We start from the raw sequence: 72,089 nt of genomic DNA on the forward strand, positions 1-72,089 counted from the left end.
GCTCATTAAAAATAATGAAGGGAGAACGAAAAACTGTGCCTCTCCTTGGTTTCAAACGGATTACATAAACTAAGAATGTGTTTTTTTATAAAAATTACTTTATTTAAAAGAAGAGAATTCTAGCTTCATAAAGACAAATCTCTCGTTCCTGAGTGACAAGTATTCGCTAAGTTAGTTCATTTTCGGACGCGTTTCAGAATGGACTTCCCTGATAGAGAGAAGGCAGAACTCGCATCATGTTTATTTTTCTTTATTTGGCGAAAGACACAACACTTTGTTTTTATTGTGAGTATACACAAAAAAATAGAAACTTAACTGGATCGAATGATGTAAAACACTTAAATGTAAGATCAAAACCAACAGAGTATTTTGAATCTCTTTTGCACTGATAAGAAAAAAAGCGAGCTGATCACGCCGGCGTGATTGCCGACCCCAGAGGGTTAACCCTATAGAAAATCTATGGGGTATTGTGAAGAGGAAGATGCGATACGCCAGACCCAACAATGCAGAAGCGCTGAAGGCCACTATCAGAGCAACCTGGCCTCTTCTAACACCTGAGCAGTGCCACAGACCGATCTACCCCATGCCACGCCGCATTGCTGCAGTAATTCAGGCAAAAGGGGCCCCAACTAAGTATTGAGTGCTGTACATACTCATACTTTTCAGTTGGCCAGCATTTCTAAAAATCCTTTTTTTTTTGTATTGGTCTTAAGTAATATTCTAATTTTCTGAGATACTGAATTTGGGATTTTCATTAGTTGTCAGTTAAAATCATCAAAATTAAAATAAATAAACATTTGAAATGTAGCATCGTCTGTGTGTAATGAATGAATGAATATAATACAAGTTTCACTTTTTGAATGGAATTACTGAATTAAATAAACTTTTTCATGATATTCTAATTATATGACCAGCACCTGTATTCTAGATCTTGCATTACATTGCAACATTCCCTAAGGTGTAGAGCCTAGGCATGAAGAGATTTTCCATCATCAGCTTTTATGGCTGTCCAATTCAATGCCTTTTCTACGTAAGCATTTGCAATCATTTAATTGCCGAAATGTTACTTTAAAAGTTGCTGAGCTTCAGTATATCCTCTGGAAGCTTCCATGTGCAGACAGCTACGAACAAGATCTCTGGCTTGGCCAGCAGTGAACTGTTCAAGAAAGTAGAGTCTATCCTGACTGCTGCTAGTCTTGTCTTCAATCAGATATTTAAAATCATGAAAGAAAGACTGATAGGACAGTGGATCTCCATCAAAAACAGGTACTTCTCTCTTAGGCAACAGAGAAAGATTTTGCAGCATAATCATAAGATCAGTCATTTCCTTTTGCCTTTGAACCATTAAGCTTAAGCCTTTGTCAGAGCCATTACTGACCTCCAACTGTGGACTTGATGGACTTGCGGCTGCTGCTACTCGAGAGCTTCTTTACACGTGACAAACTGCTCTCTGGAGTGGAGTTTTAGGTATTGTTGTCACAGGAGCGAATTCTATTGCAGAGGCATCAGTAAAGGTGGGTTCAACATTATCTTCCATGTTTGCATCATAATAGTCATTCATAACATCACCTTGTGACTCAGCATTATTTGTCAGCACTTTGATCTTTGCATCTGCTGCTGCCATTTGTGTTTGCAGCTCTGCTCTTTCAATCTTTGATTTTATAATGGCTTCTTCCATCTGCAACGCTTGTATATCAGGCAGAGTTTTGGCACATGCTTCTAAAGTAGCCTTTTCAGCGGCAGCTATTTTAGCTGCAGAAGAGGCCTTAGATCAGGGATGGGCAACTTCGGTCCTGGAGGGCCACTGTCCTGCAGAGTTTAGCTCCAACCCTAATTAAACACACCTGAACAAGGCAATCAATGTTTTTAGGATTACTAGATAGATACAGGCAGGTGAGTTTTAATCAGGGCTAAAGCTAAACTGCAGGACAGTGGCCCTCCAGGACCAGACTTGCCCATCCCTGCCTTAGATGATGTAGACTTTACAGACACACTAGAAATGTTTGAAATACTGTCTTTTGATTCCACTGCTATTGGCTGACTTGGTTGTTCTTTTTTCTACACTCACCTAAAGGATTATTAGGGAACACCATACTAATACTGTGTTTGACCCCCTATCGCCTTCAGAACTGCCTTAATTCTACGTGGCATTGATTCAACAAGGTGCTGAAAGCATTCTTTAGAAATGTTGGCCCATATTGATAGGATAGCATCTTGCAGTTGATGGAGATTTGTGGGATGCACATCCAGAGCACGAAGCTGCCGTTCCACCACATCCCAAAGATGCTCTATTGGGTTGAGATCTGGTGACTGTGGGGGCCATTTTAGTACAGTGAACTCATTGTCATGTTCAAGAAACCAATTTGAAATGATTCGAGCTTTGTGACATGGTGCATTATCCTGCTGGAAGTAGCCATCAGAGGATGGGTATATGGTGGTCATAAAAGGATGGACATGGTCAGAAACAATGCTCAGGTAGGCCGTGGCATTTAAACGATGCCCAATTGGCACTAAGGGGCCTAAAGTGTGCCAAGAAAACATCCCCCACACCATTACACCACCAGCCTGCACAGTGGTAACAAGGTATGATGGATCCATGTTCTCATTCTGTTTACGCCAAATTCTGACTCTACCATCTGAATGTCTCAACAGAAATCGAGACTCATCAACATTTTCCAGTCTTCAACTACCCAATTTTGGTGAGCTAGTGCAAATTGTAGCCTCTTTTTCCTATTTGTAGTGGAGATGAGTGGTAGCCGGTGGGGTCTTCTGCTGTTGTAGCCCATTCGCCTCAAGGTTGTGCGTGTTGTGGCTTCACAAATGCTTTGCTGCATACCTCGGTTGTAACGAGTGGTTATTTCAGTCAAAGTTGCTCTTCTATCAGCCAGAATCAGTCGGCCCATTCTCTTCTGACCTCTAGCATCAACAAGGCATTTCCGCCCACAGGACTGCCGCATACTGAGAGTTTTTCCCTTTTCACACCATTCTTTGTAATCCCTAGAAATGGTTGTGCGTGAAAATCCCAGTAACTGAGCAGATACTCAGAATACTCAGACCGACCCGTCTGGCACCAACAACCATGCCACGCTCAAAATTGCTTAAATCACCATCTTTCCCATTCTGACATTCAGTTTGGAGTTCAGGAGTTTGTCTTGACCAGGACCACACCCCTAAATGCATTGAAGCAACTGCCATGTGATTGGTTGATTAGGTAATCGCATTAATGAGAAATTGAACAGGTGTTCCTAATAATCCTTTAGGTGAGTGTATATTTCAACTTCTTTAATAAAGTCATCGAAATTTATACTTCTAGGTTCAAACCAATCTACATGATAATTTTCCTTTTCTTCTTCGGCTAAGAGCTCTTGCACTGCTTTATGCACACATTTGAAGTCGTGAATAAAAAATAATAACGTTGACATGCAATCATCTACCTCTTCAACGTTTCCACCTTCAGCAAGCGGAACTTTATTTTCCTTGTGCATACTCCTAATTTGCCTCTAAGCGTTGCAATACGTGAATTTAAAAGCTTTTCGACTACAGCGGCTGTCTCAATCTCCTCATCCATCATTTAATACAGGCCACAAATACTAGCAGCTCTTTTAGCATTTAAACGCACAATCCAAACCTCTGTTTGTCTGTTTGTTTACATGCATTTACTCAAACATTCAATCCGACCCTTTCCACCGCAGGAACTTTCCCCAGGAACTAGGAACTTTGGGCTGGTACTCGGTGTGTTTACACCGCATATTTATTTCCCCATCTGAAAGTCCCTGCTGGCGAGGTATTACTTTTTCAAAGTTCAGGAACTTTCGGGGGTGGGACTTGTGAGCTGAACATGCTGATTGGTTGTGTTCACGCCGTATTTTGATTGGATGACTCCACGCAGCATTTAATTTTAACCGCCATTAAAATCTATTGCGGTTCGTGGATTCGTGCAGTAAGAGTGTCTGTCTGCATAAAAAAACGGCCGCTGGACCGACGACGAGGTTCAGGCTTTATTAAGCGTATTAGTGGAAGAGGAAATTTTCTGCGCGTTCGTCCCAGGCATCTCACGGTCAATGTCCACCATAGCTGATAACATATTTTATATCTAGCATTACGAGCTTTCTGAACACGCTTTAGTATCAGTGCTCGTCTCTTTTCTGCCATTTTGTTTATTACCTCGTTAGTAAACCAATAGATCACAAACAACTGCAGCACAGCTTGAATCTACTCCATACTTATTATAAATGTGGCGCTCAAAACTGATTACTGTCCGTGGCCGACTGGGAGGAGCAGTCGTGCGCAGTTTACACAATCTTCCCGTTACTTTAGACCGCGGTGTAAACGCAGAAAGCAACCGGTCTGGGGCAAAAAAAGTTCCTGGGACCAATTTCTGGGTAATTTCGGTGTAAACTCGGCTTAAGATTCATTGATCAGTTGTGCTGCTTGTTTACACTCTCGTACTCACAGCTGATGCGTTGTTTATTCATAAATCGCCTCCATTCATTTCGGCTGTGAACAGCACAGCTTCCAAGATTTCTTGAGAAGATAATTCATAGTACAGTCCTTTCGATCTCGTCGATCGATCTCTAGTGCGAGTTTTCTTCAATAATTGTTGAGGCTTATCTTCTTTAAAAATGTATTTAGCACTTTGAGGTTAGCGGAGGAGTCTCTCCCGATACAGAGGTCCATAAAGCATGCACGGAGATGCAGTCATAACATCAAAAAGTTGCGGTTTATTGATCACAATCTCCGGTTTACATTCAAGCAAATACAATGGGGATTTTGCAGGCTTTCCTACTTACATAGCATGTAGAGGTTGTTATGGAAATTTTACTTTTTAATGAGTTCTTTTGCTTTTGTATGGGTACAACTTTTATTAACGTTGAAGATTCATTTTTACTCATGAGCATTTAAAGGAATATAATCATATAAGCAAAAAGCACATTATTAAAGATATAAAACCAAGCTTTTAGAAGTATAAAGTTAGGACAAACTTTCAGGAACGAAATGTTCTCTGAGTCATGTGAAGGCTGACAATATGTGTGTGCTCAGTTTCGATCAGCACACGAGATCTGTAGCAGGAAACTTTTTGCTGACATGACAAGTTGTTCTGTCTGATAGAAATAGTGTTGGACATGAGATCATGAGCACATGAGACCATGAGCTAAGAAGTCTGGGTTTAAGGTAACAAAAGGTTTTTTACACAGGATGTGTTAGGGTATATAACATTGGCGAAAGGGACTAGCCTTCGCCTTCTCATGTCAGATGCTCTCTGCGTGAGAAAGCCATGGGCCTTCTCATATCAGACGCTGTCTGTGTGGGAACGTCTTATTTCATGCATGAAATAAAATACTTTGTTTAATCTTTTGAGAATCGACTTTGTCTCCTTCATCCAGGTTTTTGAATATTGATCATTTCCACAACAAGGTCTGTAATTTTTATCATAGGTACACTTCAACCGTGAGAGACGGAATCTAAAACAAAAATCCAGAAAATCACATTGTATTATTTTTAAATAATTAATTTGCATTTTATTGCATGACACAAGTATTTGATGCATCAGAAAAACCTTTGTTTGCAATTACAGAGATCATAGTTTCCTGTAGTTCTTAACCAGGTTGTAGTTCTTATGTGGTTTCTCCACTGTATGGATCTTCATGTGTCGCTTCAGGTTCCTTTTAATAGAGAAACTCTTCCCGCACTGATCACACGTGTGCGGCTTCTCTCCAGTGTGGATCATCTCATGTGTTTTCAGATTTGCTGATTGACTGAATCTCTTGTCACAGTGTGAACACTTGTAAGGTTTCTCTCCAGTGTGGATCCTCTCATGTGTTTTCAGAGATGATGAGTGACTGAATCTCTCGTCACAGTGTGAACACTTGTAAGGTTTCTCTCCAGTGTGGATCATCTCATGTGATTTCAGATATGATGATTGACTGAATCTCTTGTCACAGTGTGAACACTTGTAAGGTTTCTCTCCAGTGTGGATCATCTCATGTGATTTCAGATATGATGATCGACTGAATCTCTCGTCACAGTGTGAACACTTGTACGGTTTTTCTCCAGTGTGGTTCATCTCATGTAATTTCAGAGATGATGATTGACGGAATCTCTTGTCACAGTGTGAACACTTGTAAGGTTTTTCTCCAGTGTGGTTCATCTCATGTAATTTCAGAGATGATGATTGACGGAATCTCTTGTCACAGTGTGAACACTTGTAAGGTTTCTCTCCAGTGTGGATCATCTCATGTGATTTCAGATATGATGATTGACTGAATCTCTTGTCACAGTGTGAACACTTGTAAGGTTTCTCTCCAGTGTGGATCATCTCATGTGATTTCAGATATGATGATCGACTGAATCTCTCGTCACAGTGTGAACACTTGTAAGGTTTCTCTCCAGTGTGGATCATCTCATGTGATTTCAGATATGATGATTGACTGAATCTCTTGTCACAGTGTGAACACTTGTAAGGTTTCTCTCCAGTGTGGATCATCTCATGTGATCTCAGATGTGATGATCGACTGAATCTCTCGTCACAGTGTGAACACTTGTAAGGTTTTTCTCCAGTGTGAATTCTCTGGTGCAGTTTTAAATTGTCCGCTGTAGTAAAAGTCTTCTCACACTCAAAGCACATGTACTCTCTCACACCAGTGTGAGTTTTCTCATGTCTATGTAAATATGGCAGCCGTGAAAAACTCTTTCCACACACAGAACATGAATGCGGCTTCTCCTTCATATGAATTGTCAGGTGTGTCTTCAGGACTGATGCACAGAGAAATGTTTTGCCGCATTGATCACATGAGAACGGCTTCTCTCCGGTGTGGATCCTCATGTGAAGATTAAGGGATGATGATTGACTGAAACTCTTCCCGCACTGATCACATGAGAACGGCTTCTCTCCGGTGTGGATCCTCATGTGAAGATTAAGGTGTGATGATTGACTGAAACTCTTCCCGCACTGATCACATGAGAACGGCTTCTCTCCGGTGTGGATCCTCATGTGAAGATTAAGGTTTGATGATTGACTGAAACTCTTCCCGCATTGATCACATGTGAACGGCTTTTCTCCGGTGTGGATCCTCATGTGAACATCAAGACATCGTTTGGTTGTGAAACTGTTCCCACACTGAGTGCAGGTGAAAGATTTCTTGGCTCTTTTCTTTAAACATTTATTTTTAGTCTGTTTAGTCTTTGAGCGACTCAAAGGTTTTTCTCCAGGTTGGACATGATGTTCCTCCTCCACTTCTCTCAGTTCTTCACTCTCCTTCTTCACTTCTCTCAGTTCTTCACTCTCCTCCTTCACTTCTCTCAGTTCTTCACTCTCCTCCACTTCTCTCAGTTCTTCACTCTCCTCCTTCACTTCTCTCAGTTCTTCACTCTCCTCCTCCACTCCTCTCAGTTCTTCACTCTCCTCCTTCACTTCTCTCAGTTCTTCACTCTCCTCCTCCACTTCTCTCAGTTCTTCACTCTCCTTCACTTCTCTCAGTTCTTCACTCTCCTCCACTTCTCTCAGTTCTTCACTCTCCTTCACTTCTCTCAGTTCTTCACTCTCCTCCTCCACTTCACTCAGTTCTTCACTCTTCTCCTTCACTTCTCTCAGCTCTTCACTCTCCTCCACTTCCATCAGGTCTAAAATCAAAGAAAAAATAAATTTTTAGTACATCAAAATAATTATCTCCAAAGAGAGAAATATAAAGTGAAAGGACATGAAAGTGAGCCCTGATGCAATGGTAGAAAGTAGACAGCTGTTATAATAAATTATGATAATTTCATGCCTTTTTATAATTTGATTATATGTCCTTGAAACTTTCCATGAATGAGGGAAATTTATCTTCCAATTATTATTTTTAAAACATTATAGGCACAGATCCCATGTTTCTTTAGCAAGAACTATTAAATATATTTGGTAAATTACACAATTATCTAACATATTAACATTCAAATATACAATACTGCCATGTTTTGACAGCAACTTTGAGATTGATATTTATTTTACTAAAAACGTTTTAATTATTAATGGCCGTTAACACCAGACTTTTCCTTCATAGACTTCCATTCATGCGCATGTGAAAGTGGGACACCAGAAACACAAGCTCAAGTGAACAACCCTGTGAGAAATAACAAGCATTTAGCATTCAAGTGGCATTGTTTATTTTTATTATTATTATTATACGTTCAATTTATGTTTGTGAAAAAGCTGCCACAGAATGTGACGTCATTTCACGAACATTGCAGTGTCTTTAACTAGTTTTAAATGAACATGTTAGTCCTACATGTTTCACTCAACACGGTTACTCCTGACATGATTTTCCTCTTTTCAAAAACAGAGCATTTCTTAAAACTGTGACACTCAGGAAGTGACATCATCTGGGCTCTTTCTGACGCATGATGGGAAGACAATAAAATAATCTCAGTCCATTTTACACAAACTGTATGTAACCCAGGTCACTGACTAAATTAAAAGTAATTATAATTATTTTATTTTTATTATTGGGAATATTCAATTGAATTAATCAATGAATAATACTATTGATTAGCATTACCAAACATGGACGTTTTATTATTATTTTAATTAATACTGTGAAGCTGCTTTGATACAATCTGTATTGTGAAAAGCGCTATACAAATATTCTTGACTTGACTATTAATATCTGTTTAGTATTAATAACAAAAGAACACAGATAAGTAATTAAGTTTTATATTATATTACCAGAGTAAATCTAGAAAAAGAAATTGGCCAAAGACAGATTTGATTGGATGAGGTTAGTCCCGCCTCCTGGAAGTGAGTTCGTTTTTACAGCGCGAAGAAACCAAAACGAGAGCAGCAGAGAGTGTGACTAATGAGAAAAAGAGGCAGATTGTCGCTAGACAGTGCATCGTGTTCATAACTCCTGAAAGACAATCGAAATAATCTAAAAATAGATTTTAGTGAAAATTATCCTTAGAAGTCACAAAGAGGGAAAAGTTAAAAACCCACATTAAAAGAAGACTGAAACCATCTAGATTAAGGCCAAACCAAAAGAAAACTATTTTATTTTTCTCTTTCACTTACTTTTTCCTTGGTGAGTACCATTTTTGCTATTATAGGCTATATATATCAAGTGGTTTTGAAATATGGAAAGTTATCATTTGAAATGTGACAGACATGCATCTAAAGACGGTGATTTAATCTATATTTTCATGTGTGGTGGCAATTTTATGATATTCATTGATCTTTAGTAAAATATAGATGATTCAAAGAATGTCACATGTGTGTCTCTCACTTGTAGTGAGAGAAGATTCTGTTTATGTACCTGGGGAGGCAGAAGGGGGAGACACTCCAGAGAACAGACGAACAAGGACCTCTGACCTAGATGTCAGAAGGCCATTTGGTGCAGGGGGTGCTTAGTGGGCCAACTAGTGATGAATCTAAACTAGTGTTATGGCTTCCTTGTCTATGGAAAACTACTGGATGGAAAACTACTGAATGGAATACTACTGGGAGGAAGGCTCTGGCAGGAAGAAGGCCTTGAAACTGAGATTAAAGCTGATTCAGTCTGTCTGGGGGTGTGTCACTCTTCTGCACAGGGTAACAACTGTGTATTAGACTGCTCCTATTCTTGCAAGAATAAATACTTCTCTATTTATAATTTGACTCATTAGAGAGTGTCTCTTACGCAGTGATGTTTGTTTGATTCATTTTTGCCACAACAATTTGGTGTCAGAATAGTGGGATTCCCTGGACGTGCCTCCTGGATCTGAGATCGGACGGTGTTTGGCCACCTGGACCGAGTAAGTTCCAGCTCTACCTCGTAAACTTGAGAGAGAGAGGCCGGCCGATGTCAGAGCCGGGAGAGTCGACCACTGGGATCTAAAGAACCCGCAAGTGGCATGAAACAGCATCTCTGGGTAAGGTAATTAAATTCAGTTTAATTGGGGGAAAGAGTGAAATTGAACCATATTGACTGAGGGCTTTTTCTGTGGTACGTAATCTGAGATTAATTGAGATCTATTTATAGATCAAGAAATTTCAAACAGATATGAGGGAAAATAATCTGAGATTAATTGAGGTCTGTGACAGATCAATAAATGTCATACAGATAGGTAACCTGAAAACTAATTGTTCCACCACGGAGCAAATTATTTTTGGGTGCTGAGGCTAATTAGGGGGAACCAAGACAATCGTAACAGATTTTTTGGTAAACCGTAATTAGGAGGGCACTGATAGTGCAACCCGACCGATTTGGGTTAAAAGAAAAATCGGGTCTGTGTGGGACGCCTAACAGATCAGGAAAACGCGCGTTGAAGAGAAATCCACAGAGAACAGAGAAGCAGCCAGTATGGGGATGTCTCAAAAGCAAGCTTGCGAAATTTGTTACACCAGTTTTGTCAAATGAGATCAAAATTAGGGGCAGAAATGTATGATATTGAGCGCCACAAGATTAAAGATGGTGCGGGAATCAGTTGAACAGAGCAGTGAGAAACAAAAGTTGTTGTGTCTGCGTTCAACGTGTGTAAAAATGTGAAAAGACAATGAGTTGTTGGCTTGAAGCAGATAAAAGATAACGGAGTCGATGTAGAATGTTTTTCCATATAGTAAGATTGAATATAACTGATAAAAGGGTTTTTATTTTTCAAGACATTAGATGTCAGAAGATTTTTTTGTAACAAGAGTTGAAGTAGCAAGCAGCAATAAGGCTGTCTTTGTGAGGGATTGAGATGCGAGTAATATGATATTTTTGGTTTCTGTAAAAACAGTAGAGATAAGTGGGACTGAGACAGTAACGATAATACTTGTTGAATCTGCAGACTAACCATTTTGAGAAGAAAACTGTAGAAAATTTATGTTATGAAAATAACATTTCTGATAAAATGTATGGAACTATTTATGAACGCCTGTTAAGTCAGACTAAGAAATGGTATGAAAGGGGGGAAGCGAAATAAAACTAAAATTCTCGAAATTTAATCTTAACCGTTCTATTTCATCAGATACGATCTGTAAACAGGGCTTTAAGTGTAAAATACCGAACTTGTCCTTTAAGCAAAATGGGGAACAATTCTATATTTTAGTGGTAAAATAAAGAGTGAAATTATGTTTATTTTTAGTTTGACAACCATTGTCTTTTGAACCAAAACCTAATTTTGAAAAATACATTGTCTGTTTTATAAAGGAAATTATGGGTCGGGGATAATTTCCCTGGACAAGTGTTAAAGTTAAACAGAAACTTTGTGAAAACAACTTAGAAACAATTCATGCATTTCCGTGCAGTTTATGAAAATGAATGTTCTACCAATAATAATGACGAAGATTATGATATGGCTATTGATTGAATCCGCCACTGGTGGACTGTAAAAGAATACAGAGAACTGCTTATCAGCTCTGTTTACATTCCTGATTGGGACACACCGCTTCAAGTGTGTGCAGTAAGTTGAAGCTGTTAGAAAGCTCACGGTGATCGAACTATAAGCAAGGGGACAGAGAGATCGAACTATAGGCAAGGGGACAGAGAATGTTTTAATTGTGGTCAGCGGGGTCATTTAGCAGTAACTGTAAATGCCCACTCAGAAAGGTGTAAAAGAAAGTTGATGGAATGTGAAAGTGACGTGTATTAATGTGGGTTTGAAAGTAGAACAGGATTTGAAGACGATATTAAAGTTTTCGTCTGAGAAAGAACTAAGAATGTGAATGCAGTGCTAAGGAAAGTGAAAAGTGCAAGTAAATGAAAGAGAAAAGAAAGTTGATAGATGGAAGTCGTAAGTAGATTGAAAGAGAAAATAAAGTTGATAGATGGAAGTCGTAAGAAGATTGAAAGACAAAAAAAGAAAGTTGAAAGATTTAAGTCATAAGGAAATCCTTTTTTTATATATACTTTTTATTTATTTATTTTTGACAAGAAAAAATTTAAATAAAAGACAGACAGACAGACCAAGGGACATCAGGCAAAATCATCGTGATTAACAGAAATGCTCAACATCCTATGAAACAAGAATTGCTTAATATCATATGAAACAAGAATTGCTCAACATCATATGAAACAATAAGAGCTCAACATCATATGAAACAAGAAAGGAGAAAAGAGAAAGGGAAAACAATAAATAAATAAATAAAGGCTTATACCTCTCAATTTGTATTCAGATAAGATATCCATTTTTCCCAATATGTTTCACATTTCTTTCGGGCATGTCTTAAAGAAAAAGTCAAATGTTCCATAACATAAATTTCCCTAACTATTTCTATCCATTCAGCAATTGTCGGGGAATCTTTACTCAGCCATTTCCTAGTTATTGCTTTCTTGCTACCCGCTAAAAGTATTTGTAGTAAATATCTATCTACCTTTCTCAGCCCTGTAGGTAGGTTTCCTAAATATATAACACTGAAATTAGACTCGAGTCCTGAGCCGACTATTGACTTTATTGCCTTCACCACCTCTGTCCAATACAAAGAAATAATAGGGCATTCCCAAAAGATATGAAAGTGACCAGCAGACATATTACCGCACATTCTCCAACACTGACCATGTTCAGAATTGTTACTCTAAGATTCTTTATAACTCCTAATATAAAAAAGTCATGTAGTGGCGGTTTTATGATATTCATTGATCTTTAGTAAAATATAGATGATTCAAAGAATGTCACATGTGTGACTCTCACTTGTTAGTGTGAGAAGATTCTGTTTATGTACCTGGGAAGGCAGAAGGGAGAGACACTCCAGAGAACAGACGAACAGGGACCTCTGACCTAGATGTCAGAAGGCCATTTGGTGAAGGAGGGCTTAGTCTATGGAAAACTACTGGTAGGATGGCTCTGGCAGAAGACGGCCTTGGAACGGAGATAAAAGCTGGTTCAGTCTGTCTGGGGGTGTGTCACTCTTCTGCACAGGGTAACAACTGTGTATTAGACTGCTCCTATTCTTGCAAGAATAAATACTTCTATTTTATAATTTGACTCTGAGTGTCTCTTACGCAGTGATGTTTGTTCGATGAATTTTTGCCACAACAATTTGGTGTCAGAATAGTGGGATTCCTTGGACGATGCCTCCTGGACCTGAGATCGGACGGTGTTTGGCCACCTGGACTGAGTAAGTTCCAGCTCTACCTCGTAAACTTAAGAGAGAGAGGCCGGCCGATGTCAGAGCCCGGGAGGATCGGACACTGGAATCAAAAAGAACTCGAGGTGGCTCAGAACAACACATCTCTGGGTAATGTATAATTAAATTCAGTTTAATTGGGGGAAGAGTGAAATTGAACCATATTGGCTGAGAACTGTTTTCTGTGGTACGTAATCTGAAATTAATTGAGATCTACGTACAGATCAAGATATTTCAAACAGATACGAGGAAAATAATCTAAAATTAATTGAGGTCTGTGACAGAACAAGATATTTCAAGCAGATAAATAATGTGGAATTAATTGAGAACTGTGACAGACCAAGACATTTCATACAGATAGGTACCTGGAAATGAATTGTTCCACCACGGAGCGAACTATTTTTGGGTGCTGAAGCTAATTAGGGGAAACCAAGACAATCGTAACAGATTTGTTGGTAAACCGTAATTAGGAGGACACTAATAGTGACACTAATAGTGTAACCCGTCCGATTTGGGTTAAAAGAAAGATCGGGTTTGTCGGGGACGCTTGACAAATAAAGAGAACGCGCGTAAAAGAGAAATCCACAGAGAACAGAGAAGCGGCTAATATGGGGAAGTCTCAAAAGCAAGCTTGCAAAATTTGGTACACCGGTGTTTTGTCAAATGAGATAAAATTAAGGGCAGAAATGTATGTAAAAATGGGAAAAGACAATGTCAAGTGTGAAAATGTATGATGTTATTGAGCACCACAAGATTAAAGATGGTGCGGGAATCAGTTGAACAGAGCAGTGAGAAACAGAAAGGTTGTTGTGTCTGCGTTCAACGTGTGTAAAAGTGTGAAAAGACAATGAGTTGTTGGCTTGATGTATTGCCATATAGTAAGATTGAATATAACTGATAAAAGGGTTTTTATTTTTCATCCATTAGATGGATGCATGACATTAGATGTGAGAAGATTTTGTTTGTAACAAAAGTTGAAGTAGCAAGCAGCAATAAGGCTGTCTTTGTGAAGGATTGAGATTTGAGTAATATGATATTTTGGTTTCTGTAAAAACAGTAGAGATAAGTGGGACTGAGATAGTAATGATAATAGTTGTTGAATCGGCAGACTAACCATTTTGAGAAGAAAACAACTGTAGAAAATGTATGTTATGAAAATAACATTTCTGATAAAATGTATGGAACTATATATGAACGGCTGTTAAATCAGATTAAGAAATGGTATGAAAAGTGAGGTTCAGATTAAAAATAATAATGATAAGGTATTGAGTATGATTAACAGGGATTAACATGATATAAAGATAATGAATGTTTCATTAAGCAAAATGGGGAACAATTCTATATTTTAGTGGTAAAATAATGATTGAAATTATGTTTATTTTTGGTTTGACCATTGTCTTTTGAACCTAAAGACTCCAGCTATGCTGGGAGTACAGCAACAGCGCGTGCTTATTCAGCCGGCTTCCGGATATTAGATGTGTACTTTCTATTGTAATCAGTGTTGTTGATGATAATAACGAATTAGAGAAATGTAAAGACATATTTTGGAATTCAAGAATGTAAAATGTCGGATATTTTGTTGATATTAAGTCATTGAGAGAAAAAAAAAAAAAAAAAAAGACAGTCTGTTTTATAAAGGAGATTATGGGTCGGGGATAATTTTCCCTGGACAAGTGTTAAAGTTAAACAGAAACTTTTTGAAGCCTGCTTAGAAAACAATTTATGCATTTCCGTGCAGAAAAATTAATGTTCTGCCAAAAATAATGATAAAATAATGATTTGGCTAGTGTGATAGAATCCGCCACTGGTGGACTGTTAGAAGAATAGAGAGAACTGCTTATCAGCTCTGTTTACAAACTGATTGGAACACACTGCTTCAAGTGTGTGCAGTAAGTTGGAGCTGTTAGAAGGGGACAGAGAATGTTTTAATTTTGGTCAGCTGCGTTTAGCAGTAACTGAAAATGACCACTCAGAAAGGTGTAAAAGAAAGTTGATGGAATGTGAAAGTGACGTGTATTAATGTGGGTTTGAAAGTAGAACAGGATTTGAAGACGATATTAAAGTTTTCGTCTGAGAAAGAACTAAGAATGTGAATGCAGTGCTAAGGAAAGTGAAAAGTGCAAGTAAATGAAAAGAAAGTTGAAAAGAAAGTTGATAGATGGAAGTCGTAAGTAGATTGAAAGAGAAAAGAAAGTTGAAAGATTTAAGTCGTAAGGAAATTCTTTTAAAAGGAAAAAAGTAAAGATACCAGTAAATGTAAAATTACGGATAAGAAAAATATTTGTAAAAGTAAAGATAACTAAAAAGATGATTGTCTTTTAATGAAACGTTATTGAGAACTAGAATATTTATTTGTATTTAAGATCAAATAAGTAGAAGTAGCACTGGGTTGCTAAATGTAAAAAACAATTTTGTAGAAATGGATCTGATTAAACAAACAGCTTGGAAATTGACCATGAAGCTAGAAGCTGATGTTTTGGTTTCAAAAGATAAGATTGGGACTTGACTGAAACTGTATGACAGTCTCAATATGAGTGGAATTTGTAATGTTTAAATTCCCTGTACGAGGTAAAAGACAACTATAAAATAATTTTTATATTGAAAACGTATGTAAAATTCTGGCAAAGGCTAGAATTAAAAGATAAAGTAGATAAAGGTGAGAATGTTTAGTATGACAAAAAGTGTACCAAGTCCTGAAGGCCTCAGAGTCTGTCTCTCATTCAATGTCAGAAGGCTGTTATCTTAGCCTGTCATGACGATAAGCTATTTATAGTAAAGTTTCAGTTGAAAATTATAGCATAATGAGATGTAAAACTGAAGTCTTTAAAATAATAATGTAGACCTGAATGACAGAAGTGACATTTTTGTACTTGTTATTTTAGGACCAGTAACGTATTTGTCTGATCTTAGCCTTCACCATGACACAGGACCTATGACCATGCTATAGATGTACACTGAATAGATGGATGTGAATAATGTTCACTGAGATCTCGTTGATTCAGACAGGTCTAACAGATTTGAGTGATTAAATACTGTTGTTATTAACCTGTCTCCCTTAACATTTATTAGGCATGCAGTCCAGATGGAGCTGACTCTTAAATGTGCCTTTCCTAAGCTCCAGAAAGCAGCTGAGTTCTGTTGAAGGAAACTGATTGTGTGATGCGAGCGGGTCCAAGTGTGTACGTGGCTACTCAAAGACGAATAGATCTTCCTGGCCAGGGGACTATTTAACGCAGGGGGTCCCGGACACTGTGCATCTCCGGATGGAGGTGTTATATGTGAGAAGGTATGAGAGTTGAGCGCTGATTACTGGGGGGCCACTGGGGTCAGCATAGCATTGGGAGGTGGGATTCGCTGTGAGGAGTCACGGCCTGTCTCTGACCGAGGAAATGTGAGCTCCTCTATATCACTCATCAGAGAGAAAACCCCGCAATTCACTGTATGGCTTGTTTTCAATTGTGACAAGTCTGATGGAAATTATAGATAAAGAGCTAATGTGAAATGTGCTTTCAAGAGTCAGCTGAGACCATGAGTTGATTGTCATTATTTGTTGAGGAGACAGTAACATAACTTATTAATCTATATCAGGAACATGATGATGGTTGCCTTATTGAGCAAGGAAAATTATAGAAGTGTTGATTTTGAACTAATATGTCTATAGGATGGTTTTAACTCCTGAAGATCATTAGAAATGGTGGTCGCTAAAGATTAAGACAGTTTTTTAGTAGAGTTTGGATAACAAAAGTTAGGTGAATTGAGAATTTATACAAGTATTCAAACTAAAGATAACATTAGAAATACTCATAGCATAATGTATTTTAGATTGTTGTAATGGTTCTAATTTGAGTTAAACATGTATATTAACATTTGTGAACTATTAAGGGTTCTAGACTATGATTAATTAAGTTTCAGTCTTAGGAGGCTGTTAAAAAAGATTATTTGTGTGAAAGAGAGACTGCTGAGTGGAGGAAGGGATTTGGTACTCTGTCTGTCTTTCTGTTATCAGGCCTGGTAAGGCAAGCTTAAACAAAATAATGATAATAAACCAAAACAACCCAGCTGACTTTTCTAAAGAAAAATGAATAATGAACAGATAGAACATTTGAAACGGGGTTAGAGGCCAAATTTCAAAGATGTAAAATTATATGAAAGCTACAGGAGAATGTGAAGTTTAAATCTAATTTAAACTTTAAATATTATACTTTTAGAGTTAATATAAAAAATAAAAAAAAACGAACATTGTAAATGAGCAGTTGACCTATGTGTATCTAGCATAATTGTGTGTGGGATGGTGACAGCACTTTATGTCTTGTAGGTGTTAGTTTAGGGCAGCTATTCCGCCTGAATAGTGAGTATATTGTGTGTTTAACCTCTGGAGAATGGTTTATCATTACAGATGAGTTAAGGCAAGTGACAAATTGTAAATGAAGGCAAATGCTGAGTGAATCTGATGGGACGAGATGATAGAGAACATGGGACGAGCTTTAAGTTGGTTGGTCATCACGCTCCGTCTGGTAGTAATTACTTTTGTCATTTATGATGTGGATTTGAATTACTTTTGGATAAGTTTAGGTATTTATGTAAATTGGAATTGTGGAGTTGTACAGTATATCGTCGTCTATCGTGGGTTATAGATTTGACGGCAACAACAAAGTGAGACATTGGCTAAGTCAATATCAAATTATGTTTTTTTTTTTTGACTGACATTGACCAAGTCTGTACAGCACGACCTGACAACTTTTAAAAATGGTTGCGAGACAAAACAACAGACCTGGAAAAAGCAGGATACGCAGTGAGACTGAGGGCCGTTGCCCTTCAAATACTTCGATAAGGAAATGAAATTGTGGCTTTAAGTGAAGAATGTAATATTTTTGTTTCAGAGGCAGAGAAAGATGTCTGGAGAAAATTTGTCTGAAGGACAATGGTTGGGTTAGTGTTGAGGGTAAACTTTATCGAAAACACTATGTTAAATGTTATGTTAAATTGATGATCGAGTTGTGTCGACCATCAAAAGGGGGATGCTTTGTGTTTTATTAGAATAAATGTTGGGAAGAACACTAGGGGTAATTGGGTAAAAGCCCTGAAAGAAGCCATTCTTCTGCCTAACAAAATTGCTGTCTGGATTGTTTTCAACAGGTTACGCCAGAGCATCGAAGGCCACGGGAGCACAGTAGACAAAAGAAACTACGTACTTTACTATCTGACGATAACCTTAGATAATCCTTAGATAATCAGTATCTAAGGAGACTGATTTTTATGATGTGTGATGTAATGACTTGAACTTGCATTTATTATTATTGTTATTATTATTATTATGTTTGATTAATAATGATAAAAAGTGAGGAGTGTAGTGGCGGTTTTATGATATTCATTGATCTTTAGTAAAATATAGATGATTCAAAGAATGTCACATGTGTGACTCTCACTTGTTAGTGTGAGAAGATTCTGTTTATGTACCTGGGAAGGCAGAAGGGAGAGACACTCCAGAGAACAGACGAACAGGGACCTCTGACCTAGATGTCAGAAGGCCATTTAGTGAAGGAGGGCTTAGTCTATGGAAAACTACTGGTAGGATGGCTCTGGCAGAAGACGGCCTTGGAACGGAGATAAAAGCTGGTTCAGTCTGTCTGGGGGTGTGTCACTCTTCTGCACAGGGTAACAACTGTGTATTAGACTGCTCCTATTCTTGCAAGAATAAATACTTCTATTTTATAATTTGACTCTGAGTGTCTCTTACGCAGTGATGTTTGTTCGATGAATTTTTGCCACAACAGTCACAAAGTGTTTTTCCAGGTGAATTCCCTCCACAGACCTGAGCTGGAAGTGGTAGATTGTGTCCTACATATATTCAACCAGTCATCTTCGCTTATCTCTATATTAGCTTCTTTCTCCCACCTCTTTTTTACATACATTGTTGAAAGTCCCCTGTCTAACTGTAGGTATGAATATAACTTGGAAATCAGTTTTCTGTTAGTATTACCCTTATATGCATCAACAAATATTTTAATTAGGTCCCTTCCCTTCTCTTCGGTAGTTTTAATATGCTTATCAAAGTGGTGTCTCAGTTGAAGGTATCTGAAAAAGTCTTCTTTCCCTAAATTGTATATATCTATAAGTTTTTTGAAAGTATGCAAACCGTCAGTGGAGGATATTATACAGTATGAAGTGATCCCTGAATTGGTCCAGTGTTTGAATCTACCATCCAGTCCAGCTGGTGCGAATTCTGTATCATATTTAACCCAACGTAATATTCGTGCATTTCTTTCAAATTCCTTATCTTTAAGTAGTTTATGCCAGATTTTAAGAGGTACTGCCATCCAGTTATTTAATTTTTTCAGAAGTTTTTTCAGGAGAGTTTTTTCACCCAGTATAGATTGAAGAGGTATGCTTATTTGATTTTTCTCTAGGTCCTTCCATTTTGCATCACACACGGGGTCACACCAACAGACCAGAGAGCGTAACTGCGCTGCTCTGTAATAATCTTCCAAGCATGGTAGAGCCATACCACCCTTGTCCTTGGGGAGTTGTAATGTTTGAAATCGAATCCTAGGTTTTTGTTTTCCCCAAATAAAAGATGAGATGGCTCTATTCCAATCACTGAATTGCTTGAGGGGCACTTCGACGGGTAATGATTAGGGGTGCAACGGATCGAAAAACTCACGGTTCGGATCGTTTCTCGGATCAGAGTCACGGATCGGATCATTTTTCGGATCAGCAAAAAAAAAAAAAAAAAAAAGACAAGACAAATAAACATAAGTTTTGTCTTTTTGTTTATTAACACTTGAATTATTAAATTAAAATATATAAAATCAACTTAAAGTGCACAAGGCAAGGCATAATAGTGGGTGCGCGACGGGATGTTGTAACGCGGCTCAAGCACTTTCAGCATGTGTTTAAAGCCCTCGTTTTACACAACCGAATATGGCCTCATATCTGCAGCTATAAACACACCGATAGCGTTTGTGATGGCTTTAGCCCGGTCTGATTGTGCAACAAGGGGCTGCTTTAATGCCGCGGTGATAAGCGGTTGTTGTGCAGCCTTCGTTTTCACTCCCGTCAGTGAAACACCGGCGTGATGTCGCTTCAAATGCGTGGCCATGCTTGATGTGTTTCCACTGTCATATGGCTTTCTTTTGCCACAGCTCCTACACACCGTCACGGTTTTATCCACTAACCTCTTTCCTTCATCATTATATTTGACAGGGAAGCCAAAATGCTGCCATAAAGGGGATTTAAATGACGCGGGGCATTCAAGCTCCTCCGTTCCTCCGCTCGCCATGACCGCGCTTGTGTGTGGACTGAACATGCGCGCAACTTTTTTTTTTTCACAAATCAATCCGCGGATCACTTGTGTGCCGAACCGAAGATATTGATCCGAACGGATCACGGATCAATGATGATCCGTTGCACCCCTAGTAATGATTGAAAAAGGAAAAGCAGCCTGGGAAGTATATTCATCTTAATAGTGTCTATTCTATTGTACATACTCATTGGTTATAGTGACCAACGGTTTAAGTCTGCTTTAATATCAGCTGTTATAGGAATGTAATTGTGGTCATAAATGGTCGAGATCTCTTTAGGTATTTGTACCCCTAAATATTTAATTGTATTACCTTTCCATTTAAATTGACAGATTTTATAAATATTTTCTTGTGGTTCGTAATTGAAAGTAAGCGTTTGAGTTTTATGCAGGTTTAGTTTATAGCCGGAATATGAGCCAAATTCTTTAAGAAGAGATAGTAATTTAGGCAAACTTGAATTAGGATTGGTAAGTGTCACGAGTATGTCATCCGCATATGCACATATCTTATGTTGTGTGTCTCCTATTACTACCCCCGTTATATCATCGTCTTCTCAAGGAAATCCTTTTTAAAAAAAAGAGGAAAAGAACTAAAGTACAAGTAAATGTAAAATTACAGATAAGGAAAATATTTGTAAAAGCAAAGGTAACTAAAAAGATGATTGTCTTTTAATGAAACGTTATTGAGAACTAGAATAACTATTTGTATTGAAGATCAAATAAGCAGAAGCAGTAGCACTGCGTTGCTAAATGTAAAAAAAAATTGTAGAAAGGGATCTGATTAAACAAACAGCTTGGTAGTGTTGACCATGAAGGAACTAGAAGCTGATGTTTTGGTTTCAAAAGATAAGCTTGGGCCTTGGCTGAAACTGCCAGTGTGACAGTCTCAATATGAGTGGAATTTGTAATGTCTAAATTCCCTGATGTATGGGCAAAAGACAACTATAAAATTATTTTTATATTGAAAACGTATGTAATTTCTGGCAAAGGTGCCTTAAGCTGGGCTAGAATTAAAAGATAAAGTAGATAAAGTTGAGAATGTTTAGTATGAGAAACAGTGTACCAGTCCTGAAGGCCTCAGAGTCTCTCTCTCATTCAATGTAAGAAGGCGGTTATCTTAGCCTGTCATGATAATAAGCTATTTATAGTAAAGCACAGTGTTTCAGTGGAAAATTATAGCATAATGAGATGTTAAAAGAAATCATGTTAAAGGAAATCATTGCCATTCAGAGGGCAATTTGTACTTTAATATTTCAGATTGTAAAACTGAATGACTTTAAAGAAGTCTTTAAAATAATAATATAGACCTGAATTGAGAAGTGACATTTTTAGGGGCCAAGCCCCGAAGGGGATAGACCCTATTGTATCCGTTAGTTTTTCAATTATTATTATTATTCTTCCCGGTGGAAGTCTATGGCAGCCCTATGAACCGTACATAGGAAAATCATGAAATTTGGCACAGTTGTAGAGATGGCCCTGAATAGTAATTGGACCAAATTTGGTGTCCCTAGGACCAACTCTATAGCGCCACCACCAGTTCAAAAATTCAACATTGAAATGGTTATAACTTTTGAACCCTTTGATCTAGAGACATGAAACTTAGTGCACCTGATTCCGCTCATCATGCTGATCAAAATCAATATAGTCAAATCAGACTCAGTAGTGGCCATTTTGAAAAGTACAGTGTTCAGTTTTTTTGCTACTCCTCCTTCAAAATTGGTCCAATTTTGTCCAAACCTGTGCTCAAATGATCTTCGGACTGAGCCGCATAGAAATGACTGAACAGATTTTTTTGCTATACTGGGAAAAAAAAAAGTTATGATGTTGCAAATTTAACGAGGTGCACAGAAAATTGGCTAAGATGCTGTATCTCGGCCAAAGTTCGATCAATCGAAACGAAAATTGGTACACTTCATCGGAAGCATGTTCTGAGGTTCCATTCCAAAGTTGGGAATAGCGCCACCTACGGGTCATGAGATATGAAAAATTGCTATTTTGGCCAATAACTTTTGAAAAGTTTGTCAGAATGCCAAATCCGTGGATATCGATTTTGTCAAGATCGGATGCACCATGTGTCCTCCATTTTGAATTTTGTCATAATTTGCAATAACTTTTAAACTATTTGACATATCTTCACACAATTTAGTATGGATGATCAACACAATGCCCTGACGGTACATGAGAAGACTGAACATAGCGCCACCTAGTGTTCCAGAGATATTAGCTCTTTTGCAAAAACGCTTATAACTTTTGAAAACATTGTTGAAATTTTGATTTCTTTACGTCATTATGTTCCTTGGCGTATGCTGATCTCATTTGTCATTTTCCAATAATGTGACTATCCGCCATATTGGAACAAATGAAAAACATTTTTTTCGCTAGATTAGATGTTCTGTGGGCTGAGCCGCACAGAAATGACTGAACATATTTTTGATATTCGCTACCGTTCCCGAGATATTCATCTTCGAAGTTGACCTAGCCTGTGTTTGTTGCCTTATACTAGTTAGCTTAGCATAATAATTTGTTAGCATGCTAACCAGATGCCATTCTAATGTGGCTCTTCAGCTATCAGGATAACCATAAGCTTTATTAGCATTAAGCTAGCTTAGCATGCTAATCTCGTTAACATGATTTTGTGTGCTTATTCTTACACTGAAGCCTCTCCTATGCAGCCTTGTAGTTTACGTCCTCTGAGTGGCGCAAATTGCTAAACCACGTGTCATGAATCCTGAACCGTTCCATTTGTGGGTTCGAATCCTGTGTGGCACATGAACAGACCGCAAGAAGTATTGTTGCCTTAAGTGGTGGAAAAGTTGCTTCTAATTGTTCTGTGACTTAAGAATGGTTTGGTTATTAAAGTTTATTTTAAAGATTTGAAAGCAAAGTATTTTTAACTACTTTTTGAACCCATGGGACCATTGGAAGGCTTGGCCCCGGAAAGGCTGCTTGCAGCTTTAATTGTACTTGTTATTTTAGGACCAGTAACGTCTTTGTCTGATCTTAGCCTTCACCATGACACAGGACCAATGACCATGGATATAGACGTACATTGAATAGACGGATGTGAATAAAGTTCACTGAGATTTTGTTGATTCGGACAGGTCTAACAGATTTGAGTGATTAAATACTGTTGTTATTAACCTCTCTCCCTTAACACTATTAGGCAGTCCAGATGGAGGTGACTCTTAAAATGTTCCTTTCCTAAGCTCCAGAAAAACTGTTGAAGAAAACTGATTGTGTGATGGGAAAGAGCGGGTCACCAGTGGCCTACCCAACGACGGGGAAGATCTTCCTGGCCAGGGGACTATACCTAACGCAGGGGGTTACGAACACTGGACACCTCCAGATGGTGGTATGAGAGTACCTCCAGACACCACCGGTATGAGAGTTGAGCGCTGATTACTGGAGGCCACCGGGGTCAGCAGAGCATTGAGAGGTGAGATGCGCTGTGAGGAGTTACGGCAGTCTGACCCAGAAAATGTGAGTTTCCTCTATACCACTCACCAGGGAAAAAACCCGCAATTCACTGTATGGCTTGTTTTCAATTGTCACAAGTCTGCAGCTATGCCAGGTGGACAACACCCTGATGGAAATTATAGATAAAGAGCTAATGGGAAATGTGCTTTCAAGAGCCAGCTGAGACCATGAGGTGATTGTCATTATTTGTTGGGGAGACAGTAACAAAAAAAGTAATTGCCAGCAGCCATATCACCCTGTAGCCCAAGACTGGTTTCCCACTGAAGCTAAGCGGGGCTGAGCCTGGTTAGTACTTGGATGGGAGACCTCCTGAGAAAACCAGGTTGCTGCTGGTAGAGGTGTTAGTGTGGCCAGCAGGGGGCGCTCACCCAGTGATCTGTGCTGGTCCTAATGCCCCAGTGTAGTGATGGGGAACACTATACTGACAAAGAGCGCCGTCCTTCGGATGAGACGTTAAACCGAGGTCCTGACTCTCTGTGGTCATTAAAAATCCCAGGATGTCTTTCGAAAGAGTAGGGGTGTAACCCCGGCATCCTGGCCAAATTTGCCCAGTGGCCTCTGTCCATCATGGCCTCCTAATCCTCCTCCTATATATATACTGATTGGCTTCATCACTGTCTCCTCTCCACCAGTAAGCTGGTGTGTGGTGGGCGTTCTGGCGCAATATGGCTGCCGTCGCATCATCCAGGTGGATGCTGCACATTGGTGGTGGTTGAGGAGATTCCCCCCTTCTATGTAAAGGGCTTTGAGTGTCCAGAAAAAGCGCTATATAAATGTAATGAATTATTATTATTATTATTAAAACTTATTAATTTATATCAGGAACATGTTGGTTGCCTTATGGGCAAGGAAAATTATAGTTGATTTTGAACTAATATGTCTATAGGATGGTTTTAACTCCTGAAGATCATTAGACATGGTGGTGACTAAAGATTAAGACAGTCTGTAGAGTTTGGATAACAAAGGTAAGGTGAATTGAGAATTTATACAAGTATTCAAACTAAAGATAACCTTAGAAATGCTCATCGCATAATGTATTTTAGATTGTTGTAATGGTTCTAATTTGAGTTAAACATTTGTATATTAACATTTGTGAACTATTAAGGGTTCTAGACTATGATTAATTAAGTTTCAGTCTTAGGAGGCTGTTGAAAAGATTATTTGTGTATAGTGAGAGAGCCGGCGTGAGGGGAGGAAGGGATTGGTACTCTGTCTTTCTGTTATCAGGCCTGGTAAGGCAAGCTTAAACAAAATAATGATAATGAACCAAAACAACCCAGCTGACTTTTGTAAAGACAAAATAATGAACATTTGAAACGGTTTGAAAGGCCATGTAAAATTATATAAAAGCTACAGGAAAATGTGAAGTTTAAATCTTATTTAAACCTTAAATATTATACTTTTAGAGTTAATATAAAAAAAGCGAACATTGGAAATGAGCAGTTAACATATGTGTGCCTAGCATGAGTGTGTGTGACGGGGAGATATATCCAGCTGCAGACCCGCAGCACCACCAGTTTCAGAACCCCAGCGCCAGAACCGGAAGTGAGGGGCGGAGTCATTTACAATGAGACAAGCATGTAAACGATGACAGAATTTTCACTAATTTGAAGAATGTTAACCCTTTCACACGTAAGTTTAAAATATTCTAATTGACCCCCCAGCGTGAGTTTTTCAAGGCGACCGTTATTTCGAATCTGTCACTTTATGGTTTCCATGGTGACGCGTCACTGCTTGTCACGTGACACAGCGCAACCACAACACAGCGCTGAATGAATGATGATCTGCTTTTATGTAATTTTTCCTTTTTTATTCTAAATATTCATTACTTTAACTTACATATTTGTTGAGTCTCTTTTCTGTCTCTGCTTACTGAAAAAGGTGTATACATTTTATAAGCTACCATTGACTAAACATTGGGGATTAGTCTACAATAACTACAAATTCATTTAATATATATTCCTTCTGGAGATTCCCGAATGTTTTGTTCAAATATTTGACTTGCTGTATCCACATTATAATATAGGATCTACAGATGTACACTACTCTGCATTGTGAAAAGCCAGTGTCAAGGTCCAGCACACTTCTGAATGATTGGTGACAGTTTTCATAATTACTTTAACAATGGTATGTGTCACTTTACAATAGTTTGTGGCATTTTCTCTCATGCTAGTTTACAATTATTTGAAATACGTGATTGGTAAGTGTCAATTTGTGGTGCACAAACAACATACTCCTGCTTGTAAGTAGTACCACTTTAATAAGAACATTTTACTAAAATAGCTAAATAGTTTCTATATTCTTGTATAGTTACAAATGACAGCTTAACTGTCCTATATACAAATAGAAATAAATGTGTTATCATAACAACTGTATTTACAATATGTAGGTAAATACATTGTAAAAATTATTATAAAAAAAGAACCATAGTAAATATAAATGGACCACGATACAACGGATATTAAAAATATGGTGAAGCCCAATGTTTCTGTACCTTAATGTATCATTATAACATACGTATTAAGTATGACGTTTCGTGAGTAATAAAAGTATAACGTTTCGTGTCTAAGCAAATTACGCTCCAAAACGCGTTACTCGGTTTAGAACGTAAGCTCCACACCTCACTTCCGGTTCTGGCGCTGGTGTTAGAACGTAAGCTCCGCCCCTTACTTCCAGTTCTGGCGCTGGGGTTCTGAAACTGGTGGTGCTGCGGGTCTGCAGCTGGATACTATAGGTGACGGGGGCAGCACTTTATGTCTTGCAGGTGTTAGTTTAGGGCAAGCTATTCTGCCTGAATAGTGAGTATATTGTGTCTTTAACCTCTGGAGAGTGTTTAAGTATTTATGTAAATTGGAATTGTGGAGTTGTATATCACCGTCCATTGTGGGTTGAAATAAAAGAAGATGTTATAGATTTGACGGCAACAACAAAGTGACACATTGGCTAAGTCAATATCAAATTATCCAGAGAGCCATTTATGATTATTGTAAACAGGAGGAGAATGTTTTTTTGACTGACATTGACCAAGTCTGTACAGCACGACCTGACCTGATAGAAACTATTGATGACTTTAAAAATGGTTGTAGAGGACTGAGTTGCGAGACAAAACAACAGTCCTGAAGAAAAAAAAAAGGATACGCGGCGAGACTGAGGGCCGTTGCCCTTCAAATACTTCGATAAGAAAATGAGATTGTGGCTTTAAGTGAAGAATGTAAGATATTTGTTTCAGAGGCAGAGAAAGATGTCTGGAGGAAATTTGTCTGAAGGACAACGTTTTGGTTAGTGTTGATGGCAAACTTTATCGAAAACACTATGTTAAATGTTATGTTAAATTGATGCTTGAGTTGTGTCATGCATCAAGAGGGGGATGGTATAACAATTGCCAAATATGGTAAATGGTAAATGGACTGCATTTATATAGTGCTTTCACAGACCCAATGGCCACCAAAGCGCTTTACATTGCCTCACATTCACCCATTCACTCATTCATACACTGACGGCGGTGTCATCTATGCAAGGCCATCCAGCTCGTCGGGAGCACTTGTGGTTAGGTGTCTTGCTCATGGACACCTCGACACTTGGTCAGGTGGAACCGGGGATTGAACCACCAACCTTTCGGTTTGTAGACAACCTACATGAACCACTGAGCCACTGCCGCCCCAAATATGGTTTATTAAGGGGTTCACATTTGCTGAATAAATGTTGGAAGAACACTAGGGGTAATTGGGTAAAAGCCCTGAAAGAAGCCATTTTTCTGCCTAACAAAATTGCTGTCTGGATTGTTTCAACAGGAAACGCCAGGGCATCGAAGGCCACGGGAGAACAGTAGACAAAAGAAACTACGTACTTTACTATCTGACAATAACCTCGAAATTTGTTTTTCTTTACAGAGAGCATGCAGGATTGGGAGACAGGGCACAATGTGGCCAATTAAATAATGGCTATGGATGAAATTTGCTAACTGTCCTGGCCTAGGTTATTATTGTGGCAGAAAGGTGCTACACCTTGTACAGCGCATAACTTAAAATTTTCCTTTTGCAGAATGTCAGGATGGATTGCATCAAGCTGAACTGATTCTGCTTCCAAATGTATGAATATTGACTTGTTAACGTAAGCAAAGTGGATATGTGTTTTTCAGGGGAAAAGGACTCTGACTCTAATAAGCAAGAAATGTCTAATGATAATTGAAAATAAAATGAAAAATAATGATTTTGAAAATTCCACAGGTCACACCAAAAGGGACGAGGGAAAGACAAGCGGTCACTAACAAAATACTTAAGGTCTCCATTCACAGGTGACAACAAGCAGGAAATGGTTCATTCCAGTGGGGGTGCGGTGGTGATCTCAGGAGATCAGTGTGACACCTGGGTCCAAGCCGCTCACCTACCCCAACAGGCCGCAACCATCCCATTAGTCCATGGGGCGAACGATAATCAACACACCTGGAGGAGGATGTGGACCATCTAATGGTTTAAGAATGTGGTTTTGTGATGATTTTTAGGATTTTATCTGATTATATTGAAATAGGGCTTAGTATTGATATTGGTATATGACAAATGATTTGATTGGTTACTGATTCATTAGAAAATATTTAAGGCAAATGTTTTCAGGAAGAGAAGATCTATTAATTATTGTAAATTATAGGGATTATTATTGAAGCTTATTACGTAGAACCAATGCCTGATTGAATTAAAAGTTAAAGGTAAAAGAACAAAATATGGTTAGGGAAATGGATATGGGGAAAATGTTGAATGTGTAGGAGTTATGATTGTATGTGTTATTCTGATAATTTTGTTATTCATGGGTGAATATGAGAAAACTGGAATGTCTGTTCAATTGGTGAAAATGACAGTCTATCTGAATGATGATGGGGATGAACAAAATTATGCAGATGATTCAAGTAGAGATTACAGTTAAATATGTTGATGTTTTCTTTTTCTTTCTGAGAACGATTGATATGTAAGGAAGGTCAAAAGCAGCAGTCATCCGTGTTACGAGATTGCGTACAAGGACAGGGTTTTGAAACTGAGGGATTTTTATTACACTTTTATGATTTGAATTTTATCTGTTTGTTTTTGTAGATTCAGAATTATTTCTCTTTTCCCCGGTATTGATTCACGGGACGAGACACCAGTTATCTTGCCAAGAAAAATCTTTTATTCTTATATGTCAGGAGAGAAACTTTGAGAAGATGTTGTATTCACGCCAGGTCTATGCGTTTCCGTGTTTCTCTGAAGTGGTACAGTGAAATTCAGCTTATATACATCACAGACAGACTTACAGCTTCCGTATAAGGTAACAAAACGTTGCTTTGAGCTTCTTAAAATTGGAACGTATATGTCATATGTCTTCTTCAACATGTCACACTCCACTTCCATATTAAGAACTATCCTTGTTGTTTACTTTGGTGATACACTTGCATCAGTGGAAACTGTTGTACACTGTACACACCCTTAGCAGAATATAGCTTCCCTCTGTCTGACATGTGATCCTCACATGGATCATGCTATCTATATTATCTTCATGCATTCAAACACATGCATTTAAACTCCATAAGATAATACAACTGATCATGAATAACAATAAAGAATAATAATACAGATACACACTATTTAATACTGAAATTATATTAAAAGATGAAATTTTAGATCTTCAGTTTTCCTACTGTGTTATAACTATTTATTCCTTACTAGTGCGACTGAGGGTCTGCTTGTCAGAAGCTCGGGAACAGTGTTTCCCAGTTTAGCCCGGCCTAGTTAACATGTTTACTTGCTTGCTAAATAATTATGGGGCTTTCCCCCACAAAAACAGCCTTATGCTTCTTTTTTCTAAACTTTTTCTTCACAGGTTCAAGGAGAGTGATTTTTTAATGATGTAATGACTTGAACTTGCATTTATTATAGGGCTGAACGATTTTGGAAAATAATCTAATTGCGATTATTTGTACCAATATTGCGATTGCGATTTAATATGCGATTATTTTTTTAAGCTCTTTATCTTTTATATTATTCAACAAACACAAGCAATAAATAATTTTAAAATATGGATGGGAATCTTTAGGCACCTCATGAGCCGATCAACTTTTTTTATTTATCAATTAATCTTATTAATAAAACTTTAAATATTTATTTAATTACATATGTAATTATAAGTAGGCTACTTTTAAAAATAATTACACATTAAAAAACGAAATTAATACAATCACATGTTAAGAATTTTAAATAGGCTATATAAGCGAATAGCTTCAAAACATAAAAGTTATCAATAACAAAGAGGGGGAAAAAACATTAAAAGCAATAAACAAAGAGTGCTTTCAGTATTTAAGAGTAGTCTGAATGTTTTCCATTCAAGAGCTGTGATTAAGTGATTTTTCTTTCTCAGTTTAGATAAGATAAGCTGCTTCACACTTATGTACAGATATCTTATGAAATATAAGATGTGGTTTGTCCTGTCTGTTTAATAACTTAAGACATAACTGACTGTTTACATTAATTTCGCGTCATAAACGCATTTTGAGATGCAAGTACATTTAACCACGTAGACAGAGTCGCTCACAGCCGCATGTGAGAGCGCTCTTCACAAAGCGGCCGTGAGTATTTGAAATTGAAAGCAGCTTCTGTCGATGGTTTTCATATTTGTATTTTTAATATATAAGCCAACTGCATTCCAAAAGACATATGATGCCTTTATAGAGCATTTGTAAGGAAAATACCGGCGGGCGGGACCGCGCACTAAGTTACTAGAGTAACATCAAGCGCGCGTATTTCACAGCGAGTGCCATATGATCTTCTAGTCAGTGCAATGAAGCCCGCGAATGTCCAATTCGCTTCAACTTTTCCGAACTGTAGGCTATGAAAGACTATTTTTCGGAAGGTTCGAATGTGTGTTTGTGACAGAGGAATTAGAAGAAAGCAGAATATTGTGTATAAAGCACACGCAGCGTCATCACGCATCTGTGTTTAAAACTAAGCTCAGACTCAATTCTGAAAATATCTGAATCCATACAGAATAGTTGAAGAGAATGTATAACATTCTATATTGATATATAAAACATGATATATTTATTATCAAATAAATTAAACAAACTGTTCTTTCCTGCAGCCTATGCCAGGCCGTACTGATATTATCGCAAATGCAATTAATCGTTCAGCCCTAATTTATTATTACCATTATTATTACTATTATTACAAATGTTTGATTAATCAGTTATCAGAGAATGATAAACAGAGAGGAGTTGTGGTGGCAATTTTATGATATTCATTGATCTTTAGTAAAATATGGATGATTCAAAGAATGTCACATGTGTCTCTCACTTGTAGTGAGAGAAGATTCTGTTTATGTACCTGGGGAGGCAGAAGGGGGAGACACTCCAGAGAACAGACGAACAAGGACCTCTGACCTAGATGTCAGAAGGCCATTTGGGGCAGGGGTGCTTAGTGGGCCAACTAGTGATGAATCTAAACTAGTGTTATGGCTTCCTTGTCTATGGAAAACTACTGGATGGAAAACTACTGGGAGGAAGGCTCTGGCAGGAAGAAGGCCTTGAAACTGAGATAAAAGCTGGTTCAGTCTGTCTGGGGGTGTGTCACTCTTCTGCACAGGGTAACAACTGTGTATTAGACTGCTCCTATTCTTGCAAGAATAAATACTTCTCTATTTATAATTTGACTCTGAGTGTCTCTTTTTTGCCACAACACATGATAACTGTGTAAATAATGTTTAACGGTTCATATTATTATGTATATTTGTTTAAGTAGTTATGTTATTTATGAAGACATGTTACATGGGACGCTAGCTTTGCACATAGGTTTCAATGTACTATAAGTGAACATATGGTTGATTAGCATGTATGTTAAGTGCATAGGAAATTGAGTGATAAACCAGACAATATATTTAATCTAAAGTTTATTGAACAGCTGAATAATGATTATTTTTGGCCTCGTTTTTCAAGGCCAGGTTTTTTTTGTTTTCTCTCGTTTTTTCTTCTGTTTCTGAATTCATCGAGATCGTTGCCTATTGAGTCCTGATCTGTCCCTGCTGTGGATGTTCTGTCTGTGGTTTGGACATGGCGAGCCAACCATCTACTTGAGCGTACCTGGAAAATTAAAACATCTATTGTTTTGCTGAACTGGTTGGACAAAATATACTCACCCTGAACTGTGCTATATTGTTATTTTTGCTCTTCTGGATTTTCCCTGGATCAATCGTTGGATTTTTTCCTATTGAACCGGAACTGAACTAAAAATATTCAGTGACAGCTGAACATTGAATCTGATTCCCGAAGTTGTTTTTCTTTTGTTAATCTGGACACTGTTTTTTGAATTGTGAAATCTGGTTTTAAATCTTGATTTTTGAAATCTAAATGTCCAAATTGAACTGAGGTGTCAATTGTGAACTGAACTACTGTTTATTATTGCGGTTTATTTATATCATTTTATTTGTCAAAAGATTCAATTAATTTTTTTCCATAATAACAATACATTTAATTTCTTAGTAATTAACATTTATATTTGAGTCTGAGTTGCTTTCTTTCTTTAGTTTCTGTTATAAATGTCATATACTCCAGTGAGTCGAACCTACCTTCTGTAATGTACCTAGGACTGGGCGATATGGCCTAAAAAAAAATCCCAGGTTTTTTCACAAAAAATCCGATTTACGATTTAAATCGATTCCCCCCCCCCTATTTAAAATCAATCTGCAGATGACAAATAAATTGTTCAAAACAAGTTTTAGTTTTATTTAATTATATAAAGTGCAATCAGAAACAACAAGCAACCTTTGTAAACAGTGAAAATGTAACATAACATAACGTAACATAAAATGGGCGGACTGGGATTGGTGGGGATGTAAAAAAAAAAAAAAAAAAAAGCTTGCATCACAATTATAAGTGTATTGTGTTTGCATGGTACGCTGACTGTATGCTACTGTTTTTATTATTGCTTGACACAAATTTCACTTGTGATTTGATTCTGATCTTGATTCAATATCAATTCCTTTGGATAAATATTAGGTAGGCCTACAGTAGATACGTTATTGTGTTATGTTAATCCCCCCCCCCCCAAAAAAACTCACCTACTGTAAACATACAGAGCCCTGTCAGCTGGTATTATTATTAAAGGTTAAAAATAACATCTCAAATTTATTTTAATGTGTTTTTTAAAATGACAACGTTATCATATTTTAATGATAGGTAAAAAATATTAAAAAATTGTAATATAATTATCATATTTAGCAAAATACTCCTCTCTACAGACAATTTTTTAAGTCCAACTAACGTGCTATGGTCATTAAACGGCTTTCCTGAGGTAAACGTAACGTGACTGTTTTCCTGCGGTTTATGGACCGGTTAAAAAACATTTGATCGATCGATTTTATTACATTTCGGTAAGTTGACCTGTATCTTTCAAATTACCTACTGATCATTAGTGTTCATTTATGTTAACTAAGTTAGTAGCAACAGATGACCGGTTCACGTGCCGCTTGAACTGAGATCTGTCAGCGATCTGTCACATCACATTTACAAGCGCCAAAACGTTGTTTATTGTTTGAATTTTGTAATTATATTGACAGAATCTGAGCGCTGAGAATTTGCTTTGTATCAATAGTACCGTAACCTTCTCTGTCGGTGTCAGTTTCCTCTTTGCTTCGCGATTTTCTCTGCGTGAGAAATGGATGTGTGGCATGAGAGCGAGTGAAAAGTGACAACTGCGTGAGTCTCATGGTGAATGCGTGAGAGTTGGCAGCCCTGCAGATTCAGTTTGCAAATGTTTTTGGCGGGTGTGCTTGTGCAGCCGCGGTCTTGTTCATTTGCCATGTTGTTTATGTAGCTCTGTGGCAAACGCGCTGAGCGCGTTCGGAACTACGGGAGCCCAGAGGGGAGCGTCGGCGGATATTATACACAAATCCGCCGCGAACTCTATGGGCGCCGCCATCTTGCCTGCCGCCATTACTGCGTGCCTGCGAAGTGTGGTGAAGAATTCCCTCTATTGACATTTCAATGAAAGCGGATCCTGCTCATGAAAGAAAAAGTCAGCCAAATGTAATGCAGGGCTTGAATTTCAGTGCGGGAATGAGGGGATTGCGCATAATTTACACCAGGGCTATTCAAATACATTTGCAGGGGGGCCAAACTAGAAAATTCCAAAATTTGTGAGGGCCGGACGGACAAATTGATATCAGCTAAAGGAAATTAAAATATACTATATACTAAGGTACATAATATGAAATAAAGGTACATTATTCGTTTGGTTTCCTTTATTATTTCAACACATTAAACTTGTATTGAATAGGCCAAAGTGCAAAACTGCAAATATTGAGACATACACACAGCTTTTACCCTTAAACAGTAAACATAAGTAATAGCTTTTTAAAAAAATCAGACAATCAAAATAAAGCTGTCATAAGTGCAAAACTGTCTTATTTAAAGACAGTTAAAAAAAGGTCTTATTTAGGGAAATAACAACATTCAAATATCCCTGAAGTATATCTTTCAGACATTGAGTATTTTAAAACTAGAAAAAAACTTTTCAAGTGTACAGTAAGTACAAATCTGCTAACTATGTGCTGTAAACATACTCTTGATGAAAACTAACTAAAAACAAGAATATATATTTTATATATATTCTCGTGAGTATCCACGCCACTCGTAGAGAGGCAAAGAAAGCTCTCTCTTATTCGGTACAAAACCCGCCAATGGCACGCTGACTTTGCTCAAAAGAAGTTACCAGTCTGTCTATTCTACGTTGTCTCTCCACTGAGCCCTCTTGGTATTGCGCAGAAAAAGACGAATGTTTTGTAGTAAAAAGTATCTTCACATTATATTATTTGGCCACAGCCACTGATTCGTTGCACAGTAAACACACAGGTCTATCGGTCCCTCGCTTGCTTGCCGTAGTTGGCACCATAAATAAGTACTTCTCCGTCCATTCACTCTGAAACTTACGAGAATGAGTGTTTGTTTTTTATCACCATGGAGACGACCTGCTCCGCTCTAGAATCTTTGCCTGTTCTCTTGTCTGTTCGCCGCGGCAGATTCGTAGATTTTTTTTTTTGACTTTTTATTTTTTTTACTTTTTTTTATTTTTATTTGTTTAATCTGCCACGGGCCAGACTAAATTTCAATCGGGCCAAATTTGCCCCCGGGCCGCTATTTGAATAGGCCTGATTTACACCATTTCCCGCAAGGTTAGCTTTTATAGTGCGAGAAATTCCCGCACAAATATATTTGTGTATAGAGAAAACTGATTTTCATTAAAACATATCGACGTACACTACACATTCGAGTTAATCGATAAAGTCGATTTATCGCCCAGCCCTACATGTACCCAAGTTATTACGCCATAAAACGGGTAGCTGCGGGTTACATGTAGCATTGACTACATGCATCGACCCTGTTCCCAAAGTTACTGTGAGAAGAATCTCTATAACTATGAATAACTTGTATAATATTTGACAAATACAATTTTATCAGTAACTTGGTGTTTACTGATTGTTCCTAAATAAAATTTTTTTTTGAAAATGACTAAAATTCTGGTAATGCTGTTGCAAATTGGAAACCAGATATAAAATAAATGTTAAATAGTATTTAGCCTGATCTGATATTGACAATCAATATAAAAATGTCTCAAATCTCCCTTTACTGACCATTTGTTGAAGAAAACCCAGAACATTCTGCACCATTTCATAGTGTAACTGTTTATCTAAATGTGATGAAGTGCTTGAATGTTTCTAACATGAATGTTCTTCAGCATCATGAATGAATGAAGAATAAACACCAACCTCTCTGTTCTTCAGGATCTTCAGTGTGTTTCATTCTGCAGGGTTCTGGATCACTCGTGTTCTCACTGTCCTCTTTAATAAACTCAGTCTCTGCAGATTTCAGCTCTTCCTGATGCTTTCATGCTCGTCTCCACTTGTAGCTGACGGGGATTTACAGCATTTATTGGGGAATTACTGTTGGAGGAGCTTCACTGATGATGTGATTCAGGAGATCTAATAAATAAGGAGAAAACAAAAACTATTGTCATGAAATAAAGAGTGTTTTCAGCAGATCTGTTGATATTGATGAGCCTCAGACTATCAACACTCATTCAACAAGCCATTCAGGATCATCAGCAGATCATCTCACTTTATTCTGAGTGTTTGCTGTTAGAAACACATTATTTGAGTCAGGATACATGACAAAAACCTGTAAAACTGCTCTACTGAAAGAAAAAATATGACATTGATAAAACATCAAGCACTACCCACCTAAAAAAAACTCGTTGAAAAGACGTAGAAAAGACGACATTGCCAGACGTCTAAACAACGTTAAAATTTGGTTGAAAAGTGGAAGGTGAAAAGCCGTCTTTTTCAGGTCGTTGAAAAGACGCCCATAAAAGGACGTCCTATTCGCGTCTTAATACGGTTGTAAAGTGAGTTGAAAAGACGTCTTTTTCAGGCCTAATTTCAACCGTGAATTCATTAGATTTTATTTTCATAATTACTGTAAAAAAATAAGACAATTCACAAAATAGTAACAAACCATTTATTGACTCATTTATCAAATACATCTTTCACGTAAAAAGAAACACTTTCCTGATCACATCTTAAGCCTGCATTTGATCAAACATACCCTGAAATTTCACAACTTATATTGTGAAATATTACTACAATAAAAATAACTTTTCTATGAATTAATACATAAATAAATATACATGTAAATATATAGTATGTACAAAAGTATGTTATTTATTCCTGTGATCAAAGCTGAATTTTCAGCATTACTCCAGTCTTCAGTGTCACATGATCCTTCAGAAAATATTCTAATATGATGATTTGATTCTCAAGAAACATTTATGATTATTATCAGTTGTACGGCTTCACATTTTTGTGGAAACTATGATAGTTTTCAGTATACTTTGAATATAACTTTCAAAAGAGCAGCATTTATTTGAAACTTTTTTTAACAATTGAAACGTTTTTACTGTGACTTTTGATTAAATTAATAAAATCTTTAAATTTATACAGAAAAGATAAAAAAATTTCAGTATAAACATTTTTTCAAAACAATAAATGTTTATATAACAGAACAATGACCAATTATAACCACATTAGAAAACATTAAAGGGATAGTTCACACAAAAATGTAAATACCCTCATGTCGCTCCAAACCCTTAAGACTTTTGTGGAGAAGACAAATTAAGAATTTTTTAACCGATGCCTTGTGTGCACAAATAAACAATTTCATCTTTATTCACAAATTATGTATCTCTGACACATGTTGCACCATGAGATGGCCGGCTCTCACACCAACACAACACTGATGAATCGTGGTGCTCCGTAAACACGTTTCAGAGATATATATTTTGTGAATAAAGATGCAATGTTTTTTTTGCACACACAAAGCATTCACATCGATTCATAAAGTTGAGGTTAAACCACTGGAGTCATATTGATTATTGTTAGAATAATGTCTTTACTACCTTTCTGAAGCATGAAAGTTTTAGTTGCATAAACTGTGAAATGGAGGGACAAAAAGCTCTCAGATTTCATTAAAGAGATCTGTATTTGTGTTTCAATGATGAATGAAAGTCCTACAGATATGCAATGACATGAAGGTGAGTGATTCAATTTTTGGTTAAATTTGACACATTAGATAAATCAGTTCCCTCAGGGGCACCAGTAGATCTCTCCCTGATCTCTGATCTTCTGGTTCTTTTGCTCCTTCCACTCCCGGATTATTGAGCCACGACAGAAGCTTCCACTTTGAATGATTTAGCCTGGCTGTTTTTTCTCCAGCATCTAAGAAAGAAAACGATAACCAAAATGTAAAGTATACACTTGAGTTTTCACTCTACATATACGTGCAAGATTTCAGTCATAGATCAATTGTAAATATCTGCTTGATTAGACTAGTTTATGCTGAAATATATTGGTTTGTGTTTTAAAAGCATCTATCACATGTCATTTGTAGCAAACTGTCTCGTCTCGTGTGATTAAAGGTTTGAGCTTCAGAACTTCCGATAAGGGAACATACATAGTGAGTTTTTAGGGAGCAAATGTTTTAGTGCACTGTAAGGATTTTGTGATTAAGACGGCCCTTAACCACTAACTACTGAGCTAGGGACCTGAGTGATATGCATCCAGAGTTTAGCACCTTGATTAGCTTGTTCAGGTGTGCTGGACTAGGTTGGAGCAAAACTCTGCATGTAAGTGGACCTTGAGAGACAATTTTAGGATCTCCTGCAATATGTTCTGAACTTACAACACTGGTGGTGTCCAGATCCAAGTTCTGCAGAGTTTCTGGTGATCCTGGATTAGCTGCTCAGGTCTGCTTAATTGGGGTTGGACTCTGTGATCAGGACTAGATGGCAAACAATACTGTAAAGAGAAAGAAGACAAACAATATTATTATGCTATAAATAATTTGTTCTGTGTTCATCTGCTTACCTGTACAAAGTATGCATCATCAATATGCAGTATATATTGAATTTGATCTTAATAGCACTGTTTTACTAGACAAACCTGATCAAAATTAATGGAGGAAAGCCTTATTTTGCCCTCCAGGTGGGCGTTCCCATGATGGTGTGACGTCACGTGAAAACTATGAATTAACTGGATAGTGCATATACTTTTAGGTTAAATAAATTGGCTTACTTCTATTCATCCATTGACCAATTGCCACCAAAACCTTTACAAAACTATCAAAATCTCTCATCTACACATAAGATGCGATTAAAAGCTCAAACATACAGCTCAAGTCTACGTTAACGTTACCTAACAGTTAACCTCTAATGTTAGTTAGCTAACGGCTAACGGACTTTTTCAAAGACACTAAACCATTTCTATAAAGTAAATATTCAACGGAAGCGAGCCATTTACATGAAAGAACGTGTCAGAAACATTTGTATGTATTATTTGTGTAATTTTAGGGACTAAACTTACCTGAAAGTAGTTAAAACAACAGTGAGAGACGGAGAGTTGCTGCATGTCAGTTGAGCTGCCGTCCCGTTTCCATAGTAACGCCCTCCGCTCCAGTTCAAATCATAGACAGTATGTTCAAATGCGTCTTGAATGTTCAGCGCGCGCGCCCATTAAAACACATAGAAGTCACGCAGCATTTACGTCAATTTAGAATTGATGGAGTTAATTATTTGATAATCAGATAAAATATCCTGAAACTTGATACATTATTAAGTGGATAGGGCTGTGGCCATCGTCAAACTGTAAATGGAATGAGCATACGAAAGCATTGAGAATGTAAAACAATGAATTTTATTATAATATAATAGGCCTAATATAATATATAGCTTTAGAAATGGTAAACGTGGTATAGAAAAACAATTGCAAAAACTACATGATATAAGGCATGAACATTATTTTATCATATACACAAATTTTTCAGATGTAACATGAGGAACAATTTAAATTATAAGCTTCATGTTCTAAGTATTTTTTAAGTGTATTTCAAATATACAAAATGTAATACAATAGGCCTATATTTAACATAGTAATATGCAGTTATTAATAGGCTATTTAAGTGCTGTTGTTTATTGGGGTCTGGTGTTATAAACTACTGTGATGTTTAATGTGTTTATGGATGCATTATAGCCATTACAGGCATATTAAATATAGGCATAGTGAATGATAACAAATGTTCAGAGATATGTTAACTAATATAGGCTACAGCACAAGTGTTTTCAACGAGACATAAACCACTAGCGCTTGCTGGATTTCTGCCATGCCAAGTCATGCAAGTCTATTATGGTTTGCGAACGTAGGCTATTGCTAAATAATGTATTTCTGGGATGTGCCGTTTATCTTTGAAATAATTTTTCTTCACTTGCTACAATAGATTTGTAATAATTTAATTATGTTTATGCTATATTGATAGATGTGGTCCGAAACAGACGCGCGTAATAAATAAACTAAATTTGGGCTAAATAAACAAAGCCACATTTTATATGTTTTGGGCTAAAATTGGACCAAATCAGACCGACCAAACAAAGCCCAAATTTCAACGTCTATTTTTGGGCTAAACTAGGACCAAATCAGACCGACCAAACAAAGCCCAAATTTCAACGTCTATTTTTGGGCTAAATGAAGGCCATGACGGGCCGACTTGATTTAGCCCAAAAAACAACGTCCAAATGACGTCCGGTGCTGGGTGGGTAATATGATATTTATCTTCATAAACCACTACAGATAAATAATCACAGCAGCATAATATGTAGGCTACATTTGAATCTAAATATAGTTAGATTTTATAACAATCACGAACTACTTAAATCATTAAAATATTACATTTTATGGGCGCTGAAACTGATAACGATCATAAAACGTTTAAAAATAAATAGCATCACAAAGCAATATTGTTCCAAGAGTAAAACGCTATTCATTTATTAATATGAACATTTAAAAGGTGATTTAAATGTCTCACGTTGCTCATTATAGGCTCAATGTAAAGTAACTTATATCAGTGTAACACTTGAGATCGTTTCCCATCAATTCCCCTCACAGATCTCAAACTTTACCTCTTGACATTCAGGAACAGTTTTCAGTCCAAACATGGAAACAATCACACAAACGAACACACACTCGCTCAGGACTGAATGAACTCCACATGTTCTCCTCATGCTCGCTGCTGCTGCACTACATGTTTATTTCAGAAGGAAGACGCCAGAAAAGACGCTCAAGTATCGCCGTGATCGATGAAAACAATACAGAAATGAGTCTGTCGCTTAATCAAACTGTATAAAGTGTGTTTGCTGGTTGTGTAAAGATGAGAAATACCGTGAACTGCTCTCCTCGCCTCAGAAGACTCGACGCTGAAACTCAATGAGGGAAGAGAGTAGACTGCGCGAGCGAGCACTGACGTCATCGGTCACCAACGCACGCGGTCACGCGCGCACGGGACACCTCCGCAGCCAATCAGGGCCACGCAGCTTCAGCTTTACTAGTAGGCTCCCATTATTATTATTTTAGAACTGAAGTGACTCCAGTTATTAAAGGTGAAAGGAACTTTTTCAAGTGAAGCACAAAATAGTCAGAATAAGCAGAGCAGAGGAGGATCACCTCCATATTCAAGCGTTTTAAGACAAATAGTAAAGCCATGTTGGTAGATTAGCACCTGTACACTGTAAAACATGATTTTATGGCAAAGTAAATAAAACAGGAAAAATCATGTATCTTTTGCTAAGAATCATTTTGTAAAAATGAAAACGTTAGTATATTAAGTAAATCCTAATTAAATACTCAATTTTTACTTGTAAATATTAGACATCCAACAGACAAGTAAAATTGACTTCTGACTCTCTGGCATATTTACATGCATTAATTAAGTACTTGAAGCAAATAAAAAAAATCAAGTAAAATTTACGTCCTTGAAGAAAGAAATCTGCGCATGCGCGGAAAGAAGAAAACCCGCGATGATTGAGGGATTTCCAATCTCCACTCCATCTGCTCTCGACAGGTAAGCAACAGTAAAAAACTGCATTATATTACGGAGTTTAGAATAATTCAATGATTGTGTTGTCATCACTTAATTCTATACATTAGAAAAGTTTAGTGTTCTTAAGTTTGAGACGTGCTCCAGAAAAAAAGTTCACGGAGACGGAGAGGCAGAAAGCACCCTGTTTATTTTCTTTCTTTTACAAAAGCACAATGTGTTATTTCGATTGTAAGTGGACACATAAAAAAGTAGACATTTAACAGTTTATTTTTTCATATTTCTTAAGTCTGTAATCTGTATGGCCAGCGCGTTTGCCGACCAAAGAGGGTTTATGACGAGTTAGCTTTGTAAAAGACGTTAGCCATATTTTTTTTGTGCTAACCAGTGCTAAAGTTAGGCGGTGGTCTGTTTGCAAGAAAGGCCGCGAAATTTAAAAATACTACTGTTATTGTGTCATGAAATGTAGTTTTAAGAGTTGTTCAGTCGAGAATGTAGTTGTTTAAAGTTCAAATCTGTGGTTTGTTTATAAAGATAGCGCCTTTTTAAAAAATTATATCTGACGGTTTCGGAGTTGTGAGATCCAGGCGATCACCGGGCACTCAGCGCTGATGTAACCGGCCTGGAGCAGCCTTACCTCGGCTAGTCCTCCTGACGTTTGCCGCTAAATTCACAATCTATAGCTTCGGTTGTATTATATGAAACTTAAGTTCCCTCATCGTGCACAATAGAATTCATTCCCTCATTCATTTGCTAACTCGTGCATACTATCTATTAAATGGTCCCTGCTTTTACTAAATCGTGACCACGTTGTAAATGGCAATAAATCGTTGACTTATTTAAATAAAAACGAATGAAATATTACTATTCCTAATTCGTAGCCATGATATCCGCATGATGTGTGTGTAACATGTTAGAATTAATGATGACTATGAGAGTAAAGTCATGCAGGATATTTTTAATATTATTTGGTATAAGTGAAATAAATAATGTGAATGCAAATGAATTAACTTTTAATTTAAAAGTATTTGTTGTTTACTGATTATTGTTTTTTTTCTTCTCTCTTTTCTTAATTTCAGGATATTTCCCAAATACATTCAGTCCTTTGTGACTTCATTGCTGTAAACCGGTTGAGAGGGACAAAGAGAGAGACCGAACACACGTTAAACAAACGAAACAAAGTTTTTACATTTACAAATTGCAGGATTTGTATTTCAGTTTTTTATTAGCTTAAAGGACAAGTTCGGTATTTTGCACTTAAATCCCTGTTTTCAGATCGTTTCTGATGAAATAGAACGGTTAAGATTAAAATGCTTTGTCAAGATTTGGTATGCTCACACAAAAATAGCTGCAAAAGATGCTTTCCAACAGGTTTTATCACAGTTTTTGTCCAACTCCATTGACTTGTATTGGATGTGCTGTGAGGTAGCTACAAACAATGGAGTTGGACAAAAACTACGATAAAACCTGTTGGATTTTTGTGTGAGCATACCAGTGAACACCCCTGACCACTCGGTGAGTTTCACGTCTTTGTAAACTAAATTTTAATGTGTTTTAGGAAGAATTATTCCTGTGCACCTATGCAGCCATTGCGGAGGTGGGAGGGAAAGCGAATGAAACCGAAAATTCTCGGTACATTCTTTAAGTGCAAAATACCGAACTTGTCCTTTAAAAGGCTTTCTAAATGTATTGTGTATGTACTTAATGAGTTTCCTTGTTAAAGGATAATTCCGGTATTTAACACCTTGAGTCTATATTGTAGTTTGTTTAGGATGAACAAGAGTGGTGGACAACATTTTTTTGACAATGGTTCCGCTCTCGAGTTTTTGACTATAAAAGAATTGGCCATGGACCCATTTAACATTGGAGTCAATGGGCATGTCCGAAAATGTCATTAAAACAGCCAATAATGTTCGTTTACAAAACTGTGCAACTCACCGAGTGCTTGGTGATGTTAGTTGATGTTCCCAAACCAAAAAGTGTTGCGAAATACAGGTTCTGTCGTGTTTTATTCGTCATTTTGTAAAATCCCATTGTTGAAAAAATAGTTCCACTATAGCAAAATAAACGGATTGGAATCATATATTGCGACGATATATTGTTTATAATCATCAACGAACACCACTAACCACTCGGTGAGTTTAACAGTTTTGTAAACGAACATTATTGGCTGTTTTGATGACATTTTCGGACATGCCCATTGACTCCAATGTTAAATGGGTCCATGGCCAATTCTATTATAGTCAAAAACTCGAGAGAGGAACCATTGTCAAAAAAAATTTGTCCACCACTCTTGTTCATCCAAAACAAACTACAATATAGACTCAAGGTGTTAAATACCGGAATTATCCTTTAAGGGTAGGGGGTGGGGGCTGGTTAGCAGGTTTAGTTTGTGACAGCAGTTTGTTAATGTCATGTTTTGATACTGAAATTTAGAATGAACTTGACTTAATTTACATGTTTTTGTACTGTGGTTGTTCATAGGCATTTATCTGCTTTGCAACTGCTAATTTTAATATGCATTTAATGTATTGTTGAGATTAAAGGTTTAAGCAGCTTGAGCGGCAATAAACATACACACTGACCTTAAGCATATGTTTCTGTAGATGCTTATTTCTTAATAAATTACTCTTAACTGCACATTGTCACAGTATTATTGTCACGTTATAAGAGTAACATTTAATTTAATTTAAAATAATTACCAGCACTGCATAAAACAAGTAAAATTTGTTTAAAATATCAAGTGGTTTTACTTAATTATATTAATTACATCAGATTTGTAAGTAAAAATTACTCAATATAATTTAACAGGCCAGGTTATATGTACTTATTCACTTTGTTAATTTTACTTGGCTTAGTTAAGTAGATTTACTTAATTTCCTTAAATGTGAAATTTACTTGAAAAATATTTGTGCAAAAACTTGCCAAATAAAAATTGAGTAAATTCTACTTGTTGTTTTTCTCAGTGTAGGTCTGCGGTGTCCATATATGGGATATCCGGCCCCGTCTTGACGTCAAGTCGGGGCAGAAAATTAAATCTCGTATTTGAGTGCGCGTGCACGTGGGCTGGTTTACGAACCCTGGGGTAAACAAACGCTTCACTTTTAAATATCGGCTTCCCGGCCAGTGTATAATCGTTAGACAATCATAACACATTGATTCTCGTGGAAAAGTGAAAATTACAGGTCATGACTCCTTTAAATATAATTCTTTTGAAGTGTTGGTGCTCAATGTAAAAATATATAGTGTAAACAATAAATCACATTTGAGATTTGTGCTGGCTACTGTATACAGGCCACCAGGGACCATACAGACTTTATCAAAGAATTTGCGGACTTTCTATCAGAATTAGTATTGGCTGCAGATAAAGTACTAATTGTTGGTGATTTTAATATACACATAGATAATGAAAAAGATGCATTGGGATTGGCATTTAAAGACATTGTAAACTCAATTGGAGTTAGACAACACGTGTCAGGACCGACTCATTGCCGTAATCATACTCTAGATCTAATACTATCACATGGAATAGATGTTGATGCCGTTGAAATACTGCAGCAGAGCGATGACATCTCAGATCATTATCTATTCTCGTGTAAATTACATTTAGCCAAGGCTGCAAAGCCGACTCCGTGTTATAAATATGTTAGACCGATCATTTCTGCCACTAAAGATTGCTTTATCAATAATCTTCCTAATCAGTTTCATCATCTCAGCATCCCGGATAGCTTAGAAGAACTTGATATTGCAACAGAAACTTTTAACTCTCTCTTTTCCAGCACTTTAGACACAGTTGCTCCGCTGCGCTTAAAGAAGATTAAAGAACATAGTCCAACGCCGTCGCACAACGAGCACACTCACACACACACACTCACTCAGGCCCTTAAGAGAGCAGCCAGAAAAATGGAGCGCAACTGGAAGAAAACAAAACTAGAGGTGTTTAGGATTTCATGGAAGGAGAGCTCGATTGCTTACAGAGAGGCTTTAAAAGCTGCTAGATCGCCTTATTTTTCAACCCTATTAGAAGAAAATAAACATAATCCTAGGTATTTATTTGAAACAGTGGCTAAACTAACGAAAAAGAAAGCTTCAAGCCCAGAAGTTTCCAAGCAACACAGCAGTAATGACTTTATGAACTTCTTCACTTATAAGATCGATAATATCAGGGACAAAATTATAACTATGCAACCGTCTAATACAGTATCGCATCAGGAAGTGCATTGTAGTCTCCCTGAGGGAAAATTTGATTCATTCATTGCTATAGGAGAGGAAGAATTTTGCAAACTCGTCAAATCATCTAAATCGACAACGTGCATGTTAGACCCTATACCGACTAAGCTGCTGAAAGAGATGCTTCCAGATGTCATAGATCCTCTTCTTAATATCATTAATTCATCTTTGTCTCTAGGATACGTACCAAAAACCTTTAAGCTAGCTATGATTAAACCGCTTGTTAAAAAAACGCAACTTGATCCTACAAAATTAGTCAATTACAGGCCGATCTCGAATCTGCCTTTTCTGTCAAAGATATTAGAAAAAGCAGTATCCTTCTGAAGAACTGTGTTCTTTTCTTGAAAGAAATGATATCTGCGAGGATTTTCAGTCCGGATTTAGACCGTTCCATAGTACCGAGACAGCTCTCGTTAGAGTCACAAATGATTTGCTCTTATCATCCGATCGTGGTTGTATCTCTCTATTAGTATTACTCGATCTTAGTGCTGCATTTGACACCATTGACCACAACATCCTTTTAAATAGACTCGAACATTATGTTAGCATTAGTGGAATAGCACTAGCATGGTTTAAATCATACTTATCAGACCGTTATCAGTTTGTAGCAGTAAATGAAGAGATGTCTTATCAATCACAAGTTCAGTATGGAGTACCACAAGTAGGGCTGGGTACCGAGTCTCGATACTTTTTAGGTACCGACCGAATTGCCTCGATACTATCGAGTATCGAAAAATGACTATCAAAAAACTATCAACGCGCATACTTATGAGACGCGAGCACACACACACACACACAAACTCTCCGCGCACATATTCATATGAGACGCGAGCACACACACATAATACCTTAAAGATGTGGAAAAGTCGATCAAAAGTGTGTGTACATTTCGATTTCTCCAGGCTCGATGCCAACAGCGCACAATGCAGTATTTGCGGTAAAATTGCTGCAAAGACCGATATCTTACCACGACAAATATGATGAAGACCTTGACAGTGCACAGAGTAAACATAAGAGCAGAAAGTTGCCCCGTCTTCGACTGGTAAATGAAGAGATACCTTGTTGATCACTCTTGTAATGGAAATTTAACATTTAGATGTGTTCTTTTACTTTTAGATGTGTACAACTTTTATTAATGTTGAAGATTCATGTTTACTCATAAGCATTTAAAGGAATATAATCATATAAGCAAAAGCACATTATTAAAGATATATAACCAAGCTTTTAGAAATGTATAAGTTAAGACAAACTTGCAGGAACGAAATGTTCTCTGGGTCATGTGAAATGTGACAATATGTGTGTGCGCAGTTTTGATCAGGAGTTAAGATCAGCAGCTAAAAACTGGAAACTTTGAGACATGAGATCATGAGCTAAGACCTCTCCCTTTAAGGTAACAAAGGTTTTTTTACACAGGGTGTGTTAGGGTATATAACCTTGGCGAAAGGGACTAGCCTTCGCCTTCTCATGTCAGATGCTCTCTGTGTGAGAATGCCATGGGCCTTCTCATATCAGACGCTGTCTGTGTGGGAACGTCTTATTTCATGCATGAAATAAAATACTTTGTTTAATCTTTTGAGAATCGACTTTGTCTCCTTTGTTAGGGGGTGTAACAGTTATAAGACCCGAGACTATGATGAAAGAAGGACCAGGAGTCGTGGAGTTCAATCAAAAGGATAACAATTTACTGAAGAATAGTTTGCAGTTCCATCGGTAGAGCGAGCGTCAAAGTCTCACGAGGAGGTCGCAAGCAAACTCTACCTTACACAAAATAATACACCAATTATACCATTTTGCAAGGGCAAGCATCGCATCATCATACATCTGATTGGCTAAGAGAACATAAAACCCTAAACAATTTCACACGTGTGAGCAGATATAGATGCCCATCTCCATTAGTTAGGATAGCTGTCGCCAATCCTTAGATTTAGGTCAGTTTTGACCTTGCAGGTTAGAACCGAGCGCCGATGAGGCTGAGCGTTGTGTCCCAAATGCCTACGTAGAAAGTCAAACGCACACACACAGAACACCACCAAATAACATCGCCAAGGCCGAAGAGTGCTTGAGCTTCGTATTATCAGTTAGCCAAAACATAGCTCCTCAGGAAGAAAGGCAGAGAAATGGCATTGCTCTCAAGAGAAAATATATAATTTCACATGCACAAAAAAATATAGAAATGATTATGTGATAATGCATATATATATTTGATTATTGATTTGTATAAAAGTAATGTAAGCATTCAAAAGGATATAGAATGAAACGTATATATAACTGACTGAAGAGACAAGGGATTTTGACCAACCCTTCACCTTCATCCAGGTTTTAATATCGATAATTTCCACGATACTCTGCAGTGTTAATATTGCAATAAATAATAACCTACTGAATGTACACTGCCGTTCAAAAATGTGTTGGTTAGTCAGAATTTTTTTTCAGTAAGGATGCATTAAAGTTATCAAAGGTGACATTAAAACATGTGTAATGTTACAAAATATTTCGTTTTTAAATAAATGCTTTTTTTTTTGAATGTTTTATTCATCAAAGAATCATGAAAAAATGTATCATAGTTTCCAAAATATTAAGCAGCAAACTGTTTTCATATTTCTGAAGGGTCATGTGACACTGACGTAATGATTTTGAAAATTCAGCTTTGACATCACAGGAATGAATTACATTTTAAAATATATTAAAATAAGATTTTAAATTGTAAAAGTTTTACTGTATTTTTTTATTTTAAATTCAGCTTTGGTGAGCATAAGCTCTTTTAAAACATTTTTTGTTCCTTTGTGCTTTTTTTGTTCCTTTGTGCACTGGCCAAGGAGCATGAGTCAAACTGAAAAAATAAAACCAAAGTTTTTCTGAGGTAATGCGTTATGTAATCTTGTTAAAATGTATTTCATAAAATTGGTATCGAAAAAAGTATCGTTAGGAACCGGTATCGAAACTGAGGTATTGAAATTGGCACCGGATCGAAAGATTTTGAACAATACCCAGCCCTAACCACAAGGCTCAGTACTAGGACCGCTGCTGTTCACTATGTACATGCTACCATTAGGAGATATCATTAGGAAACATGGAATTAGCTTTCACTGTTATGCCGACGATACTCAGCTGTATATTTCTTCAAAACCTAACGAAACCTACCAATTCACAAAATTAACGGAATGCATAGCTGATATAAAAAATTGGATGATCTCATTGAGTCTCATTGAGTTTAATTCATGCATTTATAGTTCGAGTGTTTTAAGTATTTGATGCAAGTTTAGCACTGCTGCAGTTCACGGTGTTGACTATTAGGGACAAGAAAATTTATGTCAAATACGAATGACGTTTTAGTCATTAATGACCGTATGAGTGAGTTTAATTTGTTGCTTGATCGATCGTTAATCTAGTAAATTATTTAACCCACTGAATACTGCTGTGGTAATATAAAAACACTCTCCCAACAGCATACTGATTCTTTTGAGCCTTTAATTTCTAGTCAAATTAAAATGATATAGTTGTATCACTTGTGATGATATTTAGTATAGATATGGCCAGACGTCCAGTCAACCAATAACATTACAGCGACAGCCCAGCGCCCACAAGCGACTTCACAGTACAGAGACTAGCGACATACAGCGACAAAATCGCTGCCGGTGTGAATGGGGCTTAACACTTGATGGCTGCTCTGTTAAGTCTTCGTCGCCGGTTAGGAACCTGGGTGTGCTCTTTGATACCAATCTTTCATTTGAAAGTCACGTGTCTAGTATCTGTAAAACCGCAATTTTCCATCTTAAAAATATATCTAAATTACGTCATATGCTCTCATTGACAAATGCGGAACAATTAGTTAATGCGTTCATGACCTCAAGGCTAGATTATTGTAATGCTCTACTGGGTGGTTGCCCTGCACGCTTAAACAAACTACAGCTGGTCCAAAACGCAGCCGCTCGAGTTCTTACCAGAACCAGGAAGTATGACCATATTAGCCCCGTTCTGTCAACACTGCATTGGCTGCCTATTAAACATCGTATACATTTTAAAATATTGCTGATTACTTACAAAGCACTAAATGGTTTAGCTCCGCAGTACTTGAGCGAGCTCTTAAAGGAGAACTCCGGTCAATTTTAACATTGAGCTCAATTTTTAGTAAATTTGGAGTGCTGTCAATACAGAGAACAACGACAAAAATCGGTGTTGCCTACACTGTTTTATCCTATTTTTAAAATTTGCACCCTATTGACTTGAATGGGGCAAGTTTTAAACCTGCTTTTATCCTCTTAACATATTTGATGTGTCATTACAAGTGCCCAGCCATGTTGAGTGATTCCTTAAGAGTGAACACGAGTGAATCTGACTGCAGTAGATGTGAAAGATATGAATAAAAATGATGTTATATCAGCCAGCGCAAATACCTGTATTTAGTTCCTGTTTTCGTTGGAAGTCCAAAGTAGTCGATTGTCGAGTTCACGCGCATAGGTTTAGTTGCTATGATCGCGCGCGTGAACTCGACAATCGACTACTTTGGACTTCCACCGAAAACAGGAACTAAATACAGGTATTTGCGCTGGCTGATATAACATCATTTTTATTCATATCTTTCACATCTACTGCAGTCAGATTCACTCGTGTTCACTCTTAAGGAATCACTCAACATGGCTGGGCACTTGTAATGACACATCAAATATGTTAAGAGGATAAAAGCAGGTTTAAAACTTGCCCCATTCAAGTCAATAGGGTGCAAATTTTAAAAATAGGATAAAACAGTGTAGGCAACACCGATTTTTGTCGTTGTTCTCTGTATTGACAGCACTCCAAATTTACTAAAAATTGAGCTCAATGTTAAAATTGACCGGAGTTCTCCTTTAACGCATTATAGTCCTTCACGTCTACTGCCATCTCAAAATTCCGGCCAGTTAATAATACCTAGAATATCAAAATCGACTGCTGGCGGTAAATCCTTTTCCTATTTAGCACCAAAACTCTGGAACAGTCTTCCTAACATTGTCCGGGAAGCAGACACACTCTGTCAGTTCAAATCTAGACTAAAAACACATCTCTTCGGCCTAGCATACACATAACACATTATAGACTTCTATAACTCAATGTTAGGCGGCATAGATTAGGTCAGCCGGAACTGGGAACACTTCCCTTAAAGGTGCCATGTGTAAAAATTGAGGTAAAAATATCCCAAAAATGAGCTACACACTTCAAAAGAATGAGAAGAAATAAGGGTGATGATGTCATTAAAAAAATTTCAAGTTATAGTGCTGCAGAGATATCAACCTTAATTAGCATTAGCATTACTAGCCACGGCCCGACAGGTGTCGTAATACCAGTTTCGGCCATGGGAGGCGGTATGCGGGCAACATAACCACCAGCCAACCTGCAATACACGAAGAACTCGCACGGCTTGTGGGCGTACTTGAACCTGATGTCAATCGTGTGGAAAGTACAGCCCACTACTTCATTTCAATTCAGGGAAGAGAGCGGAAGGATGATAGATAGCGCGGGGGACGGCGAGCGAACTGCAGCGCATAGCCCTGTTTTACAACGTTCAGCACCCATTCTGACACGCCCGGGATCGCTTCCCATGCTTTCGCACGCATAGCTAGGGGCAGAATGGTCTCCGTGTTCTGACCGCCGCACTGCGCGAGTTCGAGAAACTGAAACGGAGGTATCAGCGCGGCGCGCGCGCCCTCGTTGTCTGAATATTGCTGCTCGCTGACGACAGCAGCCGCTGTTTCACATTCAATGACTCGGTCGCTTAGGACGGAGAACAACTTGTGTGGCGCGAACAGGTCATTTGTAGCCTACTGTATCTTTCAACAGTGTTCGTGTTTGTTTTACTATAGTAGAGATGATCGGTTCACGTGCGCTGTCTGATGTTGACCAATGATGTTGACAGAATGCTGTCTGTCAAATTAATTTAATTCAAACAATGTGTATATACAACTCAAAATGTAATATGAACATATTCACTGGTAAAGGTGAAGGAGTAGCTTGAAGATGTCATGTTTCGATTCTGACTCCTGTATAAGTTCACTGCAAAAGAGAATGTTGTTTGCTGGGTTTACAGCTGCAAAGACGACAATTATACAGAATTGGTTTACCCCGCACATGTGTGCAAAAACATTGGATTCATAGTCTCCATAAAATAGTGACTTGTGAATGTACAACAGCACGAATTAACAAGGCTAAACCTAGAACCATTGATGCATGGCAATGTTTTTCTTCCAACATATTGGACTATATAAAGGAATGACTACATAAAGATGTTTTTTATTTTATTTTATTTTTTATATTATATATTTTTTTATTACTTTTTTTATGTATTTTTATTTATTTATTTACTTTTCCTCTCTCATATTGTTAAATTATGGATAATATGTCTGTTGCTCCCCCTTCCCTGTCTGTTTTTTTTAATGTATGATATTTCTAAAGACAATAAAAAGTTGATCACAAAACAAAAAAGATGTCATGTTTCAAAATCACTTGACATCACCCAACGTTCCTCTGGAGGCAAAACGTCCTCTATTAGGCTTCGGCTATGGCTCTAGGGTTGTTGTGAAGGTAGGGGCGGAGCATAGAGACTATGCCTTTATCGTCTGTTACTCTAGAGTAGACCAATTCACTTTATGGAGGTATTACTGCCCCCATCTGGTGTGGAATGTGGAGTATGACTTGATTTTTTTTGCCAGACATTACACATGGCACCTTTAAATCCTCATGCACTCGTTACATCATAAGAAGAATGGCATCTACGCTAATTTTAGTGTCTTTGTTTATCCCGAGGTTTTCCCGCAGCCTGCCGGATCCAGGCCGTATCCAGATCTGAGGAAGGACCTTCGCCTGGACCCGATGACAACGCAGTGCTGAAGTGCCAACTAGCCTCTCCCTATGGAGGATCCCTTTACCACTCTACAGATAAAGCATTGTGGAAATTTTGCGCATCTCCCCCGTAGTGATAAAATAAAATAAAATTCGGTATCAAATTTTATAGGCAGGACAAGTAGTTTGTTTAGGCTTGGTTTGTAGAGAATTACAAACATGCGCACATGTATTCATTTCAAACGCACATAACTATAGAATTAATTCTTGATGCGCACGTGAACGCCATCAGTGTTTCTCACAGGTTCACGTTTAAAGTCTGTGTAGAGAGAACAGTGTCGTCTTAGCGGCCCCTAATTTAATAACAAATTATCCTTTTGACGGAAGTGAATCAATCAAAACTAACTTTAGCTGGAAAATAACATTATTCAAGAACCGCTATAAAGCCAAAACAATCTATTACCTTACATTATCTGTTTATCTCTGTAAAGCAGCTTTGAAACAATCTACATTGTTAAAAGCGCTATATAAATGAAGATGACTTGACACCAGAAACACAAGCTCAAGTGAATAACCCTGTGAGAAATAACACAAGCGTTTAGCATTCAAGTGGAGTGGATTGTTTATTATTATTATTTGTTATATGTTAAATAGAGCATCTCTTAAAATTTTTACATCAGGGCAATTTCTACTGCATGAGAATAATCTCAATCCATTTTCACACAAACTGTAGCATTGACTGTATTCATCAACCCTGTTACCAAAGTTACTGTGAGAAGAATCTCTAGAACTATGAATAACTTGTATGATATTTGACAATCATCATCAATATAAAAATGTCTCAAACCTCCCTTTACTGACCATTTGTTGAAGAAAACCCAGAACATTCTGCACCATTTCATAGTGTAACTGTTTATCTAAATGTGATGAAGTGCTTGAATGTTTCTAACATGAATGTTCTTCAACATCATGAATGAATGAAGAATAAACACCAACCTCTTTGTTCTTCAGGATCTTCAGTGTGTTTCATTCTGCAGGGTTCTGGATCACTCGTGTTCTCACTGTCCTCTTTAATAAACTCAGTCTCTGCAGATTTCAGCTCTTCCTGATGCTTTCATGCTCGTCTCCACTTGTAGCTGATGGGGATTTACAGCATTTATTGGAGAATTACTGTGGGAGGAGCTTCACTGATGATGTGATTGCAGTGGGAGGAGCTTCACTGATGATGTGACTGCAGTGGGAGGAGCTTCACTGATGATGAATTCCAGAGTTTGAGGAGCTGATCTGCCAAAATCAAAAGTATAAATTACGGAGTTTGTTTTTATAATAAACGACACTTCTAAGTGTAGCTGGCGCGGTCTGCACTTCGCCGACTACTGCGTTGTGTTCTGGTGCACTGATGACAGGACACTGACGATCTTCAATCAGAATCAGTCTCTCTCAGTCAAGAAGAATGCAGACTCAGTATTTAATCGCATTCAAAAATCAGAAAAATTACCATGAAAAATTAACATATCGCATTAGGCTTGTGTATATAATGTGTAGGCTATGTGTCATATTGCGTGTTATTTCTGTTATTAACTATAGGTAATAACGTTAATGTTTTAGGGGGGGTTGGGTTGGGGGAGGGGGAGGGGGGGGGGTAAAAAAAACTTAACTACAATGTACTCACACAAAAAAACAGATTTATTGACAAATAAACCAATAGGACAATAATACATACATCAAAGAAAAGAAAAAAAAAGAAAATACATTGTATTGTAGAGCAAAAACTAATTTCCCCTTGTAGTGGCGGTTTTATGATATTCATTGATCTTTAGTAAAATATAGATGATTCAAAGAATGTCACATGTGTGACTCTCACTTGTTAGTGTGAGAAGATTCTGTTTATGTACCTGGGAAGGCAGAAGGGAGAGACACTCCAGAGAACAGACGAACGAGGACCTCTGACCTAGATGTCAGAAGGCCATTTGATGCAGGGGGGGGCTTAGTGACGAATCTAAACTAGTGTTATGGCTTCCTTGTCTATGGAAAACCACTGGATGGAAAACTACTGTGGGAGGAGGGCTCTGAAGAAGAAGACCTTGAATCTTAGATAAAAGCTGGTTCAGTCTGTCTGGGGGTGTGTCACTCTTCTGCACAGGGTAACAGCTGTGTATTAGACTGCTCCTTCTTGCAAGAATAAATACTTTTAATTTCATAATTTGACTCTGAGTCTCCCTTACGCAGTGATGTTTGTTTGATGAATTTTTGTCACAACAATTTGGTGTCAGAATAGTGGGATTCCTTGGACGATGCCTCCTGGACCTGAGATCGGACGGTGTTTGGCCACCTGGACTGAGTAAGTTCCAGCTCTACCTCGTAAACTTGAGAGAGAGAGGCCGGCCGATGTCAGAGCCCCGGGGGGGTCGACCACTGGAATCAAAGAACTCAGGTGGCTCCGAACAACACATCTCTGGGTAAGGTATAATTCAATTAAGTTTAATTGGGGGAAGAGTGAAATTGAACCATATTGGCTGAGAACTGTTTTCTGTGGTACGTAATCTGAAATTAATTGAGATCTACGTACAGATCAAGATATTTCAAACAGATACGAGGAAAATAATCTGAAATTAATTGAGGTCTGTGACAGAACAAGATATTTCAAGCAGATAAATAATCTGGAATTAATTGAGAACTGTGACAGACCAAGACATTTCATACAGATAGGTACCTGGAAATTAATTGTTCCACCACGGAGCAAATTATTTTTGGGTGCTGAGGCTAATTAGGGGGAGCCAAGAAAGTCGTAACAGATTTTTTTGGTAAACCGTAATTAGGAGGACACTAATAGTGCGAACCCAACCGACTTGGGTTAAAAGAAAAGATCGGGTTTGTTTCAGAGACGTCTGACAAATAAAGAGAACGCGCGCAAAGGAAAATCCACAGAAGACAGTGAAACAGCCAAAGTATGGGGATGTTTTAAAAGCAAGCTTGCGAAATTTGGTACACCGGTGTTTTGTCAAATGAGATAGAAATTAAGGGCAGAAATGTATGATATTGAGAAACAAGATTAAAGACGGTGCGGGAATCAGTTGAACAGAGCAGTGAGAAACAGAGGTTGTTGTGTCTGCGTTCAACGTGTGTAAAAGTGTGAAAAGACAATGAGTTGTTGGCTTGAAGCAGATAAAAGAGAACGGAATCAATGTAGAATGTATTTCCATATAGTAAGATTGAATATAACTGATAAAAGGGTTTTTATTTTTCATCCATTAGATGGATGCATGACATTAGATGTCAGAAGATTTTTTTTGTAACAAAGGTTGATCCTCTTTGTGAAGGATTGAGATTTGAGTAATATGATATTTTGGTTTCTGTAAAAACAGTAAGTAGGATAAGTGGGACAGAGACAGTAATGATAATACTTGTTGAATCTGCAGACTAACCATTTTGAGAAGAAAACAACTGTAGAAAATGTATGTTATGAAAATAACATTTCTGATAAAAGTTATGGAACTATTTATGAACGCCTGTTAAGTCAGATTAAGAAATGGTATGAAAAGTGAGGTTCAGATTAAAAATAATAATGATAAGGTATTGAGTATGATTAACAGGGATTAACATGATTTAAGATAATGAATGTTTCATTAAGCAAAATGGGGAACAATTCTATATTTTAGTGGTAAAATAAAGAGTGAAATTATGTTTATTTTTGGTTTGACAACCATTATCTTTTGAACCTAAAGACTCCAGCTATGCTGGGAGTACAGCAACAGCGCGTGCTTATTCAGCCCGGCTTCTGGGTGTTAAATGTGTACTTGCTATTGTAATCAGTGTTGTTGATGATAATAGCGAATTAGAGAAATGTAAAGACAGATTTTGAAATTCAATAATGTAAAATGTCGGATATTTTGTTGATATTAAGTCATTGAGAAAAAAGACATTGTCTGTTTTATAAAGGAAATTATGGGTCGGGATAATTTTCCCTGGACAAGTGTTAAAGTTAAACAGAAACTTTGTGAAAACAACTTAGAAACAATTTATGCATTTCCGTGCAGTTTATGAAAATGAATGTTCTGCCAATAATAATGATGAAGATTATGATTTGGCTAGTGTGATCCGCCACTGGTGGACTGTCAAAGAATAGAGAGAACTGCTTATCAGCTGTGTTTACATTCCTGGATGGGACACTTCAAGGGTGTGCAGTAAGTTGGAGCTGTTTTGAAAGCTCACAGAGAGATCAAGTGTGCAGTAGGCAAGGGGACAGAGAATGTTTTAATTGTGGTCAGCTGCATTTAGCAGTAACTGTAAATGCCCACTCAGAAAGGTGGAAAAGAAAGTTGATGGAATGTGAAAGTGACGTGTATTAATGTGGGTTTGAAAGTAGAACAGGATTTGAAGACGATATTAAAGTTTTCGTCTGAGAAAGAACTAAGAATGTGAATGCAGGGCTAAGTAAATGAAAGAAAAAAAAGAAAGTTGATAGATGGAAGTCGTAAGTGAATGAAAGAGAAAAGAAAGTCGATAGATGGAAGTCGTAAGTAGATTGAAAGAGAAAAGAAAGTTGATAGATTTAAGTCGTAAAGAAATCCTTTTAAAAAGGAAAATAACTAAAGTACTAGTAAATGTGAAATTAAAGATAAGGAAATATTGTAATTGAAAACCTGACAACTAAAATGTAGATGTTTTAATGAAACGTTATTGAGAAATAGAATAACTATTTGTTGCTAAATGTAAAAATGTAGAAAGGGATCTGATTAAACAAACAGCTTGGTGTTGACCATGAAGGAGCTAGAAGATGATGTTTTGGTTTCAAAAGATAAGCTTTGGGACTTGGCTGAAACTGCCAGTGTGGCAGACTCATATGAGTGGAACATTTTTAATGTCTAAATTCCCTGATGTATGGGCAAAAGACAACTATAAAATTATTCTAAAATTGAAAAACGTATGTAATTGCTGGCAAAGATGTCTTAAACTGGGCTAGAATTAAAAGATAAAGTAGATAAAGTAGAGAATGTTTAGTATGACAAAAAGTGTACCAAGTCCTGAAGGCCTCAGAGTCTCGGTCTCATTCAATGTCAGAAGGCTGTTATCTTGGCCTGTCATGACGATAAGCTATTTATAGTAAAACACAGTGTTGAAAATTATAGACACAGATGTTAAAAGAAATGATGTTAAAGGAAATCATTGCCATTCAGAGGGCAATTTGTACTTAAATATTTTAGATTTGTAAAACTGAATGACTTTAAAGAAGTCTTTAAAATAATAATGTAGACCTGAATTGAGAAGTGACATTTTTGTACTTTGTTATTTTGGGACCAGTAACGTATTTGTCTGATCTTAGCCTTCACCATGACAGTGACACAGGACCTATCACCATGACTATAGATGTACACTGAATAGACGATGTGAATTTTGTTCACTGAGATTTTGTTGATTCGGACATGTCTAACAGATTTGAGTGATTAAATACTGTTGTTGTTAACCTGTCTCCCTTAACAATATTAGGCAGTCCAGATGGAGGTGAGGTGACTCTTGAATGTGTCTTTCCTAAGCTCCAGAAAAACAGCTGAGTTCTGTTGAAGAAACTGATTGTGTGATGCGAGCGGGTCACCAGTGGGTACGTGGCTACTCAAAGACGGGATGATTTTCCTGGCCAGGAGACATTCTAACGCAGGGGGTCCCGGACACTGCATCTCCGGATGGAGGTGTTATATGTGAGAAGGTATGAGAGTTGAGCGCTGATTACCAGAGGCCACTGGGGTCAGCAGAGCATTGTGGGGTCAGCAGAGCATTGTTTGACCGAGAAAATGTGAGTTCCTCTATACCACTCACCAGAGAAAACCCCCCCTCGCAATTCACTGTATGGCTTGTTTTCAACTGTGACAAGTCTGATGGAAATTATAGATAAAGAGCTAATGGGAGATGTGCTTTCGAGAGCCAGCTGAGGCCATCTGATTGTCATTATTTGTTGGGGAGACAGTAACATAACTTATTAATTTATATCAGGAACATGTTGCCTTATGGGCAAGGAAAATTAAAGAAGTGTTGATTTTGAACTAATATGTCTATAGGATGGTTTTAACTCCTGAAGGTTAGACATGGTGATAGTTAAAGATTAAGACAGTTTTTGTAAGAGTTTGGATAACAAAGGTTAGGTGAATTGAGAATTTATACAAGTATTCAAACTAAAGATAACCTTATAAATACTCATAGCATAATGTATTTTAGATTATTGTAATGGTTCTAATTTGAGTTAAACATTTGTATATTAACATTTATGAACTATTAAGGGTTCTATGATTAATTAAGTTTGAGTCTTAGGAGGCTGTTGAAAATATTATTTGTGTAAGAGAGACTGCTGAGTGGAGGAAGGGATTGGGACGCTGTTTGTCTTTCTGTTATCAGGCCTGGTAAGGCAAGTTTAAACAAAATAATGATAATGAACCAAAACAAAGCAGCTGACTTTTGTAAAGAAAAAATGAATAATGAACAGATAGAACATTTGAAACGGTTTGAAAGGCCATGTAAAATTATATAAAAGCTACAGAAAGATGTGAAGTTTAAATCTTATTTAAACCTTAAATATTATACTTTTAGAGTTAATAAAAAAAAAAAAGCGAACATTGTAAATGAGCAGTTAACATATGTGTGTCTAGCATAAGTGTGTGTGATGGGGACAGCACTTTATGTCTTGTGTTAGTTTAGGGCAGCTATTCCGCCTGAATAGTGAGTATATAGTGTCTTTAACCTCTGGAGAGTGTTTTTTCATTACAGATGAGTTAAGGCAAGTGACAAATTGTAAAGAAGGCAAATGCTGAGTGAATCTGATGAGAAGATGATAGAGAACATGGGACGAGCTTTAAGATCACGCTCCGTCTGGTAGTAATTACTTTTGTCATTTATGATGTGGATTTGAATTACTTTTGGATAAGTTTAGGTATTTATATAAATTGGAATTGTGGAGTTGTACAGTTATAGATTTGACGGCAACAACAAAGGGACACATTGGCTAAGTCAATATAAAATTATCCAGAGAGAGCCATTTATGATTATCGTAAACAAGAGGAGAATGTTTTTTTTGACTGACATTGACCAAGTCTGTACAGCACGACCTGACCTGATAAACTATTGATGACTTTAAAATGGTTGAAGAGGACTGAGTTGCGAGACAAAACAACAGACCTGAAAAAGCAGGATACGCTGTGAGATGGGCCGTTGCCCTTCAAATACTTCGATAAGAAAATGAAATTGTGGCTTTAAGTGAAGAATGTTTCAGAGACAGAGAAAGATGTCTGGAGGAAATTTGTCTGAAGACACTATGTTAAATGTTATGTTAAATTGATGATCGAGTTGTGTCGACCATCAAAAGGGGGATGCTTTATGTTTTATTAGGAATAAATGTTGGGAGAACACTAGGGGTAATTGGGTAAAAGCCCTGAAAGAAGCCATTCTTCTGCCTAACAAAATTGTTTCAACAGGACGTTTCCAAGGGCATCGAAGGCCGTGGCAGAATAGTAGACAAAAGAAAATACGTACTTTACTATCTGACAATAACCTCGAAAATTGTTTTTTTCTTTACAGAGCAGGATTGGGAGACGGGGCAAAATGTGCCCAAATGAAATAATGGCTATGGATGAATTTTGCTAACTGTCCTGGTCTGGGTTATTATTGTGGCAGAAAGGTGCTACACCTTAACCTAAAATTTTCCTTTTGCAGAATGTCAGGAGGATTGCATCAAGCTGAACTGATTCTTTTTCCAAATGTATGAATATTGACTTGTTAACGTTTTTCAGGGGAAAAGGACTCTGACTTTATTAAGCAAGAAATGTCTAATGATAATATGTTTCAGTTTGTAAACAGATGGTGAAAATTCCACAGGTCACACCAAAAGGGACGAGGGAAAGACAAATCACTAACAAAATACTTAAAGTCTCCATTCACAGGTGACAGTAAGCAGGAAATGGTTCATTCCATTGGGGGTGTGGTGGTGATCCTATTAGTCCATGGGGCAAACGAGATGATCAACACGCCTGGAGGAGGATGTTGGCCAATCTAATGGTTTAAGAATGTGGTTTTGTGATGATTTTGAGGATTTTATCTGATTATATTGAAATAGGGCTTAGTATTGATATTGGTATATGACAAATGATTTGATTGGTTACTGATTCATTAGAAAATATTTAAGGCAAATGTTTCCAGGAAGAGAAGATCCATTAATTAATTTAAATTATAGGGATTATTATTGAAGCTTATCAAGTAGAACCACTGCCTGATTGAATTAAAAGTAAAATAACAAAATATGGGGAAAATGTTGAATGTGTAGGAGTTATGATTGTATGTGTTATGCTGATAATTTTGTTATTCATGGGTGAATATGAGAAAACTGGAATGTCTGTTCAATTGAAAATGACAGTCTATCTGGATGATGATGATGATGATGATGAACAAAATTATGCAGATGATTCAAGTAGAGATTACAGTTAAATGTGTTGATGTTTTCTTTTTCTTTCTGAGAACGATTGATATGTAAAGAGAGTTAAAAGCAGCAGTCATCCGTGTTACGAGATGGCGTACAAGGACAGGGTTTGAAACTGAGGGATTTTTTTTATTTTTTTATTTTTTATTTATTTATTTATTTATTATCTGTTTGTTTTCCTACTGTGCTATAATCTTTTTCCTTACTAGTGTGACTGCGGTAGTGAGCCCGGCATTAGTAAATTGTTTACTTGCTTGCTAATTAATTAAGGGTTTTCCCCAACAAAAACAGCCTTATGCTTCTTCATTCTAAACCTTTTCTTCACAGGTTCAAGGAGAGTGATCTTTTATGATGTGATGTTTTAATGACTTGAACTTGCATTTATTATTACTATTATTATTGTTATTATTATTATGTTTGATTAATAATGATAAAAAGTGAGGAGTTGTAGTGGCGGTTTTATGATATTCATTGATCTTTAGTAAAATATAGATGATTCAAAGAATGTCACATGTGTGACTCTCACTTGTTAGTGTGAGAAGATTCTGTTTATGTACCTGGGAAGGCAGAAGGGAGAGACACTCCAGAGAACAGACGAACGAGGACCTCTGACCTAGATGTCAGAAGGCCATTTGATGCAGGGGGGGGCTTAGTGACGAATCTAAACTAGTGTTATGGCTTCCTTGTCTATGGAAAACCACTGGATGGAAAACTACTGTGGGAGGAGGGCTCTGAAGAAGAAGACCTTGAATCTTAGATAAAAGCTGGTTCAGTCTGTCTGGGGGTGTGTCACTCTTCTGCACAGGGTAACAGCTGTGTATTAGACTGCTCCTTCTTGCAAGAATAAATACTTTTAATTTTATAATTTGACTCTGAGTCTCCCTTACGCAGTGATGTTTGTTTGATGAATTTTTGTCACAACACCCTCAAAAGATATTAATAAACAGCCAACCCCATTATAAACCCCAGTACAATCCCAACTTTGTCACACCGAACAATTCAAAATCAAACAAAATAAATTACACAAGCAACCCCAAAATCATATCAAATAAAACTATAGCACACTCAAACCCAACCAAAGAAATCAATTCCACTGCAAACTTAAGTAAACAGTTCAGGCGTTTTAAAGCTTCAAACTAGTACAGAGAGTACAAGGGTTGGCTGACAACATGAGGCTGGGAAGTGATATACAAACAAAAAGGAAATGAAAATCAAAAAGAAAATACCCCACTAGCCAGTACGATTCACCAACTCTATACACTCATTGGCTGGAGGCATACAGCGCACACATGCAGGTACTGGCTAGATGGGGAAATCAAAACAAAAACACAAGAGGAACAGCGATCAACTAAACCTAATACCAAAAACAAAAACATTGTTAACAATACCCAACAATGACCACAAAGCTTATTTGTTACTTTATTCTCATTATAAAACTAAAATCAAGACAATTACAAATACTATACAAAAGCTTCAAATTAGGCCTACCTGCCACCAGCCACCAATCCTGGACTAACTTCCAAGATAGGAACGGGCGTGACCAACGGCCTACACATCCACAATGTTTGCGTCTGCATTAAAAACAATTCCCTAATGTAGTAAAACAAGGCTTCTTAAATATGACACAAAACAATCACTATTTATTTAGCCTACCTGCTCACCAGACCGCTCATGCACAAACCAACACGGACATGTCACCGGACAGCACAATGTTTGTGTCTGCATTAAAAACATCTAATTCAGTGAAACAGGCTTTGTGAATGTATAAAATAAAAGTCAATATTCACTTGGCCTACCTGCTCACCCAGACCGCGTCTGTGCACCAACACACAAGGAAAGGCTACCAAACAGCACAATTCCACACAAAAGATTGGACCTCCTCTCTAGGCCTCTTCTTCTTCTTCTTTTCGATTAATGGCAGATTGCAACCATGACTATAAGGTGCATACCGCCACCTACTGTACAGGAGTATGTAACATGAGCTACATTGTAACTATATCATATTAAAAAAAAAAAAAAAATCCTACTATATATCCCTATATTTTTAAGATATTGTACCTCCTGAGGGACTTATACTTCCTGAGTATCATTAACCCCATCTCCTATTGTTCCTATAAAACCTTCAAGATTCCATTCTCTTCCTGTCTGTCTTACTTTCAAATTTAGACTCCTTCTCTCCTCCCTATATTTCCTACAGTGTAGTAGTACATGTTCAACATCTTCCTTTGTCCAACAATCATAACAGTCCTCTGTTTGACTTTTGCCTATTAAAAACATTGTTTTATTTAACCCTGTGTGATCAAACCTCAGCCTGGTTAAAACACACTCTTCTCTTCTATTATTTCTTATTACACCCTGTGCATTAACATATTTTTGCAATCTATAATAATTCCTTCCACATTTATCCACATCCCACCTACCCTGCCATTTCTTCCTCTCTAGGCCTCCATACAGGTGCCTGCTTAAAAACCCTCTACCTACCTAGCCACGCCCTCTATTAATTGCCACCTCACCGGCTACAATAAGAAAAGGAAAACTGAAACATGTGGGCTTCATCACAAGACGACAGAATGGCGAGCGCTAACTTACAGCAAAACAAACCACGAGACTAGCTATGTTAGCAATTCCTTAAGCACTCAAAACAGCAGTTCTCGACACATCTCGACTAAATATGTGCACTCATCATACAATACACGTACAAGTTACCATGTGCACTAAAGTTACAACCGGTATATTTCAAGTTTACATTGCTGATGTGAACACGTACCTCTCTCAGTCCAGTAGAATGCAGACTGAGAAACGCACTTACATGACAAACAACTCTCCCAATACCTGTGAGCTACCATGAAGTGACTGAACAATACAAGATTATGGTGAAATAAACTCACATACCCACAAGATAGAAAATGGAAGGTTGCAAAAATATTTGTCATTCTTTAACCTGTTACATAAGCATTTATGTCTGTCTATCTATTCATCGTACAGTAACTGATGCCAATTTAAAAAAAAAAGTATTGCTAATCCTAACATTATATTCTGCTTCTTCATTATAAATCCAGGTATCTAGAAATATAGAAAATAATATAAATAATTTAAATTATTCCAAATATAAATAATGGTAAGAAAAACAGTTCATAAACATAAACACAGAAATACATTTTCATATAGTAGCCAACAAACCCCCTCAGTCTGCTGACACCAATGAAATGAGCTTTAAGTGACAATTTACAGGAGATCTGGAGACATCAGCATAATAAATGAGGTGAAAACAGGAACTATTGTCATGAAATAAAGAGTGTTTTCAGCAGATCTGTTAATATTGATGAGCCTCAGACTATCAACACTCATTCAACAAGCCATTCAGGATCATCAGCAGATCATCTCACTTTATTCTGAGTGTTTGCTGTTAGAAACACATTATTTGAGTCAGGATACATGATAAAAGCCTGTAAAACTGCTCCATTGAAAGACAATACTGTTATTTCTCACACTATGACATGGATAAAACATCAATAACACAAAAACAATCACTAATGACACTCATCTTCATAAACCACTACAGATAAATAACTACAGCAGCATAATGTAGCTTTCCTGTAGCTCAGTGGTAAGAGCATTGCGTTAACAACGCAAGGTTGTGGGTTCGATCCCAGGGGATTGCACATACCTATGTATAAATGTATAGGATAATGCAATGTAAGTCGCTTTGGATAAAAGCGTCTGCCAAAAATGCATAAAAAAAATAATAATAATAATATGTCCAAATTAATCTAGTTTGATCTTATGATAACTACATGAATCACTATAAAGTAAAATAGCCTAATAACATTTTACATGCGCAGAAACTGAAAATTATTAAAGGGATGGTAAAATACCCTTTTCACAAGATGTAAAATAAATATCTGATGTGTGTGTGTGAAGTTTCAGCTCAAAATACTCTATGATATTTGTGAATGTTAAAGTTGTCACTTTTTGAAGGTTAGCAAAAACGCACTGTTTACTAATAAATGTGCTCGACTACAACAACCCCTATGCAAAGACCTGCCCTTACAAGACCCTCCATCCCTTCACCGGCCCTTACAAGACCCTCCATCCCTCCACCTGCCCTTACAAGACCCTCCATCCCTCCACCGGCCCTTACAAGACCCTCCATCCCTCCACCGGCCCTTACAAGACCCTCCATCCCTCCACCTGCCCTTACAAGACCCTCCATCCCTCCACCTGCCCTTACAAGACCCTCCATCCCTCCACCTGCCCTTACAAGACCCTCCATCCCTCCACCGGCCCTTACAAGACCCTCCATCCCTCCACCGGCCTTTACGAGACCCTCCATCCCTCCACCGGCCCTTACGAGACCCTCCATCCCTCCACCGGCCCTTACGAGACCCTCCATCCCTCCACCTGCCCTTACGAGACCCTCCATCCCTCCACCGGCCCTTACGAGACCCTCCATCCCTCCACCGGCCCTTACGAGACCCTCCATCCCTCCACCTACCCTTACGAGACCCTCCATCCCTCCTCCTGCCCTTACGAGACCCTCCATCCCTCCACCGGCCCTTACAAGACCCTCCATCCCTCCACCGGCCCTTACGAGACCCTCCACCTGCCCTTACGAGACCCTCCATCCCTCCACCGGCCCTTACGAGACCCTCCATCCCTCCACCGGCCCTTACGAGACCCTCCATCCCTCCACCTACCCTTACGAGACCCTCCATCCCTCCTCCTGCCCTTACGAGACCCTCCATCCCTCCACCGGCCCTTACGAGACCCTCCATCCCTCCTCCTGCCCTTACAAGACCCTCCATCCCTCCACCGGCCCTTACAAGACCCTCCATCCCTCCACCGGCCCTTACGAGACCCTCCATCCCTCCACCGGCCCTTACGAGACCCTCCATCCCTCCACCGGCCCTTACGAGACCCTCCATCCCTCCACCGGCCCTTACGAGACCCTCCATCCCTCCACCGGCCCTTACGAGACCCTCCATCCCTCCACCGGCCCTTACGAGACCCTTCCCTCATGCATTACACCGGCACTAACGTCGCCAATCAAGCAAAACAAAAAAAGAATGGGCCGCCGATGTTTGGCCGCCACCCAAAAAAAAAAGCCAATTTGGCCTACATGCCTGGACGTCACACTTTAAATCCTGCCTGTTGCCTTTCACCATCCACTTATTTAGCTGCTGTTGCATCAATTTACTTGCCATCTCCTTTTCGCTCTTTCTTTTTCTAGCCCCCGACAGCTTTTTTGCTTTATCCATCTTTTTGCGCCACTGTGTAAATGTTAGGGTTGGTGATGTCACTAACCCGGGAGGAATGTCGTGTAGTCTCTACCAGCCGTTTGTTGCAGCTGTTTAAAAGCAAATATCTCCCTTTGCTTTGAACTTTGAGCGTTGTAACTTTGCAGATGTTGTTTATGCTCAAACAGCAACATTACACACTAACTAAAGTTAGAAAAGAGAAATCATAATCAACCACCCCTTTAAAACGTTTAAAAATAAAGAGCACCACAAATCCAAGAGTAAAACGCTATTCATATTGTTTTATGGTGCTTAATTTAAAAGACCTTTTAATTCATTTTAATTATTCTAAGGTTAGGTACAGTAAGTAAAATCTGTTCTAATTAATAAGCATTTTAATTTTCATACTAACAGTAATTAGATTACAGAAGACTTCTCTGTGGTAAGTTCAGCTCAATCTTTTGTAAAAAAGAGACTTATGGCAGGCAAGCTTCTTACTTTAAATTAAATGTAATTTTATTAAATACAGGTGTACTAGTTTACATACAAATTACTAATATATAAAATACAATAAATCAAAACCAAACAGTTTACACGGTTTGACTGCAGGGATGGGCAGTATTTCAGATACATGTTTTTAAAATACCTATTTGAAATACAAAATACTATTTTGTATTTTAAAGCCTTTGGGGAAAAAAATCAAATGTAATTTGTATTTATCCACACGTCAATAGTAAGAAGAACTGGCATACACACACACACACACATATTGAAACAGCCAATACTATATGATGCTTAATGTAATACTACAATAAGACGTGAAAGATAACTATATTTTTTTATTAGTCCAGTAATCAGACTCTGTTCGACAAGCTTTTAGTGCAAAAAATAGCATCTGAATAATTAGGTTTTTCCTGGTCTGTGGCGGAATTGTTTTCTGAACCTGCAGAATATCAGCAGGGAACGTTTGCGCCAGAACACGCCTCCTCTGTTCACTGAACTGCCCCGGGAGCGCAAGTTCATTCCCTAATTTACCGACGTGCGTCTGTGGAGGGAAAAGTCCGCTGTGTGTCGGGTGTAAAATAGGAATGATACATGCCTTGGTGTACAAAGTAAATTGCGCTGGGTGCAAGATAGGGCCCATAAAGTCTGAATCGATGGAACTTTTTCTAAATCGTTTACATAGATAGGTCCATTTGTGGGGTTAGCAAATTTATCCGTGCAGCTTTTAGTGTGCAGGATTTATTGATTAATAGTGTCAAATGAATCTAAATGAATTCTAATTTTAAATTTTAGATAAACTTTCAAATTTTAATAAACCTATAGAAACAAATAACCTTTACATCAGATAAATATAAAATGACTATACTCAGAAGAGTTTGAACTTATCACTGTTTGGGTTTTGTTTCTTGTCGTTGTCATGTTTCAAAAGGCTTGTTCGACTTGAACCGGCGCTGGACAGACCGATCGGTTTATGACATCAAAGTACCGCGAGAGCAATTCAAAAGCATACGGACCCGTCTGCTCTCAAATCACTCTCGTGGTACTTTGATGTCATTCACTGATCGGTCTGTCCAGCGCCGGTTCAAGTCGAACAAGCCTATTGTCTTGTCATGTGATTCCGTTTGTCATGTGATCCTGACATGTGTCTTGTCATTTGTTTATGCTCTGATCATTGTTCACAGGTGTGTCTTGTTAATTTGTCATCATGAATTTGTTTGTCCCAGCTGTGTCTCGTTTCCCCTGATCTGTGCTGTGTATTTAAGCCCTGTGTTTCAGTCTGTTGTCGTTGCTATCTGTCTGGTTGTTCCTGTGTCTATCTATGTGAACTTTTGAGTTTATTTAATAAAGAACTATTGCATACTTGGATCATGCTTCCTCCTCTGCTTTAGCCACTACGGAACACAACAACAGACCCATTAAGGATCCAGCAGTAGAGACCGGACCAATATGGACCCAGCAATCCGTCTCTTCCGTCTCAGCCAAAATGACCGCCCGATTGAGGACTACGTGGAGGAGTTTTGTGGGCTTTCCCATGGGGTGGATTTTCGTGACAAGGTCTTGAAAAATATGTTTCGCCATGGACTTGATGAATCGATTTACTACCTCATGCCTGACAATACCCCTCACTGCACTCTTGTGCAGTATTTGGACTTTGCCCTTTTGTGAGCGGCTCATCATTTACTGTGGACTTTTGTGGATGAGGAGCCCCGCCGGCCCACAGTACGAAAGCTGTCCCTAAAACGCTCAGCCCCGATTTGCCGGCTTCTTCGTGTCATGCCTGCTGAGCCTGAGATTCTTCACGTCATGCCTGTCGAGCCTGAGTCTTCTGACAAGATTGCGCGCATGAGTCAGCCCGTCCACGGAAGCTGTCCCTGAGATGCTCAGCCCTGATTTGCCGGCTCCACCCTGTTCCTCTGAACTGCCGGCTACGCCCTGTTCCCTTGAACTGCGGGCTTCGCCTTGTTCCCTTGAACTGCCAGCTACGCCCTGAGCCCCTGAACTGCCGGCTCCATCCTGTTCCCTTGAAATGCGGGCTTTGCCTTGTTCCCTTGAACTGCGGGCTCCGCCCTGTTCCCTTGAATTGCCGGCTCCGCCCTGAGCCCCTGAACTGCCGGCTCCGTCCTGTTCTTCTCATAATGCCTGCCAAGCCTGAGCTTCTTCGTGTCATGCCTGTCGAGCCTGAGTCTTTCGACAAGATGGTGCGCATGAGTCAGCCCGTCCACGGAAGCTGTCCCTGAGATGCTCAGCCCTGATTTGCCGGCTCCGAACTAGGTGTTTGCTAATATTAGTATTTAATTACAACAAATCATGAAATATTCATAGGAAAAAAATACTCTTAGACTTGTTTAAAAAGTTTTATGAATCACCACAACATGATTTCATTTTATTAAAAAAGATTCAGAATAATACAAAGGGAAAAAAAACAAAGGACCCGTAAAAGTAAAATGTAAAAGACCCGAAATGTGGCCCCGAAAAAAACCTCTCCAAGGCTTTTTATACTAACCCTGGTCCGGGCCGCCTTCTAACAATGGGCTGTTATTCTACTACAGCCAATTCCCTTAAAGGTCAAACTTTGGACTTATCCTAGTCCTTCATTAACATAGGCTTGCAGAAGCACATATTCAAAATATCCATTTTCTTTTTACACCTATTCTATGCAGCACATAGACAAAAGCTTTATTTGGTAAGTGTCACGGGTCTATGAAGGAGGGCTCAAATGCAGAATGAGTGTAAACATGTTTTTTTAACAAACAGTAGACAGATGACAAGATGTGGTGGGAGAGGTGAACAGTCCAGACAATAGGCAGGGATGAGACACAATGACAGCCGTTGTAACTAGCACAAGATGACTGTAGGCTGGAGAGTAGTAATGGCAGAGCAGAATGAGACCTGAGAATACCAGCAATAGCCAGACAGGAACTTCAAGTACAACAAACAGGCAAAGCACTCAGGGATCTCAGGCTCAGCACCAGGCTTGCTCCAAATCTAAGAGTGTAAGCAGCCAGGGACGCTCTGCTAGCAGGACAGGACTGGAACTACAGACACAGGAGACAAGACAGACAGGACCGATGGCAGAGCTAAAGAACAAAACAAAAAAACAAAACAAAAACTTCTACAAATAAAACACAAGAGGAACAGGTGAGCACACTCAGACAAGGAACAGGTGAGCACACTCAGGTAAACGAGGACTTAACTAGACAAGAGGGTGTGGTTCTGGGAAACAAGGAGGCAGGAGCAAAGGAGCACATGGCCAACACAAACAAAGACAGAGCCATATGTTGAAGCACAACACAAATATAGAGACATGAAACAAAAACACAGACAAAGCTTCCAAGGCAGAACCCTGACAGTAAGTTTGACTGTCGCAACCCTTTTGACCTTTCTCTAGTTTCGCACATTTTCAAGGTCTAAGGTGAATGATGTTCACAGCTCCTTTTAAAAATACATGTGGTCCTAACAGTCTAAACATATTGAGTCCACATACACAGACACACACAACACCTCTGACAATGAACCATAAGTTCATAGGCCAAGCTCAAATTAGGCTTTAAGTAATTTGAGCTTGTCCTGCAAATTCAACATCCTCATTTGAGCAGTTTATTTCAGTTTGCACTGTGTATTATTTTCCTATTTAATCGCTCAACTGGTTCAATAATTTTAACTAACTGCTGAGTACGATGAATCCGTCCGTTCTTAGGGAGTCGAGCCTCAGTGGGTGATCTTCGCCTTTCTCTCCCTTCTCCGTCTTGCGAGCTCTCTTTGTGTTGTCCCTCTGGAGGTGTTCAACTATAAAATAATCCATAAAAATATCAGCTTGTCTGTTACATTAACATTTCTAATTTCTGGGTCATCTCCATCCGTTACTTTCAAAGCATGCAGATAGTCGTTAATATATACCATTTCTTCAGAAGAAGTTTTTTTTCTGGGAATTTATCAGAAGAAGATTTATCAGAAGAGTTCATAATCCTATGATCTCCAATATTTATTACAACTTCAAAACAGAAACAGTAACTCACTGCCATTATAAGTGCATTATGGGGAGCCAGGACATTTTTTTATATATCTCTGATTGTATTCGACTGAAAGAAGGTCATACACACCTAGCATGACTTGAGGGTGAGTAAATCATGGGCTAATTTTTCTTTTTGGGTGATCTCTTTAAAATGCTTTCTCAACGGATCTGCCAGCGCTGTGTAGTAATGTTGCTGCGTGATCGAGATCGGCCTACGAGTAAACCGCTGTCTAGTATTGCTCCGAGCGGATAAACTGTTTGCGCTGCGCAGCTCAGACGAGTAGCGGGGTTTCATTCTGCTTTCGTTTGCCGTGTGATGTGTCTCGTATGCGGCAGAAATGGCAGCTCTCTTGCACCGGCAGAAAAAAAAGTTCTCTCCAAAAAGTTTGCAAAATGTGACCACTTACTCTCAGTCTAGAGCCCTGTATAGTGCTGCATTTCTGCTTTACATGAGCGCCACCTACTGTCAGAGAGTGAATTAGTGGGTTCTTTGCATTGATCTGAACTGACAAATTAGACAATCCTGTTGGTTGAAAACGAGTTAATAGATATCAAGCTAACAAAATGTCCTGTGGCTTTAGGGTGATGTGTGGCTAACTTACACAGAGAGACTTTGTTGCTCAGCATATGAAAATAAACTACTTACCGTGATCTCAGACTGTGTTTAAGTGGTTTCTCCACTGTATGGATCTTCATGTGTCGCTTCAAGTTACTTTTAAAAGAGAAACTCTTTCCGCACTGATCACACGTGTGCGGCTTCTCTCCAGTGTGGATCCTCTCATGTCTTTTCAGAGATGATGACTGACTGAATCTCTTGTCACAGTGTGAACACTTGTAAGGTTTTTCTCCAGTGTGGATCCTCTCATGTGATCTCAGAGATGATGATTGACTGAATCTCTTGTCACAGTGTGAACACTTGTAAGGTTTTTCTCCAGTGTGAATTCTCTCGTGCTGTTTTAAATGTTCCGCTGTAGTAAAAGTCTTCTCACACTCAAAGCACATGTACTCTCTCACACCAGTGTGAGTTTTCTCATGTCCATGTAAATATTGCAGCAGTGAAAAACTCTTTCCACAAACAGAACATGAATATGGCTTCTCCTTCGTATGAACTGTCAGGTGTTGTTTCAGCTCTGATGACCTAGTAAATGTTTTGCTGCATTGATCACATGAGAACGGCTTCTCTCCGGTGTGGATCATCATGTGTATCTTCAGGGCACTTTTAATAGAGAAACTCTTCCCGCACTGATCACACGTGTGCGGCTTCTCTCCAGTGTGGATCATCTCATGTGTTTTCAGAGATGATGATCGACTGAATCTCTCGCCACAGTGTGAACACTTGTAAGGTTTCTCTCCAGTGTGGATCCTCTCATGTGTTTTCAGATGTGCTGACCGACTGAATCTCTTGTCACAGTGTGAACACTTGTAAGGTTTTTCTCCAGTGTGAATTCTCTGGTGCAGTTTTAAATGGCCCGCTGTAGTAAAAGTCTTCTCACACTCAAAGCACATGTACTCTCTCACACCAGTGTGAGTTTTCTCATGTCTATGTAAATTACGCAGCAGTGAAAAACTCTTTCCA

At 38.0% G+C, this 72,089-nt stretch overlaps 2 protein-coding genes and 1 long non-coding RNA gene across 5 annotated transcripts in view; all 3 read right to left on the reverse strand.

Annotated features, from left to right (window-relative positions):
* Positions 1-4,725: 4,725 nt before the first annotated feature.
* Positions 4,726-40,713, reverse strand: LOC307006106 (uncharacterized protein). 3 transcript variants are annotated; one of them, XR_013799405.1, is made up of 4 exons: positions 40,608-40,713; positions 38,760-38,883; positions 38,080-38,195; positions 36,347-37,616 (listed from the first exon to the last, which is right to left on the reverse strand). XR_013799405.1 is itself a non-coding variant. In XM_079626744.1 (3 exons), exons 2-3 carry the CDS (start codon positions 35,644-35,646, stop codon positions 5,579-5,581), a joined length of 2,076 nt encoding a protein of 691 aa, XP_079482870.1. In that variant the 5' UTR covers positions 35,647-35,825; positions 40,608-40,702; the 3' UTR covers positions 4,726-5,578. The 3 variants fall into 3 exon arrangements, 2 of the variants coding, with proteins under 2 accessions (XP_079482870.1, XP_079482871.1); XM_079626744.1 differs by lacking the exons at positions 36,347-37,616; positions 38,080-38,195; positions 38,760-38,883 and adding exons at positions 4,726-7,620; positions 35,613-35,825 and having other exon boundaries at positions 40,608-40,702; XM_079626745.1 differs by lacking the exons at positions 36,347-37,616; positions 38,080-38,195; positions 38,760-38,883 and adding exons at positions 4,726-7,620; positions 35,613-35,825 and having other exon boundaries at positions 40,349-40,677.
* Positions 40,714-62,246: 21,533 nt separating this feature from the next.
* On the reverse strand, positions 62,247-62,669 carry LOC307006147. Its single transcript, XR_013799408.1, has 3 exons — positions 62,557-62,669; positions 62,414-62,479; positions 62,247-62,331 (listed from the first exon to the last, which is right to left on the reverse strand). It is a non-coding gene; the product is annotated as an uncharacterized lncRNA (long non-coding RNA).
* Positions 62,670-70,091: 7,422 nt separating this feature from the next.
* Positions 70,092-72,089, reverse strand: part of LOC306999490 (uncharacterized protein) — a gene marked incomplete at its 5' end in the record, with an annotated part of 2,459 nt that continues 461 nt past the window's right edge. Inside the window, 2 exons of the mRNA XM_079614193.1 lie at positions 70,092-70,287; positions 71,160-72,089. The exon at positions 71,160-72,089 is cut by the window's right edge and continues 461 nt beyond it. Coding sequence (XP_079470319.1) covers positions 70,284-70,287; positions 71,160-72,089 — 934 coding nt within the window. The 3' untranslated portion in view covers positions 70,092-70,283. The remainder of the gene's footprint in view (positions 70,288-71,159) is intronic.

This window comes from Phoxinus phoxinus, assembly GCF_949152265.1.
Source record: "Phoxinus phoxinus genome assembly, chromosome: 1".
In the NCBI taxonomy this organism is placed as follows: Eukaryota; Metazoa; Chordata; class Actinopteri; order Cypriniformes; family Leuciscidae; genus Phoxinus; species Phoxinus phoxinus.

What these genes read in the sequence shown, in the direction of transcription:
- LOC307006106 (XM_079626744.1), bottom strand. Translation starts at nt 35,646, where the DNA reads ATGAAACACACTGAAGATCCTGAAGAACAGAGAG. An exon ending in AGATCCTGAAGAACAGAGAG is followed by an intron (nt 7,621 to 35,612) that starts GTTGGTGTTTAT and finishes CTTTGATTTTAG; the next exon opens with ACCTGATGGAAGTGGAGGAG.